The sequence below is a fragment of the Lathyrus oleraceus genome, chromosome 2 (assembly GCF_024323335.1).
Source record: "Lathyrus oleraceus cultivar Zhongwan6 chromosome 2, CAAS_Psat_ZW6_1.0, whole genome shotgun sequence".
Classification (NCBI taxonomy): Eukaryota; Viridiplantae; Streptophyta; class Magnoliopsida; order Fabales; family Fabaceae; genus Lathyrus; species Lathyrus oleraceus.
This window is the reverse complement of record NC_066580.1, coordinates 483463726-483535814: the sequence shown is the minus strand read 5'-3', so window position 1 is coordinate 483535814 and position 72089 is coordinate 483463726. Positions and strand designations below refer to the sequence as shown.

The 72089-nt window shown below is 37.4% G+C and overlaps 4 protein-coding genes across 6 annotated transcripts; 2 read left to right on the top strand and 2 right to left on the bottom strand.

The window, feature by feature from the left end:
• Positions 1-38591: 38591 nt before the first annotated feature.
• Positions 38592-39131, bottom strand: LOC127123868 (NAD(P)H-quinone oxidoreductase subunit I, chloroplastic-like). The gene has a single exon (XM_051054049.1). It carries the CDS (start codon positions 39129-39131, stop codon positions 38592-38594), a length of 540 nt encoding a protein of 179 aa, XP_050910006.1.
• Positions 39132-39693: 562 nt separating this feature from the next.
• LOC127120702 (dehydration-responsive element-binding protein 1E) lies at positions 39694-40599 on the top strand. The gene has a single exon (XM_051051225.1). It carries the CDS (start codon positions 39736-39738, stop codon positions 40438-40440), a length of 705 nt encoding a protein of 234 aa, XP_050907182.1. The 5' UTR covers positions 39694-39735; the 3' UTR covers positions 40441-40599.
• Positions 40600-52785: 12186 nt separating this feature from the next.
• Positions 52786-53278, bottom strand: LOC127123867 (protein MAIN-LIKE 1-like). The gene is made up of 2 exons (XM_051054048.1): positions 53222-53278; positions 52786-53136 (listed from the first exon to the last, which is right to left on the bottom strand). The coding sequence occupies exons 1-2, from the start codon at positions 53276-53278 to the stop codon at positions 52786-52788; spliced, it is 408 nt and encodes a 135-aa protein (XP_050910005.1).
• A 748-nt stretch (positions 53279-54026) lies between these two features.
• Positions 54027-60860, top strand: LOC127120701 (uncharacterized). Of its 3 annotated transcripts, XM_051051223.1 has the most exons (10): positions 54027-54221; positions 55902-56053; positions 56354-56441; positions 56812-56997; positions 57055-57247; positions 57867-57941; positions 59131-59228; positions 59315-59440; positions 59558-59647; positions 60482-60860. In XM_051051223.1, exons 1-10 carry the CDS (start codon positions 54156-54158, stop codon positions 60602-60604), a joined length of 1197 nt encoding a protein of 398 aa, XP_050907180.1. In that variant the 5' UTR covers positions 54027-54155; the 3' UTR covers positions 60605-60860. The 3 variants fall into 3 exon arrangements, with proteins under 3 accessions (XP_050907180.1, XP_050907179.1, XP_050907181.1); XM_051051222.1 differs by having other exon boundaries at positions 54028-54221; positions 56812-57247; XM_051051224.1 differs by having other exon boundaries at positions 54073-54221; positions 55949-56053; positions 56812-57247.
• The last annotated feature ends 11229 nt before the right edge of the window (positions 60861-72089 follow it).

The window sequence follows — 72089 nt, the reverse complement described above, 5'->3', positions numbered from 1 at the left end:
AACATCAGTCCCCAGAACAATGGCAAGAGTGAAGACAAACCCAATTGGATCAAGGGTACTCAGTTCTTTGAGTGTGAAGGTTTTGGGCATATTAAAGCAAAATGTCTTGTCTTTCTAAAGAAACAGAAAAATGGGTTATCCATCATCTGGTATGATTCTGATAATGAAAGTGAGGGTGAAATTGTCAATAATGCAATGGATTATTCTATAAGATATGAGTTTGAGGGTGAGTCCAGTGATGAAGAAAACTATCAATGGTCTCCTCCAAGAGAAGGAAAAACAAGCCACTACCATTAGTGATCTAGTAGAAGAAGTTTCCCTATTAAACTACAAACTGGAAAACATGACAAAATATATTTGTATGCTGAACAATGGGTCTGATATGTTAGATGAAATATGGGAAGTCGGGAAAATGTCCAAAAAATGAAGTGAATAGGGTTTGACCCCTGGTCCTTGAGCAAGAAGGACACAAATCAGCCTAAGAAGTTTGTTCCTCCTGAGAACAAAATTGAGTTCCAGATGTTGGACCTCATGACCTAACATCTTGCTTAATAGGTGGATCCCTATAATGGAAAGAACATGAACTCTAATAGAAGATCTCATCATTGTGGAAGATATGGGCACACAAGGCCTTACTGTTTTAAATTGTATGGTTATCCTCAACCTTATTATCAACCAAGATCCAAAAGAAATGGTAAGTAGGCTTAAGCAAATAAAGTATGGAACCCAAGGTTGAAGTCAAATGTCTCTTAGCTCAAACATCTATTGAAATGTCTCGAAAGAATGACTAGTTTTTTTATAGTGGGTGCTCCAATCATACGACAAGATAATAGTCTTTCTTTGAAGAAGTCAACCTTTTCCCATAAGGATATGTAACATTTGGAGATGGAAGAAAATGAAGGATCAATGGTATTGGTAAGGTGTCCATGCCAGAACTTCCTTACCTTGATGATGTGTTATTATTAGAAGACTCAGTTGCAAATTTAATCAACATATGTTAGCTGAGTGGTTGAGGGTTTAATGCGAGATTTAACAAGGTTGAGTGTGTTATTACCAACAATAATCATGAAGTTTTAATGAAGGGATCAAGATCCATAGACAACTACTACATGTGGATGTTTAAGCCAACTACTAGTGTGATACTCATGGATAAGGAAAGCATAAAGAAAATCAATAAGTATGAGATGGGAAGAATGTCTAACATGATGTTGGAACATTGTTCTCAACATATAGCATATGAATGTGAAATTAGCCATGGTGAAAATTTTAACTACACACTTGAGTGTCAAGTTAAGCAAATACAACAAAATTTGATTGGTTCTCATAGAAAAATTGAAGTTGGAAAACTGAAGTGCACTATTTGATTCTCTCATCAGTATTTATTAGCTCACGGGAAACAAGACGCCATCTTCTCAGATTTCGAAAATTGCCTGCCCCTACTATTCTAAAGAAGTTTTACTACTTCAATTAGTTTACTGACACGCTGCAAGTGCACGGCTGTGGGAAGTAGTAAAATGTTATCAAACCTCATAGACCAATAGTTTAAGTACCGAATTTTTTCCTATCGATGTATTTATTAGCTCACGGGAAACAAGACGCCATCTTCTCAGATTTCGAAAATTGCCTGCCCCTACTATTCTAAAGAAGTTTTACTACTTCAATTAGTTTACTGACACGCTGCAAGTGCACGGCTGTGGGAAGTAGTAAAATGTTATCAAACCTCATAGACCAATAGTTTAAGTACCGAATTTTTTCCTATCGATGTATATCTAGAGAAATCAATAATATGAGTTTTGGTGAAAATAACTTAAATGAAAACAGCTTATTTGTAAAATCACTTAAATTCCAATTGAAGCAAACAAGACCTGGGGCTATGGTTCTCACTCTAACACATTCACACAATCCAAGTCACTTCTATTACGAGAATTTCGCATAATTTATAGAAAATAGATAAATATGGGCAATACTTGCTTTCGCCAGCGCATTGCCCTATCGCACGGTCGGATTATTTGTCAAGGATTCGTTAATTTTGCCCAACTATATAATTTTCTCAAATTCATCCAAGTGTTTTCGCTATATTGGACTTGTCTGTTTAAAAAACCTACGCTCCGGTATCGAAACATATCCTTTCAGACTACGGTAGATACCTAAGAACACTTTACTTTTGTACTAGAGTTGGAATGCATGAACTCAGGAAATAAAATAAGTTTAGGTGGATTCTCTCATAATCGATATGTGATGAATCATACAAAGGTTATAAGATGATCCCCATAACCCCTAGTCCCTAGAGTATTACTCACTCATGGTGAGGGCATACAAAACTAATTTGATGATCATAATTGAATTCATAATAATACAATTAGAATAGACGAACAATTGAATATGAAAACAAAGATAAAATCTGAATTGATGACTTGATCCAATTTTCTCCAAAGGAGACTTAAGTACAGAGGAATTAGAAAATACATATAAAAAATTACAAAATAAAACTTGGATCCAAAACTTATAACAAACTATGAGTTTTATAGAAAAAACTAAAACTAGCATTAAATATTTGGTTCAATGCCCATTACATCTGAATTAGATCAAATTAAATAATTCCTAAGATCCACAATCATTGAGGGTCAAACTAAAAAAGGAAAGAAAATAATTCAGCCTCACCCTTTTGCTACGGTCCATAGCAGCTGCTACGGGTTGTCGTAGCAGGTCATTGGTCAATGCACTAGAGAAGCAACTTTGGGAACCCTTAGCGCCCTTGTTGCTACGGGTGGTCATAGTAGCCCGTTGGATTTTGTATGGGAAAATTTTGAATTTTGACTTTTTTCCTTGTTTTGCTTATTTTGACCCCTTTTTGTCTCTGATTCTCATTAGGGCCCCTGAAATTAGTAAGAACACACAACCAAAGCATAAAACATGGTAAACAGAAGAAAAATATTCATAATGCAATGAAATGCCAAGTGAAAATGACTAGAAATAACGATACGAAAACCACTTATCAAACTCTCCCAAATTTAGAGTGTTTCTTGTCCTCAAGCAACAAAGCTTGCAAGTATAAGTTTTCGGATCAAGTGGTTCGCTACATGAGAAAGCATACAAAAAAGAAGTCAGTGGTACTCATACATGAGTTTTTGTTCTTATTGGTTAGGTCTGGTTCTCTTAGTAATCACTTGACAACAAAGGTATTCACAAGAACACTAATCGCGGTAGGGCCACATACCTATGTCTCCCTTTCGAACACCTTTCAAACTATGCTTTGGGCTTAAGTCACTTTTTTCCCTTCCCTTTTTATTCGAATAATCAAATTAAGGCAATTTATTTATTTTTGTCATCCGATACACAAGACCGGTCAGGAATTTTTGTTTAGGCACTTATTTTTTTTCTTTTTCCGATGAATTTACACACTTTTGTTCGGTTATTGGTCTACATTGGGACATCGTTTGAGGTTCAACCACCGTTAGGCTAAATAAACAGGTGAGGGTTACCTAACTTAGAAGGCGTAGTTGATTTTTACCGTCTTTTCATCAATTTGGTGCCCAAAATTATTTATTTCCTAACCAATCATACATGTACGCAAATCTAAATTATGTCGGGTTGTCATTTTAAACTAATAAGGGGGTACTTTTCAGAAGATGAATACTATGGCATTAATCTACATGTTGGACTCGCGTCCTACTTTGGGGGACCTAGGGTGTTCGGGTAATACCTAAATTTTCAAACTTTCCCGATGTCCCTAATCCTAGCCTTTCATCCCTCAAACTCTATATAATTTTCTATTTTCCCCATAACCAAAGTTTTTCTTGACATTTTTTTTTGCTCGATTCTAGTTTGGGAAAAGCTAAGAAAAAGTGATATTTTGGAACAAATTAAATGGAAATAGCTAAAACTAAGGAAGAAAACATGAACATAAGAATGCAAGAAAATAAAAACAAAAGACTAATGCAAGAAAAGTAAAGAAGTACCCCTCCAAACTTGAACCAAACATTATCCTCAATGTTTTAGAGCAAGCAAGAGGAAGTAAACTCACAAGAACCTCACTCGAGAGGTCAGAACTGCAACATGAGGTGTTGCATCATTGCTTGGTGTCGCAACCTAAAAAATACAGTGCGCGAAAAAAACAACCGGCGAAAGAAAATGACAGAAGAGTCGCCACTGTGCGTTATTCATCCCAAAGGAGGGAAAGCAAACGCTCGAAGTAAACCTAAAAAAGGAAAGGACAAGACGGGGTCTCGCAACCAAATCTTGGGTTCGGGAGTCGGTTATGCGAAGGGAAGGTATTAGCACCCCTACGCATCCGTAGTACTCTACGGGGTCCACTTTTGTAGTTCTTGTCTAAAGGGTGTGAGTTTATCTTGTGCTGTTTACAAAAAAAAAGGGTTAAATGAAAATGACTCGCGCGGATGTCGCATCCACTGCATACGTATCTCATCTGAATATGAGAATCAGAGTCTTCATAGCTCGGCTGACCTATGGGTTGGGGGGATGTGTGCTCGCTAAGACATCGCGTCTTATGCCTACGTATCTCATCTGGAATGAGAATCAAAGCAAGTCGTAGTTCGGCTAACTACGGGGTTATGGAGTGGGTTTTGGACGAACGACGTTACTATGCAATCTACCGGATGCTCGACCTTTGGAGACTTACTCACCTGTAGTAGAAGGAGTAAACGTGTGTTTAGGAGAAGAAAAATCAATGAAGGGTTAGGGTTTGGTGAACTCATGCAAAAAGGCAGTCCTTGACGAAGGAACCTGTAAAAAAAAAACACAAAAACATTGCCTCCTATCGAGGTCTTCCAGCTAGGAAAGCAGTAAAATGCGGGAAAAATGTAAAAGTACCACGCGGATAAAGATCCGAAGTAACAGCAGTTAGAGGAATGGGAAACCCAGAGATCCTTCCAAGCTAAACACCATCAAAGAAAGTGAGTCAGTACAGGTAATCGGAATGAAACCTCCAGGGGTATCCCACAAATAAAGTGGAAAACCACGCAAGTTATCCCTGCAAAAGTCATGTGAACCCTCACAAAAACTCAACAAACAGGTTAGAGACAAAAAAATAGGGTAATCAAGGGTTGCCCCCAAATCAAAATGTAACCACATGAATCATGCCATTAAAATTCACAAAAATGACATGCATCAACAGGGTATCAAATTCACCCATAATACCTCATATATTTAGAACATTCAAATTAAAGGCATAAAGATGATGGATATAGGGCAAACCTAATTGGAGAGCTTGATTGAAATTGAGTTGCACCCGTGAGGTTTACAAAACAATCTTTAGGGTTTATGTGAGGCAGAGGTGATTCTGTGCAGTTGAGTTCCCTTCAGGGTTTGGAGGCTGCTCTGAACTTTGTTAGCTCTTCTCTCACTATCTTTTTCCTCAGGGTAATAGGAATAGAATGAATATTTGTTTCACTGAAAGTCTAGTATTTATAGCCTAATATTGGTAGCTTAGTGGGCTTTTGAGAGAGGTCCAAGTCTGAGATTTTTTCTTTTATTTATTTATTTATTTATTTATTTATTTTCGTTTTCTTTTTTTTTTAATAAAGTTTCTTGGATCTAATTCTGATTGACATGACGAAATGCAATGTATCTAATGTTAAATGACCTAAAAATGAATGCATGCATGAGGTGTAAAGCGTATGCTTCCAGGAAAAATGAAGGGTAAATTTTGGGGTATTACAGCTGCCCCTATTCAATCAACTGGAGACCTGGAAAGAAGATAGCAGCGGCTTTCGTGCTTTCAAGGTATCAAGGGATTGAATACAATAAAAGCCCAAAATTTGCACTGAAGTGAAGTGAAGTAACAATGTCGGTCAGAATCGGCAAAGAGGTGGTCTTGAAAGAAGAATCCCTCTGGTACGGTGAGAGTCAGTCTGAATACCGAAAAAGAATGTTAACTTGGATACCAAAATAAATGGTAACACAGAAATAACCATGGCCTGAATGCCGCTCATCAGTCTGAATACTGGAAATGACTTCGATCTGAACATCGGGAGATATGAGATTATTTATATCGGTTTGAACACCGAGAGGCTGGCCTGAATGCCACAAGTTGCGTCGACCTGAACATCGGAAACTTCTTCGATCTGAACATCGGAAAATTGGCCTGAATGCCACAAGTTGCATCGACCTGAACGTCGGAAACTTCTTCGATCTGAACATCGGAAAATTTACCTGAATGCCACAAGTTGCATCGACCTGAACGTCGGAAACTTCTTCGATCTAAACATCGGAAAACTGGCCTGAACGCCACTTCGGTCTGAATACCGGAAACTGGCCTGAACGCCACTTCGATCTAAATATCGGAAATTGGCCTGAATGCCACTTCGGTCTGAATACCGGAAAATTGGCCTGAATGCCACTTCGGTCTGAATACCGGAAAAACTTCATGTCTGTCAGCATCGGCAGAAATAGGGAAAGATAATAGAGGCGGCGCATGGGCCAATGACACTTGCTGGGGATAACAAAGGTAAGTCATGAACAATCTTCAGTCTGAGTACTGGAAACAACTTCTAGCTTATCACTTGGGATACCGAGAATGTTTTATGCTTACGTGCGTATGTTTGAATTTTTCAATGGCGTAATGCTCCATGAAAATGGAAATGCTACGCGATTTGGAAGGATGCAATGCAATATGATTCTACATGCAGGGATGCGAAATGCTGGGTAGAATGCCAAGCTGAGGCAAGGGGATCTGCTGGGGAAATGATCACCATCTTCTGGACCCTGGCAAGTCTGCTGGAGATGCACAATGCAAAGAATTATGTGGGGAAATGACCCGCCACACGGTGTTCTAGCAATGACGAAATGCCGAGATTCAGACTGGGGAGAGAACGACACTGAAAACCTGCTGTTGGGGAAAGCGATAGTGGTTCTGGCAACCACGACCTGCGAGAGATGACTCAGCAGGGAAAGCAAACACTGATACGGTACCGAGGTTCTGCTTCAAGGAAAGAAACCATGGATCTGGCATTAGGATTATCGATCTGGCCTCGAACTCTAAGGAGCAACCACTTCTGCTAGGAAGATACAGTCTGGCACTGTCAACTCCGCTGGGGATATATAGTCTGGCACTGTCAACTCTACTGGGGAGTGTATGTCCTGAAACAAACGCTTGGGGAAGTACAGTGGTGAGAACCTGCTGGGGATTGAAGAATCCAACACTCTGATCAGCTCTGCAGGGATAAGACACCGGATTCGTTTGTTGGCGACTTCACTGGGGAAGATATTCACGATCATCTGCAGGGGATTTTAAGGAAATGCCCTGAGGGTATCTGTTTTGAATAGACGATCCAAAGCACTTAAAATTTACAGCAATTTTAAATGTTTATTAAGCATGTACCTGTAAAGCCCTTATGTGTCATGATGCAATGTTTATCAAAAATTCTGACGTCATTTTTGCAAACAAAACAGTAAAATGAAAATGAAAACAGAGATATACTGAATAACATGATTTTATTGATTGAATGGCCTCTGTATAGGCATTTACATCAGGAAGCAATCCCTGGAAAGAGGTAATCGCACAAAAGATAAAAACAGAAATTAGTCTAATGGCAATGTGAAATGGATTTCTATTGGGTTCCAATTCTGCTATGACTTGCCCGTCTTCAAGATCCTCCAGATGATCAGCCTTCTGAAAAGGTGATTGGACTGTTTCCTACCTTTCGAAAATTTCCCGTCATCGACATGAGATGAGATTCAGAACTAACTCAGAACGCAGTCATTCGCTTAATCCCTAACTTTTGCCTGGATCGCCCTTTTCGGGTTTTCAATCCACCGGGATACCCATTTTTTCCTAAGTTGCCTTTTCAGGTTTTCAACTTACCGGGTGTACGATCTTTTCATTTTTAATCCCTAATTTTTGCCCGAACCTTTTCATTTTCTTGGTTCGTCGGGATGCCCATTTTTGCTTGGACTATTCTTTTTACTGTCCAGCGGGTCTATTTTATGCAAAGTATTTTTTAACTGCGTCTAAGTTCACAGGGGAAGTGAAGTTTTCACCATCCATAGTTGCAAGCATTAAGGCCCCACCATCAAAAACCTTGGTGACAATATACAGTCCATCATAGTTAGGAGTCCACTTGCCCCTGTGATCTGTCTGAGGAGGAAGGATCCTTTTCAACACTTAATCTCCGACTTGGAAACAACGAGGACGCACTTTCTGATCAAAGGCTCTCTTCATCCGACTCTGATACAACTGCCCATGACAAATGGCTGTCATTCGCTTCTCTTCGATAAGACTCAACTCATTGAACCTTGTCCGAATCCATTCGGCTTCGTATAACTTGACATCCAACAGGACTCTTAGAGAAAGAATCTCCACTTCAACAGGTAGGACTGCTTTCATACCATACACCAGGGAGTAAGGGGTTGCCCCAATCGACGTCCGTACTGAAGTACGGTACCCATGCAAGGCGAAGGGTAGCATCTCATGCCAATCTCTGTACGTGACGACCATCTTCTGCACAATCTTCTTTATGTTCTTATTTGCCGCCTCAACAGCGTCGTTCATCTTAGGGCGGTAAGGGGAAGAATTGTGATGTTGAATGTTGAAGTTCTGACACAACTCCTTCATCATTTTGTTGTTGAGATTAGAACCATTATCAGTAATGATTCTTTCGGGAATCCCATAGCGACAAATGATTTCTTTCTTGATGAAACGGGCAACCACATGTCTGGTGACATTCGCGAACGACGCTGCTTCGACCCACTTGGTGAAATAGTCGATGGCAACAAGGATGAAGCGATGCCCATTGGAAGCAGTCGGCTCAATCTTTCCAATCATGTCAATGCCCCACATAGCAAACGGCCACGGCGAAGTCATCACCTTCAGAGGATTTGGCGGAACATGCACCTTATCAGCATAAATCTGGCATTTATGACACTTCCGAGCATATTTGAAGCAATCTGATTCCATGGTCATCCAATAATAACCCGCTCTCAACAATTTCTTAGCCATTGCATGTCCGCCGGCATGAGTACCGAAGGAACCTTCATGAACTTCCTGCATTAACATGTCCGCCTCGTGTCTGTCCACGCATCTGAGCAAAACCATGTCGAAGTTCCTCTTATACAGCACATTATCTTTGTTCAAGAAGAAACTGCCTGCCAATCTTCTCAAAGTCTTTCTGTCATTGTTGGATGCCCCTGCAGGGTACTCTTGATTCTTCAGAAAGCACTTGATATCGTGATACCAGGGTTTGTCGTCGACTACCAGTTCAGCAGCAAACATGTACGCGGCCCTGTCAAGGCGCATCACATCGATCCTGGGAGCATGATTCCAACGAATTACCTTGATCATGGAGGATAGAGTAGCAAGTGCGTCTGCCATCTGGTTCTCATCACGAGGTATATGATACAATTTTACTGTTGTGAAGAAAGTCAACAGTCTTCTCGTGTAATCTCTGTAGGGGACCAGAGTGGGTTGGAGAGTATTCCAATCACCATTTACTTGATTGATCACCAGAGCTGAATCTCCGAAGATGTCCAGAGTCTTGATTCTCAGATCAATGGCTTGCTCAATACCCAGGATACAGGCCTCGTACTCAGCTTCATTATTTGTGCACTCAAAAGTCAAACGAGCGGTGAAAGGCATGTGGGCACCTTTCAGAGTAGTAATGACAGCGCCAATTCCACTTCCTCTAGCATTGACAGCCCCATCAAACAACAAAGTCCACTTTTCGTTTGGATCAGGTCCCTCCTCAACAACTGGCTCTTCACAGTCTTTCATCTTGAGGAACATGATGTCTTCATCTGGAAAATCAAACTTCATCGGCTCATAATCATCAATCGGCTGTTGAGCAAGATAGTCTGACAGAATACTCCCTTTGATGGCTTTCTAGGATGTATACTGGATATCGTACTCTGTCAGTACCATTTGCCAACGAGCCACCCTTCCGGTGAGAGTTGGCTTCTCGAATATGTATTTGACTGGATCCATCTTGGAGATCAGTAGGGTTGTGTGAGACAGCATGTATTGTCTCAATCGCTTAGCAGCCCATGCAAGTGCACAACATGTCTTCTCAAGCATTGAGTATCTCGACTCGCAATCTGTGAACTTCTTACTCAAGTAGTAGATGGCATGTTCTTTCCTACCTGTCTCGTCGTGTTGACCGAGAACACAACCCATAGAATTGTCAAGTACTGTCAAGTACATAATCAGCGGTCTCCCTGGGACTGGAGGCATAAGGATAGGAGGATTCTGCAAATACTCTTTTATCTTCTCGAAAGCCCTTTGACAATCTTCATTCCACCTGATAGCCTGATCTTTCCTCAGCAATTTGAAAATTGGCTCACACGTGGTTGTTAGGTGAGAGATGAACCTTGCAATGTAGTTCAACCTCCCTAAGAAACGACGGACTTGCTTCTCTGTTCTTGGCTCAGGCATTTCTTGTATTGCTTTTACTTTGTCAGGATCCACCTCAATCCCTTTTCCGCTAACAATAAAACCCATCAATTTTCCCGATCTCACCCCGAAAGTGCACTTGTTCGGATTAAGTCTCAGTTTGAATTTCCTTAACCGTTCAAACAATTTCTGCAGATTCACCAAATGTTCTTCTTTTGTCTGAGATTTGGCAATCATATCGTCCACATAAACCTCGATTTCATGATGAATCATATCATGGAACAGAGTCACCATAGCTCGTTGATATGTTGCTCTGGCATTTTTCAGACCAAACGGCATCACCTTGTAGCAGAAGGTGCCCCATGGGGTTATGAAAGTTGTCTTTTCCATGTCCTCTGGTGCCATCTTGATTTGGTTATAGCCAGAAAAGCCATCCATGAAGGAGAATACCGAGAACTGAGCTGTATTATCCACCAAAACGTCAATGTGAGGTAATGGGAAATCATCTTTAGGGCTAGCTCTGTTCAGATCCCGGTAGTCGACACACACCCGTACCTTTCCATCCTTCTTAGGTACTAGGACGATGTTTGCAACCCATGGCGGATAATTGGTGACTGCTAGAAACCCTGCATCCAACTGCTTTTGCACTTCTTCCTTTATCTTGACAGCTATCTCTGGTCTTGTTCTTCTGAGCTTCTGTTTGACCGGAGGACAACCTTCTTTGAGAGGCAAGCGGTGTACCACGATGTCTGTGTCCAGCCCGGGCATGTCCTGATAAGACCAGGCGAAGATGTCAACGTATTCTTGCAGCAATTCAATCAGCTCTTTCTTCACATCATCTCCCAAAGCAGCCCCTATCTTGATTTCTCTCTTGGCGTCCTCGGTGCCGAGATTAATCACTTCAGTAGGCTCTTGATATGGTTGAATGACCCTTTCTTCCTGCTTTAAGAACTTGGCAAGTTCTTCAGGGAGTTCACAATCTTCATCATCCTCTTTTTCAGCTTGAAAGATTAGATTTTCAAAGTCGAAGCGAGCCATAGCAGAACCGTTATCAATAGGATCCGGTGACGTGCATCTGCATGAGCGATGGTATGTGCTTATGAGTGTGAAAGAAAAAAGTGGAAACTAAACAAAACATTGCCATTTTTTTTATTTTGAAAAACTGCAAAAATAGAAAGACAGGGAATGAAATATTTGAATGCAAAAAGACGTCCTTTATTTATGATAAAAAATGCAAGTGTCACATAAATGAGCCCTACAATGAGTCATTACGCCCTGGGCGGAACGTAAGACTTGGACATGCATGAATAAACAAAGAAAATTACTCCTTCAGAAAAGTGACTTGGACAATCTCCTCAGAAGACCAATTGTTGATGACTTCACCCGGGATCCTCGGACGCACCTAGTTGTCGATGTCACAATCACTATCCCCATCCTCTTCATTGATTGCTGATACCTGGCCATACTGAAAGATGCCAGCGCTGGAGAAAGTAATCGGCCCCTGATGAGTCTGAAGTGTTGAAGTTGTAGAAGTCAGAGCTGGCTGGTACCCAATCCCGAACTTGTCGTCTTTCATTGGTAATTCCAACAGACGCCCCCAACCGGGAGCAGCACCTGAATCCACCACGGCCTGTGCCTGCTTAAAGGATGAGATAGAGCACCCGCTCTAACCTCTTCCACCGGAGCTGCATCCTTGATTTGAACTGACTCAAAAGCCTGACACAGAGTCTCATGAATTTCACCTTCTACTTCTACATACTTGAATGTAGATAGGTTACTGACCAGGATGTCCTCCTCACCACAGACAGTGATAATTCGTCCGTTGACCGGAAACTTAATCTTCTGATGTAGAGTTGAAGAGACTGCCCCAGCATTATGGATCCAAGGACGACCCAACAAGCAACTGTAGGAAGGACTGATATCCATCACGTAGAAGACAGTGTTGAAGGTTTGTGATCCAATCAAAATTGGAAATTCTACCTCTCCAAACACCGATCTCTTAGAACCATCGAAGGCTCTCACAATAAGATCTGAAGGTTTCAAGACCAAACCCTCTACTTCTAACCTCGACAGGGCTCTCTTGGGTAGCACATTAAGAGAGGAGCCTGTATCCACCAGAACATGCGATAACACGGTGTCTCTGCATTCCATCGAGATGTGCAGAGCCTTGTTATGATTGCGTCCGGTTGGTGTCAAGTCAGAATTGGTAAAACCCAACTCGTTGCTTGCATGCACATTGGCGACGATCCCTTCTAGTTGGTTTACCGAGATTTCTTGAGGTACATAGGCAACATTAAGAACCTTCAGAAGCGCCTCCCTGTGTGCCTCCGAACACAGCAGGAGTGAGAGAATGGATATCTTGGACGGAGTCTGAATCAACTGATCGACTACCTTGTAATCGCTTTTCTTTATGATTCTCAGAAGCTCGTCCACATCTTTTGCAAAAGTGGGCTCAGAACCATCCTGGGGTGCAGAGGTACCCTCATTCACGACTTGCTTGCCTTTGGCTTTCGCCACAGCATCAACATTATCATCTTGGGTAACCGGTGGTGAGAACAATCTACCACTCCTGGTGAATCGCCCGATTCCACCAACATTATCCATTGCGGGACCGTCAAGTTCAGGCTTCTGACCTTCTTCTACTTTCAGTGGCCGTTCCACCCTATGATCGTGCGTGTATACGCTCCCCCCATAATGCCACGGAATGGCCCTTTCACTGGTGAAAGGTAAAGGACCAGGGGTTGTGATGGTCATAGTAGATTGTCGCATTGGTGGCACGGGTTGCGCTTCTGGAACACTGATCTGATTAGTTAGGTAGAAAATAGTGATAGTAGCAATATCACAGTCGTACTCAGAAATCTCATTCATTGAAATGCAAGCATCCGAAACATCGGAATCAAGTTCAATTACATCAGGATCAACCACATTGGAAAAAATAAATACGTCATCATGGATTACAGAATCAGTAGGAACAACATCTGCGAATTCATCAGTAGCATCTTCAAACCCTTCTTCCTCAACCCCTTCCACAGACTCTTGGACAGACAAATCTTCAACCTGGAGGATACCTTTGTCGAGCAAGGCCTGGATACCTTGCTGTAGCTTCAAACAACCTCCACTCTGAGTGGCACAATCCAAACAATCCTTCCCACAACCGGGGAAAACATCGGCCTTCAGCAAGCATCCTTTGATATCCAACAATGGAGTCTTCAACTTTAACACATCCTTAATGGACTTGGCTTTTCCTTCCATCATATTAATGTTTGCACCACCATGTTGCGGCATGGGATTGTTGACGACATTAGGAGCCGGTGCAAGGTTGATGGCTTTTGAATCTATGAGGTCCTGAACTACGTGCTTAAAAGCTTTGCAGTTCTCAATGGTATGGCCAGGTGCCCCAGAGTGGAAGCTACACCTAGCGTTGGCGTCGTAATCCACCGGAAGTCTACCAACAGGAGAAGCCAGAGTGCGCAATTGCACAAGTTGTAGTTGTTGAAGACTAGAAAGCAACTGAGCGTACGACATTGGAAGGGTGTCGAAACGCCGGTCCATCATCCTTTGCCTCTGTTGATAGGCGGGTCTGTTACCCGGTTGTTGCTGCTGTTGGTACTGAGCTGGTTGAGGTTGTGGTTGTTGTTGTTGTTGTGGTGCTGCAGCTGGAATGGTCACAGCCGCAACATACGGTTGTTGATGATAATTCTGGAAATTTTTCCTTCTAACACCTTTGTTCTGATAGGAAGTCAAAGAATTCACTCCCCCCTCTCTCTGCTTATGCCCTCCAATGAACGACTTTTTTACCCCTGATGAAGATCCAACTCCATTTTGGATCTTGCAGGTCTTCAGGTAATTCTCCACCCTCTCTCCGGTAGAGACCACATCAGCAAAGGTGGAGGCATTGCACCCCACCAGACGCTCCAGATAAGGTCCAGGCAGCGTATTCATGAACATGTTGGCCATTTCCTTTTCCAACATAGGAGGCTGAACACGGGAAGCTATCTCCCTCCAGTGTTGAGCGTATTCCCTGAAGCACTCATTGCTTTTAAGAGACAGATTCTGAAGTTGAGTTCTGTCCGGAGCCATGTCTGCATTATACTGATACTGCTTTACGAAAGCCTCCGCCAAATCCCTTCAGCAACGGATATGGGCTCTGTCCAGCCTCATATACCATTCCAAGGATGCCCCAGCTAGGCTATCCTGGAAGAAGTACATAAGTAGCTTCTCGTCATCAGAGTATGCAACCATTTTATAGAAATAGGCTTGCACGTGAGTTTTGGGGCAAGAGCTGCCATTGTATTTGTCAAAGACCGGGACTTTGAATTTTGGTGGCACTCTCACACCTGGGACCAGCCCCAAGTCAGCAACATCTACTCCCAGAGGATTCTGTCCTTCCACAGCTTTCAGCCTCTCCTCTAATCTTCTAAACATGGGGTCCATGCCATGGCCCATGCCAAAGTCTTCCTGAAGTAGGGGGAATTGATCGGCCTGATCATCATGGACGAGCTATTGATCAAGGTTGACATGTGGGATCGGGATAGGACCCGGTCCATTGGGACCATTAGCCTCTCCAGCTGGAGGATCATCCAATGTCTCTAGTTGAGTAGCGGCGGGATTCCTCTACATCATCTGTCTGAGCTCTTGCTGTCCCTGAGCCACCCCTTGAACCACATCCATGAATTGGGTCATGCGGATCCTCATCTCAGCGAGCTCTGCTTGTACACCTTCCATTGCTCTCTGTTGATTCCTTCGGGTACCGTATCGGTGAATGCCTGAGTCAGCTATCCTGCTGGAAACACCAAACAATATGAGAACACCGCAGCGGTACCTGTTATGCAAGATATGACAATGAATATGTAAATGTAATGACATGTTTATCAAATCCAAAAGGTATTCCACCCCCTTGATTCTAGTCTCACATCAGGTGAATAGTGCAAGAAGATTGAGTCATGGATAAACTTCTGAGATCAAGATACCATAAAGGGAAACCATCATACAAATGAGTTCCAGGAAAGGGGCCTTAGCCAAAAATACATCAAAAGAGGATCTCCACAACAAGCCTGTGGATCATAGCAACAAAGCAATAAGTAAAGAGAGTAACATAAATCAGGAATCAGCCTCCTGTATACAACCCATAAGGACTACTCCTCACTTCATCCAGTAATGCCACCGTGTCGGGATGATCTGGAGATTTTGTCAAACGCCGGATAAGCAGATTCCTCTTGTGAATGATCCCATCCAGCCCGTTGATGTGCTCTCTGTAGTAATTCCCATCATCTTCTCCAAACACCTTTTCAAGTCTGGATTTCTTCAAACCTGCCAGCACCTTGAGTTCTTCAATCTGTCCTCGAGCCTCATTGAGTTGATTTGTGATGTAACCATTAGTAGAACGGGCGCACAGAAGCTCATTGTTCTTTGCCTTCCGAGAAGTTGAAAATGCATCCCATTGCTCTTGCCACCCAGCTAATTTACCATGAGCATCCATTAACTGCTGCTTGACTCGCCTCAACTCAGAACTGGATGATCTCAAGGCTTCGTCTGTCTTCCTGAAGAAGTCCACCTCCACAGCAAATTTCCTCTCTGCTTCCTTTTGCAATTTGACGGCTTCCCCCTTCTGATATTCTGCCTCATGGAATTGATGCATATAGTCTTGCAACTTCTCCCTTAACTCCGAGTTCTCGGTTTGAAGTCCCTCCATGGCGTTCTTCAACTTGTCATACTCCTCTCGGCTCACCATTGTTGACTGCTCAGGAGTAGGTGGATACACAGGTTCTTCAATAGGAAACGGCAGACCAAACTCTTCGACTCTTCCTTGAAGCCACTCTCCATATTGAGGGTAAATTCTACAATCTCCTTTTCTAAGCACAGTTCTTCCTCTCTTGATCACCTTGAGCCAGGCCTCAGCTGCCTTACGGGATACAGTCAGATCAGGCAAAGAATGGAAAAACAGAGATTCTTCCACATCCTTTTCCAAAGGCGGAGTTCTTAAAGCATATCCAAACTGTCTAACTGCTAGAGAAGGATTATAGTTGATTCCTCCTCTTCTTCCTACCAACGGTACATTTGGGAAATTCCCACAACTGTGAATAATATCCGCCCGAAGCAAGCTCCGGTCAGACCACTAAGAAATATCTTCAGCTCTCAACCCCATCAATCTCTTCGACCAACTCAACGAGTCCTCGACATCAATGAACGCTCCTGATTTGGGTAGGTGAGAACTGAACCACTTATAAAACAAAGGCGCGCAACAATTCAACAATCCTCCTTTTCTATTTTCATTCCTGTGGTGCACTGAATGAAAGAAATCTCCTAGCAAGGTCGGCACTGGATTTCTCAACACGAAGAGGCGTATTGCGTCCCTGTCCACAAATTTGGCAACATTAGGGAACAGGACAATTCCATACACACAAAGAGCCAACACAGCATTGAAACCCCTCTGGTCACCATCTTCAAGTTTCTTCTTTGCTTCTCCCAGTAAGAAACTCAAATGAAAACCACTGACTCCTCCCTTCTGACACATATTAGCCTTCAAGACTGATTCCCCCAAATATGTGGTTGAAGCAACCAGCCTGAGATCGGGCAGAAACTCAGAACTGTAGAATAACAACTCTGACTTGATAGGAACTCTGAGAAAACTGGCGATCTCCTCCAAAGTAGGGACCAAGATATAATCCGGGAATGTGAAACACCTCAATGGAGGATCGTAGAACTGCAGTAGTGTGAATAGAGCATCATGTTGATCCTTGGAAAGAATCGTGACGAAACTTAGAATCAAACCGTAATCCTTTCGGAATCCTTCTAGAGAATCAGGATCCATTAACTTCATTAACTGTTGAATGGGCTCCAGACAGACCACCGGAAACTTGTAGGCGACATGTCTCTTTCTGCCAATATCCATCTTAAGAGAACCAGAAAAACCCCGACCGGAATCAAGAAGAAGATGTAAACCCCCTAGAAATGGATAAACATGTGTTAGATGATATGAATGCAGAATGATGTGAATGCAATGCAGTGGCATGGAAATCAAGATTATTGTATCTGCTTGAACATCTGTCGGGTTGCACTGTCTGAAGAGAAAACCCACTGAAGAATTTAATATAAGATCAGATCTCTGCTCCAGAAAACCGGGTTGGTCGGAGGTTAAGGTTTCCTGAATTTAGCCCGCCCCTCACTGGTAGGTTCTAAGAACAGAAGTTCGTCAGCTTCAGCCCTTCAGTCGTGAATAATACGTTTACCACTGAAGGTTTGGTATTATTACGGGACAAAAGACCTCAATTGACTCCCCTCAACAGGACATCCTAATAGCAAGTTCCCAGTCTCGGGATCCTCGGATTGAGCAGCGAGAATGCGCCCACCAGAGCTAACATAATCACGTCTCGGAGGAGAGGCCTCGACTGAGTTCTCGGGAAATGGTCACCAGAGTCGACGATTTCTAGAGGAACATCCTGCCGTTACGGAACACCCGTAAGACATAATATATCCAAAAGAAACCTCGTCTTGGTGTGGTTCTTCACGAACGACTTAACGTAGCAACACGCCACGCAAGCCTCATGATTATCCATTCTAAAACATGTGTGTACACTCAAGCCTGGGTAATGGGCTTATCTCTCATAGAACACCCCATCCCAACAAACAAACAAACAGATCCAACAGATACAATAGATGCATGCAAGCAGGTAAGCAAATAAATGTACAAAAGCATGAACACCCAATAAACAAGAAATCACACAAGCTAGGAGGGACTCGCTTAGGGAAGATGGATCAGCAAGAGGTCAACTTCTTAGTGTCCCCAGCAGAGTCGTCAACTGTCATAACCTAAAAATACAGTGCGCGAAAAAAACAACCGGCGAAAGAAAATGACAGAAGAGTCGCCACCGTGCGTTATTCATCCCAAAGGAGGGAAAGGAAACGCTCGAAGTAAACCTGAAAAAGGAAAGGACAAGACGGGGTCTCGCAACCAAATCTTGGGTTCGGGAGTCGGTTATGCGAAGGGAAGGTATTAGCACCCCTACGCATCCGTAGTACTCTACGGGGTCCACTTTTGTAGTTCTTGTCTAAAGGGTGTGAGTTTATCTTGTGCTGTTTACCAAAAAAAAAGGGTTAAATGAAAATGACTCGCGCGGATGTCGCATCCACTGCATACGTATCTCATCTGAATATGAGAATCAGAGTCTTCGTAGCTCGGCTGACCTATGGGTTGGGGGGATGTGTGCTCGCTAAGACATCGCGTCTTATGCCTACGTATCTCATCTAGAATGAGAATCAGAGCAAGCCGTAGTTCGGCTAACTACGGGGTTATGGAGTGGGTTTTGGACGAACGACGTTACTACGCAATCTACCGGATGCTCGACCTTTGGAGACTTACTCACCTGTAGTAGAAGGAGTAAACGTGTGTTTAGAAGAAGAAAAATCAATGAAGGGTTAGGGTTTGGTGAACTCATGCAAAAAGGCAGTCCTTGACGAAGGAACCTGTATAAAAACACACAAAACATTGCCTCCTATCGAGGTCTTCCAGCTAGGAAAGCAGTAAAATGCGGGAAAAATGTAAAAGTACCACGCGGATAAAGATCCGAAGTAACAGCAGTTAGAGGAATGGGAAACCCAGGGATCCTTCCAAGCTAAACACCATCAAAGAAAGTGAGTCAGTACAGGTAATCGGAATGAAACCTCCAGGGGTATCCCACAAATAAAGTGGAAAACCACGCAAGTTATCCCTGCAAAAGTCATGTGAGCCCTCACAAAAACTCAACAAACAGGTTAGAGACAAAAAAATAGGGTAATCAAGGGTTGCCCCCAAATCAAAATGTAACCACATGAATCATGCCATTAAAATTCACAAAAAAGACATGCATCAACAGGGTATCAAATTCACCCATAATACCTCATACATTTAGAGCATTCAAATTAAAGGCATAAAGATGATGAATATAGGGCAAACCTAATTGGAGAGCTTGATTGAAATTGAGTTGCACCCATGAGGTTTACAAAACAATCTTTAGGGTTTATGTGAGGCAGAGGTGATTCTGTGCAGTTGAGTTCCCTTCAGGGTTTGGAGGCTGCTCTGAACTCTGTTAGCTCTTCTCTCACTATCTTTTTCCTCAGGGTAATAGGAATAGAATGAATATTTGTTTCACTGAAACTCTAGTATTTATAGCCTAATATTGGTAGCTTAGTGGGATTTTGAGAGAGGTCCAAGTCTGAGATTTTTTCTTTTATTTATTTATTTATTTATTTATTTTATTTTTTAAATAAAGTTTCTTGGATCTAATTCTGATTGACATGATGAAATGCAATGTATCGAATGTTAAATGACCTAAAAATGAATGCATGCATGAGGTGTAAAGCGTATGCTTCCAGGAAAAATGAAGGGTAAATTTTGGGGTATTACACTTGGACATCATCCAAGACCATTCCTTGCCTAGTTTGCTTAACCTTAATCCCATGAATTTCTGATTGAACTCACTCCCACCTATCTTGATTTGCATTTGAAGCTCCGACTTCGTACTGGGTAGGAAGTATGTATGGAGGAACAATGTCCTCTTCCATTGCAGTACCTACAATATGGTTAGTAATATCGGGCTCGCCCTCTTCCTCGAATGAGTTATCGGGAGAGGGGACGCCCGCTTGGTAGAGCCAATTATTAGGAACATCAACTCTCACCTTTCTTGGATTAGGCATGTCGAGAACGAACTTATTATAGATCATCATTGTATAGGTGTTTCCGTCCACAGAGATCATACCTTGATGCATAAGGGCATCAATATCAACCTTATCCTCCCATCAACCATGCGGTCCCCGACTAAATTAAACTCAAAACCAAGGTGCTCGACTATTTGGGTAATCATACCCTCCGCCAAAATGCCTCTAGTGGCCGCACGGACAATCTTACCCAAATAATTTTCCGTAAATGCAACGGCAATAAGAATACCATTATTGGTCATGCAATATAAGAAGAAAAGATCCCATTTTGGAAGCCACATCGGTGTTATCACCTCGTCCAAACAAGGTGAAGGCAGACGCCTTTTGCGTGTACTAGAAGCATGAGTTTTGGATGGTGGAGGCTTTCACCCCCGCGGTGGTATAAAAGCGGTCATCGAAAATAGAATGCTAAAAGCTCTTAACATAAAAATCTTTCGGGATATCTCCCAGACCATAAATGGGCAATTGGAGGATGCGCTCTAACTCTTCTACACTCAATTCTTGGTTTTGAATAAAGATAAGGAACTTGAGAGTACCATAGTAGTATCTCGTTCCTTCAATCAACTTCTTTTGCAACTTAAGTCTAAAGTGCTCAAGAATTCAAGGGTGATACACTTAAAGGTTGGAGCTTCCCTTCGCATAAAATTAAGCAAACCAATTGAGTGGAACATCCTATCTATTTCGGCTTTAAAACCAAGGGTGGTAAGAGTGATTTTTTGCACATATACCTTGACGGAGTAATTTTTTGCTTGATGATTGTGGAGTATCGCCTAGCTTGGGAGTCGTCTTGAAAGAAAATTTTGTGAGGGTTGGATGAATGAGTGATTCTCTATTCCGAGGACCTGATGATTTTGCTACTTATTTTCTCTTGTCGCTCCTCTTAGGTGCCATTGATGGATGAAGTAGATAAATTTCAAAGTGAGGGTCTTGGGAATTTCATGCCCAGGAGTATGATCGGGATAGTGGATAATGAAGTTTTTATGAAGGTGATTTAGTGATAGGGGTTGATATGAGATTAAAGGTGGAAGCTTTAAGTTTTGAAAACAATGGAGTTTTGAGAATATATGGAAGAAGTTGGGAGAATTTGGAGAAGATGAATGATTTGGAAAGAGAGTGAATGGTAGTAATGAGGTTTAAAATTCAGATTTAGGATATTTAAAGAGATTTTACGGGTGATGATTGGTTTAAATGGAGGTGGACGGGTCCAAAGAGATTTTTAAAATTTGTTTTTTTTTTACTTCCTTTCTACATGCCCTTCTACAGCCCGTAGCACGTGCTATGGCCGTCCGTAACAGGGTGTTGGTTCTAAAATTTTGACATTTGAATTTTAGGGTTTAGGGTGGGGGTTCTTACGACCCATAGTAGCTGTTACGGGTTCTCGTAGCAAGCCCCTGGTTTTTCTATGGGAAGATTGTTTCCCTTAGGTTTTGTGGGATCCTTCTGGGCACGGTTCCTTGAAGGATTTTTCTCGAATTTTTCCAATGACTCTCACTTGTCTTGCTTCATCCTTTTGAGTTTTTTATTAACTAAAAAATAAATAAAACAACAAGAAAACAAATTAGTGCGAAAAAGTGTGGGTTGCTTCCCACGAAGCGCTTTGTTCAAGTTCATTCAGCTCGACCACCTAGACCCTCAACTCAAGAGGGTGCTTCCCTCAAACTAGAATCTATAATCATCTCAACAAGTTATGATTTGTTTCAATTTAAATTCAAATTTAAACCGGAACTAATCTTCGTTCAGCTGTCAAACAAATCAACTAATCATATTGTCAACCTAATTAGCAATAAAATAGAACTGAATATTCTTAAAAGATTAACCTAAAACGCAACAATCTGGAGTCTGTTGAGCAAGGCCCGGATGTCGTACCAACATGTTGGAGCATCATGTGCAACATGTGTCCTTTTTACAGCTTAAGTAAGCTAGACCAATCTTGAATTCTTGGACAATTTTCCATGTTGTTGTTTTGCTAAATACAACCAATCCAATAGGAACTATAAACTCTATTTTTTCATCAAGCAAACTTGAACTCCTTTTCAAAATGCTTTCAAAATGTATCATGTTTTCCAGTTTGGAGTGTAGTCATGAAACTTCCTCTTTTTAATCTTGTGATGGTTAATGCAAGTTCCTCTCTTTTCTTCTAAAGTACACCTATAATTTTTTTCTGGTTGTTTATTGTTAAGTAGGTTTCTTTCCATTTAAAGTGAGAGAACCTGAATGAAGCCTCAAGCTCTTCTTCAGAAAGATCTTCAATACTGGTCTCGCCTTTATACTTGTATCTTCCAGAGTAAGCCATCACATTGTTGGCAGTTTCTCCCTCACTTTCACTATCAGGATCATACAAAGTGATGTGTAAACCCATGTTATGTTTCTTTATAAAGGTAGGACATTCTGCTTTAATGTGTCCATAGCCTTCACATTCAAAGCACTGATTACCCTCTCCGCCATTGGGTTCGTCTTCACTCATGCCTTTGTTTTGGGAAATGATGTTGAACCTTTTGTCTTGAACATTTATCCTCCACTTCATGTCCAAATATTTCATGGAATTGTTGGTTTTTTTCCCAAGAAGAGTTATATCATTTACCAAGCTCTCTTCTTTATCAACTTGAATCCCAACTTCCTCAATGTTGGATACAAAGGCTATACCTTTATTCTTCTTCTCTGACTTATCATTGATAGACATCTCAAAGGTTTGCAGGGAATCAATGAGTTCATTAACCTTTATACTGCTTAAGTCCTAAGCTTCTTTAATAGAAGTCACTTCCATATCAAACCTCTTAGGTAATGATCTGATATTTTTTCTAGAAATCTTTTCTTTAGACATCTTTTCACTTAAGGAAAAAGAGGTGTTGGCACTATCATATAATTTGATGTGGAAATTACAGATTGATTCTTCTTCATTCATCTTCAGATTCTCAAACTTAGTTGTAGGAAGCCGCAACATTGACATACAAACCTTGGACGTGCCTTCGTGTACAATTTTGAGAATCTCACATGTGTCTTTAGCCTTTGGATGTGTGTTGATCAACTTGAACATCTTCTTGTCCACGCCATTGAAAATAGCATTCAAAACCTTGGAGCTTCCAAGAGCTTCATCATCTTCAACGTCAATCCAACCAACTTCAGGTTTTAAGCTAGTGGTGTCATCTTCAAAAGTAATCATTGGTTGTTTCCACCCTTTTAACATAACCTTCCAAGCTTTTTTCCCCAAGGATTTGAGAAAAGAAACCATCATAACCTTCCAATAATCATAATTTATATCGTCCAAAATAGGTGGTTTGTAGACTGGTCTTCCATCTTTCATTGTCTCCATTTGAGAAGAATTTATCTTCCCTGGAGCTCACCCAATAGGCTAGGGTGACTGCTCTTATGCTAATTGAAATTTTGTACCTCAGAGGACAGATGTCGAACACGGTGTCCTAAAGAACAGGTTCGACAAGATAAACTAGAACCCTGACAGATTAAGAGTACCAGATGATAGAGGAGAAAAGTAATAAAGAATACAATAATTGGTAACCCAATTCGATGCAACAACACCTACGTGTGGAGGGTTGGGTTCCAACCCAAGAAAGGAAATTCATGTTAGAACCAGATTTTGATTCTGCAATATATCTCTAAGTTTTGATGATAACAAAGAATGAAACAATTTGGTACCCTAATATTTTTTTTAGTGTGCAGGATTCTAAGTAAAATGACTCTAAGGAAACAAATATATGACATTTTCACTAGTCCAGACAAGCTGACCCAGCACAAAGAGAGATCAAAATCTGACTCCAAACAGAATGTATCTAAAGAGTAATCACCTGAAGAATCTGATGCTGAAGCTCAAACTCTCATATCTGAAGACTCTCAAAGAAAATATATGAAGACTCTACAAGAGAATATCTGAAGACTACAAGAGAATATTTAAAGACTCTCAAAGAGAATATCTAAATACTCTACAAGAGAATATATGAAGATTGCAACAAATATATGAAGATTGCAAGAAATATTTGGAATCTAGCTCAAAGACTATGATCATGCTCACTCTGATACACGTCCAACACGCCATCTAATATCACCTGATCAGAAACTTACGTTGGAAGAATTCAAATTGTATTACAATTCCTTTTAAGTAAACAATGGATTACACTCCAAGACTACTATGGAAATGACATAAAATTTACTACCATTAACTCCAATAGCTGGCATGAAATCTCCATTGATTTCCCCCCAACGGTAAAATTTCAAGTACTATATAAAGGTATGCTTACAACTTGCTGAAAACAACAATTGACCAACAATCTTACAAACAACGATACAACTTTCATACAACAATATTCTCCATTCCAAATATTTTGTCACTATCATTGTTGTAAGAAATAGTTTCCATACAAGAGTTGTTGCTCAAATTGTATGGTTGTATTTCATTGTTCTCAGAGTGTGTTTATACTGTTGATCGGAAAAATAGCAAGTGTATTATTTTTACCGAGGTAGTAATAAGGAGTTTTATTTCCAAGTATCGATCACAGGGATTGCGTAGGAAATACTTATTTTACTTTGATTCTATCAGAACAAAAAGATAACGGTTTGGTTGTTTTCGGAATTTTAACAATAAAAACAAAATACAGTAAAATATAATTGATTAAGATAAAAACATGCTAGGGTGAGTGGTTGATTTAACCAGTTATGAATTCAGTCAAGATTTCCTTAATACACATGAAATAGTCAATTACCTAACCTCAGATTGTTCTTCCTTAAGTCCTTAATAAAGAAACTATTAAACTATTAATTCTTATCAAATGTCCATTCAATAAATCCTTGGTTTTAATCATAAACAAGATCGAGGTTTGCGGTGGTTTACAAAAGTTACTAGTCCTAGATAATGCAATCATAAACCCAATTGTGTGAAAACCCTAACAATCACAATCCTGTTATTGATAGTCATAGATCAATTTGTATTTGTCTGATACAAAAGCATAATAACATCACACAATTGAATTGAAATAAGTAACATGGTAATAAGGAAATCATTTATTCAAATTCATAACATACGATCAAATCAGGACCACCCCCCTAACATAGGGGGTTTAGCCTCTCATAGTGTTCAAAGAAATCATAGTATTGAGATTAAACATTACAAAGAACTAGGAGATTTTGATCTTCAATGGTCGATGCCCTTGAATCTCGCCGTCTTCAAATCCTCCGTAGTAGCTATCTTTTCAGTGCAGTGTTTTCTTTCGTACGTCAAAAAGTGTCTTCTCCTTTCTTTCCCAAGCCTTCTAATAGTTTCAGATGGATTTTCCCCAAGCAAAAAGTCCAAACTACCCTTAATGAGCAGAATAGATTCACATGGCAAAAATTGAAGTTTCTAAGTCGCGCCCATCAACACGGGCCGTGTGGATTCACACGGGTGCCCGTGTGTGCTTTCCAACATGATTATTTTCAGATTAAGTTACAGGGGCATCAACACGGGCCGTGTTCCTACACACGGGTGCCCGTGTTAACACTCTATTTTTTTCCTCTCCAAGCTTCCTTTGCCTGACAAACAACACGGGCCGTGTTGCTGCACACGGGTGCCCGTGTTGACTTGCTGAATCTTCATATTTTTGCCTCTCTGCGCATCTACAACTCCACTATTAGTTCTTTTAAACCTGTGCAACGACCTGTTACAATAACACTACCAAATCGAAGCATAATAGAGACCTTTTTGACATAAACATGTAATAAAATGAAATGCGATAACAAACTAACAAAACATGATAAATGACTATGAAACAGCTATAAACAAACATAAATCTTACCAAAGTGATGAAAATATGTCGGATTAACGGTGAGAATTCAATGGAAATGGTAACCGATCACAACCCCAAACTTGTGTCATTGCTTGTCCTCAAGTGATGTATTGAGTTCAAACAAAGGTCACCCACGAAATCATTTTCCACAATGCAACCTAGTCCTTCACAATTTGTGTTATTCCTTTCCAATCAAGTTTACGGTATCTCCGACTCAGACAGTTTGCCACATTTCCACATCAGAAGCCTCGTCACCTGCAAGCTTTTTCACACACTCACAACATCTCTCATGGTTAGGGTGTGTACACTCACAACACAGTATGCAATACCAAACTCTTAAATTTGAATACATTCTAATTTCACGACAACAACAGATTCCACACACTTTAGGAGGTCTTTTAGGTTGTAACGGGGCTTGGGTACGGTGAGATAAACACAAAAATGGATAACAAAAGGTTTTGAACTCGGCATTCATGTTGTGTGATTTTTCTTTCTCTTTTTTTTTCCGTGCATCACTTATACTCTGGGGGTTAATTTCACTCTTTTGACTCTTTTTCCACTCAATTCTTTGCGAGCATTTTATAGATGTTAGAGTCTTAAGTCTCGGCAAGTGCATTTTTCTCTTTTGTTTCTTTTTTTTTCTTTTTGGACATACACAAATCTTTTCTTTTTGTATGATCTCTTATTATGCACTTGCCCTATCTTTCAAGATTACCACCCCAAACTTAGCTTTATGCACATCTTGTAACTCACAACAATCATGTCGAGTGATGGAAGAAATGAATGATTAGTGGTTAACATGGGGTTTATTATGAATAAAATGGCTAAGGCTCAACGGGGTTCACGAAGGGAAACATACAGATAGGGATGACTCGAAAGGCCCTGGCTAAACAAACAACTTGCCTCAGTGTGTGTTATCATGCTGTGAAGTGTCAAAAGGACATACGCAAAATCAGAGTGGTAGAGTCATACCTGGCTGAACTCTCATGCTGATGTTTAGTGTCTGGCTTTTTGTAATCTCACCATGTTGGTTAGCCTTACAAGCTCTGAAGCCTCCTCGTGTTATGTGGTTTCTTTTCTGACTCGGTTCTACCATACCGCTCTCTTGGTCCGGTGTCACCAAATTGTGTTCGACTTTACTTTCTCATGGTTGCATCAACTTCCGGGGTGCCTTATCAAAATAAGTATGAGGGGTGTCTTTCATCCACTACCATTGATCCTGGATTCGTCCAACCATTTCTCATCACTCTATACACACAAGTAAACCACAAAAAAAAATACGATGACAACAAAAACAAAAGCTCAAGAACAAAAACAAATTGAAAGTGAATTAAAACATGAAAGGAAAAATCCCCACACACTTGAACTAAACATTAACCTCAATGTTTAAATTCAAACACAAAGGGGACTTACAGTGATTACTGTTGTGGAGGGGGCGGAGGATCGTGCGGGAAATGCAACATCAGACGTTGCATCATGGCTTGCATGTCATCCATGACTGTCCCTTGTCGGAACAATTCCACACCCTGGCTGGCTAATTCCGCACCTTGTCTGGTTTGCTCGGTGCAGAGAGTTCCCATCTCAGTTTGGATCCAACCCCACTGGTCCTGAGACATAAAAGAGGATCCTTCACCATGTAGGTTGGAATCTTGTGGGGGTGGCATACATTGTGTCGCTGGCCTCTCATCTTCTTCCATTTAATCACCTGAAAAATCCTGGTCATATTGAGCATCGTCCCCTACAGGTGGGGCTGAACCTGTATACAACCAGTTAGCAACATTTGCAATGCTAATGGAACCAGGTGCTGGTAATGCAAGCACTTCCACATTATGAATCACAAGAGAGTAATAAGTCGGCATGATTGCAATCATTTGCTGATTGACGAGAGTGTTCATGTCGATCTTAGTCTTACCCACCACTGCAGCTTCTTCCAACAAGAGTTGACCATACCCAAAGTGGTCCGCAATTTGCGTGATCATACCACCCACAAAAATATCACCGATACTTGCGTGGCCAACTTGCTTCAAATTATTGGTGGTAAAAGCAGCTGCATTGACTCGCTCATTGTTGGCCATGCAGTGAAGGAAAAATAACTCTCTCTTTGCGGCTACCCCGGTGCTATCACCCCGTCCGAACAAGGTGTAGGCTAACCCCTTTTGTGCATATTTGAAGCAAGGGTTATGAATCCCAGAAGCTTTTCCCAAACTTGGGTTGTAGCCATTTTTACCTGTAATAGCCCTCCAGAAATAAATTGCTAAAAAAGTGTCTGGAGGGGTTCCGGGTCCAGATACCGGGAGTCTCAGAATACCCCCAAGTTCCTCAACAGATAACTCGTGATCCTCATCGAACAATCGGAAAGTCATTTGACCATAAAATTCCATCTCTGAACCGGTCCACCTTCGTCTCATCTTAAACTCAACCGTACTTAAGAATTCAAGTGTGATACGTGCGAAGGTTGGTGCTTCAAATTGCATGAATTCTAACATACCGATGTTGTGAAACATGCGATGCACCTCTTCCTTTAAGCCTAACTCATCAAGTGTAGCATCACACATATAACGTGTAGGAATGAGCTTACGTTGAGCAAGAATCACATACCTATCTTGGTGATCCGGTTATTCAAACAAAATGTCATGAGGATTCGTAGTGCGTCTAGCATGTTGCTTCGGTCGGGAAGATGTGGCCACATCCTTTCCTTTGCTTATACGCTTTGGGGGCATAATGGGTACCTGCAAAAATTTCTCAAAACCCAAATAACAGATTAGTGAAAACGGCCACCGTCACTGCGTAGAGGACGGAGAGAGGAACGATTTTCATGAAGGGGAGATGGGGTTTTAATGAGTGGAGCTTGGTGAAAAGTGGGGCTTTAGGTGATGGAGGCTAGGTTAACAATGGAGGAAGAGGGAGTGAGAAGCTTGCAAAATCAGAATAAGTGAGAATAAGTGGTGGAGAAGAGATATAATGTCAAGTGGGTCCCACCATTAAAAGCAACAAAATTAAAAAAAAATCAAATTCTAACCCGTATAAAACAACACGGGTCGTGTTCCTACACACTGGCGCCCGTGTTAATGCACTGTTTTAATTATTTTTTGGATTTGGTACAGGGCCAACAACACGGGTCGTGTTCCTACACACGGGTGGCCGTGTAAATGACCTGTTTTCTTCCTCTTGCACACGCCCACTGCTCTGGGTTGTTGCCATCAAAACGGGCCGTGTTCCTACACACGGGTGGCCGTGTAAATGGCATGTTTTCTTCAATTTTCGAAATTCGTTTGCTTCATAGGTATGGTATCCTTCCGCATCAGAGGTGATTTTGACTTTACGCTCCAAGTTCTCCTCCTTACCTACAACAACGTTTCACGCACACAAAGGAAAAGACAAACAAAATAAGTTAGAAATCGAACGCGTGGGTTGCCTCCCACGAAGCGCTTCGTTTAACGTCGCATGGCTCGACGGTTGTCCACCTCATTAGGTGAGGCGCACATGGTCAATCAATCCAGACTCTTGGCCTATGTAATAGGTCTTCAACCTCTGGCCATTCACCTTGAATATATCCCCATTGTTTTGGTTTTTGATCTCGATCGCTCCGTGGGGAGATACCTTGTGCACGACAAATGGCTCGGACCATCTTGATTTCAATTTTCCAGGAAACAACTTGAGCCTCGAATTGAACAACAATACCAGTTGTCCTTCCCAGAAATCTTTCTTGATGATTCTCTGATCATGCCACTTCCATGTTTGCTCCTTGTACATCTTTGCATTCTCATAGGCCTGATTACGAAATTCTTCTAACTCGTGAAGTTGAAGAATTCGGGATTCACCGGCTTTTGCAAGATCACAATTTAAGAACTTGGATGCCCAAAAGGCTTTATGCTCTAACTCCAGAGGAAGATGACAAGTCTTACCATAAATCAGTTGATACGGAGACATGCCGATTGGGGTCTTGAAGGCGGTTCGGTACGCCCATAGTGCGTCATCTAATTTGATCGTCCAATCTTTTCTTGAAGCACTCATTGTCTTTTCCAAAATTTGTTTAATTTGTCTATTGGACACTTCAACTTGCCCACTCGTTTGAGGATGATACGGAGTGGCAATCTTGTGTTTCACATTATACTTCTTCGATAAGTTCTCCATGAGCTTATTCAAGAAATGTGTCCCTTCATCACTGATAAGTGCCCTTGGCACACCAAACCTTGAGAAGATGTTTTGCTTGAAAAAGTTTACCACTACTCTCGCATCATTAGTAGGGAGGGAAACAGCTTCCACCCATTTTGAGACATAATCTACGGCCACCAGAATATAATTCTTCCCGAATGAGGGTGGAAATGGCCCCATAAAGTCTATCCCCCAAACATCAAATAATTTCACTTCAAGCATTCCTTTTGGGGCATCTGATTCCTCCTAGAAATATTCCTTGTCCTTTGGCATCTTTCACATTCCTTCACAATGACTTAGACATCCTTAAACAACGTAGGCCAGTACAACCCTGATTGGAGGACTTTTGCGGCTGTCCTGTCTCCACTAAAGTGTCCCCCATAATCTGAGTCATGACACGCCTTTAAGACTTCATTTTGTTCTTCCTCAGGGACACATCGACGAATCAGTCAGTCTACCCCTTTCTTATACAAGAATGGTTCGTCCCACAAATAGAACCTGCAATCATGAAGAAACTTTTTCTTTTTGTTATAATCAAAGTCTTCAGGAATTATGCCACCCACCAGATAGTTTGCGTAATCAGCAAACCAAGGAACACCCACCACCGCGAGGATTCGTTCATCTATAAATTCGTCCTTTATGGGATGTTCTTCTTCCGTCTCTTCAATCGGGGACATTCGAGATAGGTGGTCAGCAACGGTGTTTTCACACCCCTTTTTGTCTCGAATTTCTAGGTCGAATTCTTGCAACAGCAAAATCCACCTGAGCAGCCTCGACTTCGAGTCCTGTTTAGAAAAAAGATATTTCAAAGCAGTATGGTCAGTATAAACAATTACCTTTGTTCCCAACAAGTATTGCCGGAATTTGTCAAAGGCATAAACCACAACCAGTAGCTCCTTCTTTGTGGTTTCATAATTCATCTGAGCTGGATTCAACACATGGCTAGCATAGTAGATGACGTGGAGGAGTTTGTCTCTTCGTTGCCCCAAGACTGCCCCTACTGCTATATCACTCGCATCGCACATTATCTCAAAGGGTAGAGACCAGTCAGGCGAGATCACTATAGGAGCAGACACCAATTTATTCTTCAGAGTAGCGAAGCCCTCGTTGCACTTTTTGTCAAATAGAAACGGAGTATCCTTCACAAGCAGACTAGTCAACGGTTTTGCGATCTTGGAGAAATCTTTGATGAACCTACGGTAAAATCCCGCATGTCCCAAGAAACTCCGTATACCTTTCTCATTCACAGGATGAGGGAGATTGGCGATCACCTCCACTTTTGCCTTGTCAACTTCGATTCCTTTATGAGAGATTTTATGGCCTAGCACTATCCCTTCTCTCACCATGAAATGACATTTCTCCCAATTCAGGATCAGATTGGTTTGTTGACATCTTTCCAGCACAAGTGACAGATTATACAAACAATTTTCGAAAGAAGATCCGAAAACCGAAAAATCATCCAAAAATACCTCCATATGCTTCTCAAGCATATCGGAAAATATGGATGTCATGCACCTCTGAAATGTTGATGGTGTGTTACATAAACCAAACGACATTCTTCTATAAGCAAAGATTCCATACGGACACATGAACACCATTTTCTTTTGATCCTCAGGTGCCACCGCAATTTGGTTGTACCCTGAGTACCCATCTAGAAAATAATAGAAATCATGACCTGCCAATCTTTCCAACATCTGATCAAGAAAAGGTAAGGGAAAATGGTCCTTCTTGGTTGCAGTGTTCAGTCTTCTGTAGTTAATGCAAACTCTCCAACCTGTTACAGTACGGGTGGGGATCAACTCATTTTTCTCATTTTTTATCACAGTTGTCCCTCCCTTCTTCGGTACCACATGAACTGGGCTCACCCACGAACTGTCAGATATTGGGTAAATCAACCCCGCATCTAAAAGTTTAACAACCTCCTTGCGAACGACTTCTTTCATAGTTGGGTTCAGTCTCCTTTGAGGTTGGACGACCAGTTTCTGATCATCCTCCACCAAAATCTTGTGCATACACAGTTTTGGATTGATTCCTTTCAAATCGTCCATCGCCCACCCAATAACACTCTTGTATTTCTTGAGTACTTTGATTAGCTCTTCTTCTTGGATCTCTCTCAAACCTGAATTGATGATTGCTGGATATTTCTCTTCATTGTCAAGAAAGACATATTTGAGATGTTCTGGTAATTGTTTCAACTTCATCCCCTTTTTCATATCTTGCTTTTCTTCCAGAGATATTTTAGGTCGAAGCTCTTCCCACCGTTGTGGTCGGGAATGAACCCAAGGAGGTTGTGCCTTTAACATAGACACCACTTCAGATTCTTTCTCATCAATTCCTTCAGTGTCCTCAATGATAGATAAGCTCAAAACTCTTTCTAAGGGAAGCTTTGGTGTAGTAATCTGCATAGATTGAGCAAACACTGTATCCAGAACTTCAATACTTTTACTCGCACCTTCGTCATCCTTGAATTTCATAGTATCCCTCACATTAATTTTTAGCTTTTCATCATAGACTTTGAGGGTCATGGTTCCTTCCTCAATATCTATCATGCATCTTCCAGTTTCAAGAAAAGGTCTTCCCAATATGAGAGGGATTTCCTCATCTTCTGGCATCTCGAGTATCACAAAATCCACCGGGAAAACAAATTTATCAATCTTCACCAGAACATCTATTGCTATACCATAGGGTCTCTTCATAGAATGATCAGCAAACTGGAGTGTCATGTGAGTGTCTTGCACTTCCCCTAACTCCAGTTTTTTGTAAATCGAAAGGGGCATTAGACTAACACTTTCTCCCAAATCGATCAGTGCCTTTTTGAATGATCTGTCTCCAATGGTACAAGGAATAGTGACCGCACCTCTATCTTTTTTCTTCACTGGAATTTTTAGACCCTCCAAAATAGCACTACAAGTTTCAGTTAGCATAACCGGCTCGCCTTCGATCGACCTTTTCTTCGATATGATGTCTTTCATGAATTTGGCATAGATCGACATCTGTTCAAGAGCTTCAGCAAAAGGTATGTTGATCTCGAGCTTCTTGAATAATTCTAAGAATTTCTCAAAAAAAAAATCATGGAGATCTTTCTTCTTTGTTCTTGTAGGAAAATGAAGAATGATCTTTGGTTTTTGTTTCTCTTGCTGGCTTGCCGGCTTCACCACCACTTCTTCAGTTTGTTTTGGCTCTTCTCTAATCTCCAAATCAACTTCCAACAGCCCATCTTCTTCGACCTGTTCGTCAACTTGTTGTTCATTAGCTCTTCCTTTTCTGGTTACCACTGCTTTAATGTGACTTTGATCACGTGGATTAACAACTGTCCCACTGGGAAGCGTGCCAGGTACCTGGGAATTGGAAGCTAACTGTTGAGCAATTGACCCATCTGAATTTCAAGATTTTTTATGGATGCTGTAGTGTTCTTCTGATTATTTCGAGTCTCCTCTTGGAACTGGATGTTGTGAGCTACCATCTTTTCAATAGCAATCTCCCAATCTGCCTTCTTAGGGACTTGTTGTTGTTGCTGATATTGATTTTGATATTGACCCTGTGCCTGCTGTTGCACATTCCCTTTCTGATCCTTACATGCAAAGTTGGGATGATTCTTCCATCCCGGATTGTATGTGTTGGAGTAGGGATTCTTTTGCTTTAAGAACTTGATATCTTCTATCTGCTGCGGTTGTGACAAAGCAATAAACAATATTGTGTGGTCCATTACAAATTCCACACACATCGTTTGGTGCCTGTTGCACTAGAGCCACTTTCTGAGCACCTATGTTTAGTGCTTTCAACCTTTTCTCTACCTCCGCAGCAACTGCTTCTTCAATTTTCACCTGTTTGTTTGTTTCAAGCTTCAAATCAATAACTGCAGATTTGCTTGACACCCTATCATATAACTCCAAATGCTCATTCGAGGCAATTACTTCAATTATCTTCTTCATACCAGTGGCTGTTGCAAAGTTAGCTAAGCCACCAGCTGCTGAATCAAGGACTTGTCTCGTTTGAATTCGAAGACCATTAATAAACATTTGCATCTGCTCAGTTTCATCCATGTTGTGAGTAGGACAAGCCACTAGGATTCTCTTGAATCTTTTATAGGCATCTCCTAGTGACTCACCCTCCTTCTGCTTGAAGTTTAGGATCTCATATCTTTTTCGCAATGACACAGATGCGGGAAAGTATTCCTGCAAGAATGTTGTTTCCATCTGCTCCCATGTAGTGATACTACCAGCAGGTAAGGAATAGAACCACTCTTCGGCTTCATCTGCTAAAGTGAATGGGAACATACGAAGTCTGATTGCTTCTTCGTTATGTCCAGGCATTTTCAGCGTTGTGCTCATAGTTAAAAACCTTTGCAGATGCTTGTTGGCATCTTCATTCACTCTTCCAGAAAAGGACCGCCTTTCGAGTTGATTAATGGTGCTGGGATGCAGCTGAAATTTTTCCACATTAACCGGTTGGTTGACAATTGTCATACGACCACCCGGAGTGTTGGTTCCACCATAGTCACCGAGAAGTCTCTCTGGTGGTGGTGGTGGTGGTGGGTTTGCAGCAATGATTTCAGGAACTGTTTCCGCGTCTGAATCTGAATTCTCTGAGTGCACTGAAACAGCTTCCTCCTCTTCTTTCTCTGCTAATTCCAGTTTTTTTCTCTTAGCTTGTCTCAGCCTAGCGCGAAGAGTTCTTTCTGGATCTGCGTCAAAAGAAAAATCCGATGAGGCCTTACCTCGCATAAACAAGTTAGACAAAGATTAGAATGGAATAACAAAATTGTCACAGATAAAATTTTGGTTGACGAGCAACAAAATTTCGATAGAATAAAAATTAAAATAGGTATTTTGGCAATCCCCGGCAACGGCGCCAAAAACTTGATCGGAAAAATAGCAAGTGTACTATTTTTACCGAGGTAGTAATAAGGAGTTTTATTTCCAAGTATCGATCACAGGGATTGCATAGGAAATACTTATTTTACTTTGATTCTATCAGAACAAAAAGATAATGGTTTGGTTGTTTTCGGAATTTTAACAATAAAAACAAAATACAGTAAAATATAATTGATTAAGATAAAAACATGCTAGGGTGAGTGGTTGATTTAACCAGTTATGAATTCAGTCAAGATTTTCTTAATACACATGAAATAGTCAATTACCTAACCTCAGATTGTTCTTCCTTAAGTCCTTAAAGAAGAAACTATTAAACTATTAATTCTTATCAAATGTCCATTCAATAAATCCTTGGTTTTAATCATAAACAAGATCGAGGTTTGCGGTGATTTACAAAAGTTACTAGTCCTAGATAATGCAATCATAAACCCAATTGTGTGAAAACCCTAACAATCACAATCCTGTTATTGATAGTCATAAATCAATTTGTATTTGTCCGATACAAAAGCATAATAACATCACACAATTGAATTGAAATAAGTAACATGGTAATAAGGAAATCATTTGTTCAAATTCATAACATACGATCAAATCAGGACCACCCCCCTAACATAGGGGGTTTAGCCTCTCATAGTGTTCAAAGAAATCATAGTATTGAGATTAAACATTACAAAGAACTAGGAGATTTTGATCTTCAATGGTCGATGCCCTTGAATCTCGCCGTCTTCAAATCCTCCGTAGTAGCTATCTTTTCAGTGCAGTGTTTTCTTTCGTACGTCAAAAAGTGTCTTCTCCTTTCTTTCCCAAGCCTTCTAATAGTTTCAGATGGATTTTCCTCAAGCAAAAAGTCCAAACTACCCTTAATGAGCAGAATAGATTCACATGGCAAAAATTGAAGTTTCTAAGTCGCGCCCATCAACACGGGCCGTGTGGATTCACACGGGTGCCCTAGTGTGATTTCCAACATGATTATTTTCAGATTAAGTTATAGGGGCATCAACACGGGCCGTGTTCCTACACACGGGTGCCCGTGTTAACACTCTATTTTTTCCCTCTCCAAGCTTCCTTTGCCTAACAAACAACACGGACTGTGTTGTTGCACACGGGTGCCCGTGTTGACTTGCTGAATCTTCATATTTTTGCCTCTCTGCGTATCCACAACTCCACTATTAGTTATTTTAAACCTGTGCAACGACCTGTAACAATAACACTACCAAATCGAAGCATAACAGAGACCTTTTTGACATAAACATGTAATAAAATGAAATGCGATAACAAACTAACAAAACATGATAAATGACTATGAAACAGCCATAAACAAACATAAATCTTACCAAAGTGATGAAAATATGTCGGATTAACGGTGGGAATTCAATGGAAATGGTGACCGATCAACTGTTTATCTAAAAGCATTGAGTCAAACACTTGTAAACTCTTGAAATTGGTTGTAATTTCCTGAAGTGACTTGTTTAGGTCTATAGACTTGAGACGACTAAGAGATTGCTGAAACTCTTAGACGTATTTTTGTAATCTATTGAGATTAATAGATTAAGTCCTTATTGAAGGCAAAATCACCTTGGTCGGATGGACTGGAGTAACTTTTAATTTCAAGCAAGCTAGGATAAATTATTTGTGTTGTTAGCATTTACCTTGTGTGTGTGGTGTTGCAAAAGTTTTTAATTACAATGAAAACAATTCAAACCCCCTTTCTTGTTTTTCTCTACCTTCAATTCACTATTAGTAGCTTAGTACAACTAGTCTAACAAGCAACAACAAACCCTATGTTATTCAATGCCTCTTCCTAACACTATCCAATGACTTTCTATTTGGGACTCCCCCTAAATATGAGAAACCATCCAAGTTTCTCTCAATCATTAACCCCTAGTGATTAATGTTTCACTCAATTATCAATGTCAAATATTACAACTCAACTAGACAAACCTTTTGTCCTAAGTTAAGGAAACATAGAGGTGTACATAAAGATGTTGAATTTACAACTCAACTAGACAAACCTACAATTATGCCAAGTTACTGAAACATATTGTGGTGTACATAAAAATAACAAGGACTCTTGTAAACCCTGTCACTTTAAAATATTCAATATGAATGCCACTTTCCAATGTAAGTTTAAGCTCCTTATATAGCATAATAACTCTAGGCTTTTCTCCTTGGGTAATTGCTTTAATTTCGTGCAGAATTCATGCAGAATCTGTTGGATATAATATATTCCATAAGTCTCTCCAACAAGATATTATTTCTTTTAATTTTAATTCAAATTTAAATCTTCATTTAAATCTGAATTAATCTTTGTTAAGCTATCAAACAAATCACCTAATCATATTGTTAAACCAATTAGCAATAGAATCAGATCCAATCGTTGACCAGAAAGTCTTCTAAAATGCAGCAACAATAACTTGTTGCACAAGGTCTAAATGGTGTACCCACATGTTGTGACATCGCGTCTAGCATGTATCCATTATGCACCTCCATAAAGCTTAAGCAAGCTAGAGTAATCTTGAACACTTTGAGCACTTCTCCATTGTTGTTATTTTGCCAAATGCATTCAATCCAAAAGGATCAATAGTCCCACGAAAAATCATCAAGATGGCAAGGTAACCTCTCACTTTTCTTATCAAAATTTATTTTGCATTTGTAAGAAGCTAACAAAATAAACGAATAAATTAGAACAAATTATGTCTACCTCCAAAAACATTATCTCTTCCCTTGAATTAAAATAATAAACGTGTAGGAAGAAATAGAAAGTCTGAGAGAGAGAGAGAGAGAGAGAGAGAGAGAGAGAGAGAGAGAGAGAGAGAGAGAGAGAGAGAGAGAATATGATCTAATTCAAAATCCGTCCTCGTATCATAAAGTATTAGATGAATATATCAAGTGTGATCATGTCACATTTTGAAAAATAAAATTGATGATCTTCAAAACACACTTATAAAATTCACTAAAGGGAGAGACAACTTGAATATTTTGTTAGGTGACCAAAGGGCGTCTTACAATAAGATTGGTATTGGTTATGAACCTTAGAATAATAGTAAACGTTTTAGTAATATTTGCAATGCCCAACAAAAATTTAAATGCAAAATTATAAAATGCAATTAATGTAATAAAGACGGCTACATTGTCATGTTATATTTTATCAAAAAGTATCATGAGAGAAATGAAGTACATTCTAACACCCACATATTATTTTAATATTTTAATTAAATATTAAGACATTTGTTTGTTGCATGTGATGTTATTTATTTTAATTAATTATATTATTTTTAATGATTTGAGTGTTATAAAGGTATTTTGGTTATTTAATAATTACCGAAATAATTGAGTTGAGAGTGTGAGATTTAAAAATTAAGATTTATTGAATTATTAGTTAATTTTAAGATATTTAGTAATTATTGAAATGATTAGAGTTTTTGAATTTAATTAAAGTTTTTAATTAAATATTTATTTAATTGGAATATTTTAAAATAATTATTTAATTGGAACGATTTTTATTAATAATAAAAATGAATAAAAAAATTTAACCATAAAAACTTTAACGATAATATTTGGGAGTGTAGGAATAAGTAGGGGTGAAATGTCCAAATGAAAAGGTTCTCTTACTCTCTCGTCAACTTCAAAAGAAATAAAAGAGGAGAGAAGTATATTGTCGTTTTTCTGCAACAAGACTCAATAAATCACCGATTCTAAATTCGTTCATCATTGAACCAAGATCATTTTTATAAGGAAGATTTGCAACACTTGTATCTACTTTTTAACTGTTAAGATCGTAAAAACAAAATCTAAACGGAGAGATATTGCAGTTATATGTTTTTTGATTTGAATTGTTCGAATTGTATAATCATCAATTATTGACATTGGTAAACGGCCCAAAGCAATTTGATTATAATTCAATTCATGACGATCATAAGTTGAAAGTTCATATTCTTCAGTCATTGATAAACAATTTGTTGGACAATACTCAATACATTTACCACAAAAAATACAGATTCCGAAATCAATACTATAATTTAGCAATCGTTTCTTTCGAATATCCATTTCCATTTTCCAATCAACAACGGGTAAATCTATAGGACATACACGAACACATACTTCACAAGCAATGCATTTATCAAATTCAAAATGGATTCGCCCGCGGAAACGTTCTGATGTGATTAATTTTTCATAAGGATATTGAATAGTTACACGTAAACGATTTGCGTGAGATAAGATAATCATGAAACTTTGACCAATGTACCTTGCAGCTCGTAGTGTTTGTTGACCATAATTCATGAACCCAGTTACCATAAGAAAATTTGGATAGGTTTGAAGAATTATATATTGGATGTGTATTGGTTTATTAATGTATTATAATTTTCTATCATATAAAATTAAAATGTTCACAATGCTTGTGTAATTAAGTCACTTAAGCGTTTATAAAAAAAGAAAAAAAATCAATGCAATTTAATATTTTGTGAAAAAACTTATAAAAAAGGAAAAAAAATAATTTTGAAAACATGTAATAGAGAGAGATGTAGAAGAATATTAGAATTGTGATGTATGGAAAATGTTGATTACTCATTGTAACGAAATAAGAGTAAAGCACGTTTTAAACCTTGTTTTCCACTGTTTTAAGCCTGGATGGATAGTAGTAGAAAACAGCCAAGTCAAGGTGTCAAACAATATGAAAAGAAAGAATGATATGGAACCTTTCAAATCTAACCTTTGTCGTTATCATCATATTCTGTCCCATGAAAATGAAGAAAATGACCCTGCCCGTGTTCGTGTGACATACGTGGTCCTTTCCTTTGCCACATCAGCAATAAGCTATATACAAATAAACTCTCCGCACACACTTCCTTCCTCACTTAACTCACTTTATTCAATCAACGTAAGCAACTTCATTTTTCTGATGAATATTTTTGAATCATCGATTAGCGAGTTGAACTACAGCAGCACACACCACCATTCAGATACATCTTCTTCCTCAGAAACAAACTCCTCAAACCGTAATGATGCGGAAACGCTTTTGGCATCTGATAAACCAAAGAGGCGAACAGGTAGAAGAGTATTCAAGGAGACAAGGCACCCTGTGTATCGAGGAGTACGAAAGAGGAACAATAACAAGTGGGTTAGTGAAATGCGAGTTCCTAATAACAGTAACAAATGCAGCAAATCAAGGATTTGGCTTGGAACCTATCCAAAGCCTGAAATGGCTGCACGTGCACATGATGTTGCTGCACTCGTTCTTAAGGGGAAATCAGCTTGTCTTAATTTTGCTGATTCCGCATGGCGGTTGAGGTTGCCGGAGTCGAATGATGCAGAGGAGATAAGGAAAGCGGCGATGGAAGCTGCTGAGTTGTTTTCTGTTGAAGACAACAACCAGTGTGACTGTGAGGTTAGTGTTGGTGATGGAGTGGTCATGCAACATTCCAATGATATGCATGTTACGATCGAACAAGTTCCGACGGAATCCGACGACATGCATGATTTGATTTTGAGTATTGCAAATGAGCCTTTACGTTCTCCTTCTCCTTCCATCACAGATAACTGGGGTGAGATCGAGAAGTTTGATACTCAAGTTTCATCATTATGGAATTTCGATACGCAGTATTAAAGATGTAATTAATTAACAATTTGCTGTTAGTTTCTTTCTCAGTTAGTTTATGTATAACTTACTGTGAATAATTCATTAGCTTAATTCATTTGTGGTTGGTTTGTCAAACTTTTGATATACCAAAATACATGGTAAATACATTTCATGCATTAAGATGAATTATAAGTTGTTTCATGTTTAGATTTTTATTTAAAATAATCTTAAAATGTGGCATTTGACAAACGAGATTAATAACTGTAACCAAATAAGGAAAAAGGCACGTTTTAAAGTTTAATTGCCATAAATATGTGGAGTATGGAGGGGGTAATGGGAAACATCCAAGTCAGTCAAGGACTCAAGGTGTCAACAAACAAATTATATAGAATGAAGAACTGATATCAAGAATATTCCAAATCAACTTTTGTGCTATCATCATATCACTATATTCTATCCAGAGAAGTGAACAAACAATTGTAGTACTTATTAATAATAGTGAAAGCCATGGCCAAGTTTGTGTCACATACGTGCTGATCCTGTCCTATGCCATCTCACCTCACCAATAAGCAAATTCAATTCCTCATTAGCTTTAGAAGATGATAATAAAAAAAAGTTGAATTCTTATTTACCCGATTCAAAAAATTGGGTAAGGTTATTTAATTGTAAAATGCTTTGAAATAAAAAAAATTATACTACTTAATAAACAATTATATATATATATATATATATATATATATATATATATATATATATATATATATATATATATATATATATATATATATATATATATATATATATATATATATATATATATATATATATATATATATATATATATATATATATATATATATATATATATATATATATATATATATATATATATATATATCCGGAATTCTTAAAAAAATTGAGTTTCTAAAAATCGAGTACTAGGAGGCTGGTAAGTCGAATAAGCATAAATCTTGCACAAATCGAAATCCGGTTAAGGTTCACATAGCGACAATACAAGCAGGTCAGCCTTGTACTAAAACTTTGACAAAAGAACAAATCGACTAAATATATGTGAATAGTCACAATGGACGATTATGAAACGTCTCCATAATGGCATGGGGTTACAGAAGTCGAGGGAAAAGACGTTATGTGATGATTATGGAAGACAATAAACATTATTCTGAGCCGCCTTAATGAGGAATATGAAAAAGCACCTGATAACTTCTCGACAAGTGTGCCGATAATGTCGAAGTAATAAAAAAGATCGAATTTATAAGGACTGCCTACAAGCAAGAAAAAATGTGTGCAATTTATAAAAACTAGTAAGTGGAGGTTTCGAGTTTCAGTGAGAAAAGTAAATAAACGAGTAAGTAATGCCACGAAAGTGGTCAAGTTATGTTGTAAAATCTCACATTCCTCTATTGTTGATCTTTGATGTCATATATGAATGATCTAATCACTATAATTTTATGACGAATTAACAAAACAGTTATGGTCGACCCCTCACAAAATAAATCACTAAGCACTACTCAGAATTTTCTATCCCTATTTCGCCAGCGTAAGCAGGGTTAAGCAATGTATAGAATGTTAATTGTCTATGTCACTACTCAGGGTCTCATATCCCTATTCAACCAGCGTAAGTACAACAATTTCCCTTGGTCCAACACATACACTAATTGTCAGTATTTTCTATGTGCCCAAAATCAGATTAAAAGAGTATCTCACAAAAAAAAACATTACGAACAAGAAGCAATTGAATAAGAGTATAGATCAATACGTTTATACAATGATCAAATCAATATATAATCCAACAACATAGAAATAGGTTCATCCTAACACAACATAACCTAGAAGAATTTAGCTATTCATAATGCAATTAAAAATACCACAATTAATAGACAAAGATAACATAAGAAGTCCATTGAAGAGATGGCATCCAATGGCTTCAAATGCTCCAAAACTCTCCATTTGTGCCCTTAAAATTTTGCCTCAATCTCCTAAAATCGTAATCCTTATGAAAGTGCAGAAAATCTCCTTTTAAAGGCGTCAGAATGGACCAGAACGTGTTAGAAAAAAGTGCAGAAAAGTGACCATTGTGTGTGTGATTCCCTGCATCGTGCGCGATGTAGCTTTAAATGTGTAAGACCTCAATTTTGACCCTAAGATCCCTTATGATATCTCATCATATGCATTAGCATTGGGATCACACCTTGACATCCCCCTTACCCGTCATTCATTGGGTTTGCATTGGGAGAGTTCACCAAACACCATTTGATTGTATCATACTTTGTATTTTATCATTTACTAACCCAAATACCAAAAAATATGTCATGTATAGTTTAACTCTTTTTTAGGTAGTGTGTATGCTCACCTTTGATTCATCAAGCTCATACCTAGGGTTTGAGACCCTCATTGCAAGGAGCTCAATCAATAATTGGTATACTATCGCTCTAAGCATCATATATGGATGCCCATGATCTTTACATATTATTTTGATCAAGAAATCATCAAGAGTTTGGAGTTGGTTTGCCTTGGAAACCCTAGTTCATTTGGGTATCTTGTGTAACTTATTCAACAAGCTTCTTCACCAATTGATCAAATATTTCAAGGGATACTTCACATTTCATCATCTTATGCATATATAATCTCCCATGAGTCCCAAAAGTTAATAGAATTGCAAGCTAGCAAGTTGGTTCATAGTGGTTGACCAGAGGAAGTCAACTGATCAAAACTAGGGTTCCCTAGACCCTATCTCCTACAATGTTTGTCATATGAAAATGATTCCAAGAGCAACATTACTCTAAATGACATTCCAAATAACTTTCATGTTTAGTCCTAGATCTATTTTTGTTTGGAAAGTCATTTTTTATGGTGAAAGATTATAGGTCATTTTGTCTAAACCCTAATTTGGAGGTCAACTTCCCAAGGATGTAACTTGCTTGATTTTTATGATATGAAAGCCATTCAAGTTACATGATCAAATTCAAGATGTCTACTTAAACTTTCATGTTTGGAGGAAGAGAAAATTCAACTTTTATATGCATATGATATGAGGAGACATTATAGGTCATTTTGGACCAATGCCATTGAACAAGTGATTTTCCTCAACTTCAAAAATGCATAACTCCTTCATGATAAATCCAAATAAGGTCATATTTGTGATCATTTTAAATAACTTTGAGAGAGCTACAACTTTGATGAAGGAACGTTTCTCATTTGAAGCTCATATAAAAAGTTAGCCAAGGTGGAATAAGTGAACATATGGCTTGACACTTAGAATTTTTTTTGATATGTTTGATTTTCAAAAATTCCACCTCAACATTCATCATGATCCAAGCTTGAAATGAAAAAGTGTTCAACATGAAAGTTGTTCCCCTTGATCTAACCTTTCCAAAAAGTCCAATTTCATACCATTTGGACAAGGTATGAGTGACTTGCGCATGGCTTGAACTTGGATCACCATTTGACATAAGTGAACTTGAATCTTCCCTACACAATTGCATGGCCTTTCCAAATGACTTTAGAAATGTTTGTACTCAATTTTGGACCTGAAGGAATGATTACATGGGCCTACCACACGCCCATGCATCCATGCAAGCAAGGTTACTATTTTTGAAATTTTGAATCAAGTGTATAATTAGCAATGCTTTGGCTATAAATAGAGACCATTGCCTTCAGAAATAAGGATCTCTGCGCGCCAGCTTTGAATCCCTAACTCCAAATCCTCTCATTCAAAGGATAACCTTGATGATTTCCATTGGAAATCGAGTTTGAATCTCCATTGTTTTGAGATTCAAATCTCTAAGAGTTTTGCTTCCTTTTTTATTCAATTTCATTCCATTAAGTGTCCAGAGCAAGGCCAGGAGCAATTGGATGCAAGATTGTGTTCATCCAGACCTGCAATGAAGATGAATTTCTCAATTTTTCATCTCTTTGATTCTCACTCAATTCTCCATAATTCTTCTTGTTTTTTGGTTGTCTGAAGTCCTACCAATGTAGGCAACAAGATTGAATTGCTTTGAGGTCAAATCTAAGCAACTCAGATCATGATCCTCAAAATTCAACTCCCTGTATCTTTCAATATACTTGGAGTTAGGAGAAATTGAGGTCAGATTCGAGCTCCTGAGCATTTTTACTTTAAATTCATGTCCTTCTTTTTTATTTTGGTGATGGTTGAAGGTGGATCAGTCCGGTGAGGTCCACCGGAGAAGAAGACTGGAGTTACAGCTCCGGCGATTCGTTGGCGCGTCTCAGAACCATAGGATCCATACATTTTGTTTTAATTTCGAGCGTACAAACTGATTACCACTTATGCAGCGCTTTGAGTTGGGTCCATGGTGGAATGCACGCTCTAATCCACTTGATCTGCCACCTCAATTAATGAGGCAGATCAAGTGCTCCACGTTTTTTGCTATTTTCTGATTTTTGATTAAATTGCTTTATTTTCATTAATTCATATTAATTTTAATATTGATCCAAAAAATATGAGACTTTAACCAAAAAAATTTAAATAAATTCCTCTTTCATTTTCGGAATTAAAATTATTTTTTGAATCATTATTAATATTTTTCATGATTTTATTATTTTTGTGAATATTTTTATTTGTTTAAAAATAGTTTTAAGTTTCCAAAAATAATGAAATTTTTTCTCCATGGTCTTTTGACCTTGTTTGACATATGATAAATCTCATGGCCATTTATTTGGTGTTTTGATAATATTTTAGGATTTCGACCAACCATAATTTAATTTAATATATATTTTAATTGATTTTAATTATTTTATTGCAAAATAAATTGTGTTGAGCTTTTGATATTGACTTGTTGAGTTTGACTTGCGTTGTTGGGCCTTGGTCAAGGTTGATTTGACTTTGTTGAGTTAAAATCATTGGATTTAGGGGATTGATGAAATGTACATTTCATCTCCCAAAATAAATTAATGATTTTAATTTGATAAAAGTCCTCCTTTGACCAATTTGTGCTGATTCCATTCCCCCTCCCTCTTCATCTTCATCCCATTCTCTTCTCATTCATTTCATAGACCTATGATATCTCTATATCTTAAGGCTAGTTGATTGCAAAATCAACATAAGTATGGATGAGATTAGGTACACTCTTTTGCCATTTCTTTATGTGTATGGTATGTTTTAGGAGCATAGTTCATTATACTATGTCTCTAACATGCATTAACACCAAAATGTCTATTGCCCGGTCTCAAATAGTTGTGACTTCTACATAAGTCCAATTACGATTGCTTAACATAGCGTTAAATTTTTTACACAAAAGGCATAACATTCTAGTAAGTGAGATTGTAAGTCTCCCCTCTTTCATGGTATTGTGTGGAAACTTAGTCTTTTTTCCTTCCTTTGGAAGATGTCTTGGTTCAAGGAGTCATGCTTGTGAATAGTGGGTTGAGTGTTCTCCAAAGAATGACTTAAACAAAACAAAAGCAAAAGCAATACTAACTTCTAATCAACTAACAACTAACATTTAATTTCAAGCCATTTACCTTTATGCACTTTAATTTTAAGTCTTTATTCATTTGCCATTATTCATATCATTTAACTTGTTTACTTTAATGTCATTTTCACTTTGCTCACTTGAGCCATATCTTGTGATTATATTGTGATTGTATATACTTGTTTGTGTTTGTGGTCCTTTGACCTTAATGTACATAATAAGAACAAAAACCCTAAAAGACATTTGTGTGGACTGTTGGGTTTGATCTGATACAATGGATTTAGAATTAGGCAAGACTCCCTATGCAAAAGGACTTAGCCAATGCCAACTTTTATGAAACCAAGTGCTTGTGAATTGAAACTTCATCTGGTGCAAATATTGAGATCCCTTTTGAGCTCATCTACAACATGGCTCTATTGAAGCTGTTACTTTGAACCTGTGTCTAATGCTTATCTCTGAAGTCATCTGATACATGGGAGTTATGAAGAAGATCATGAAATTACTAAGCTTGGATGTGGCTATCTTTATTTGATGCCTTGATCTTCACCTTACTATTTGTGTATTAATATTGCTTGATTCTAAAGTTCAAGGGAAATTTGGGTTTCTATATGACATTCTTGTCTATTGGATTGCAGCCCATTGGTCAGATCTTTTCAACTCTTAACTTTTAATTTTTGCTTAGGATTAGTCTCTTCATCTCTTCCACACTTCTTTAATTTCAAATCTCTCCCTCTTTTTTAAATCTTCTTTGCTTGTGATTTATAAACTTAGACCATATTGAAAATTAGAAACTTTGGCCTTATGCCATTGCATTTTTAAAACTTTTTTCTTAATCAAATTTGTAAATGAACTTAACTATACTTGACTTAAAATTTAAAAAGACAAAAAGAATTAACACTTATTCAAACTTTTTTAGGCCTTTTGTGCCTTTGTTAAACTTAATTTTTTGTTAAAAGTAATCCACTCACTTTGAAATTGATACCAGGAACTACGAGGTTTTGATCCCTCATTTTCCTGTTGGTACGTAGGCACAAGTCTGAAGGTCTTGTCAAACACAAAAATATAATTAATGAGTTCTTTTCTCATCTCCACGCTTTATTTATTGCAAACATCATTTTTGTACAAAAACGCATATGCATACAAGAAAGGGCTCCCTAGGAGTACCTAGGACACTTTGGGTGCTAACACATTCCCTATGTGTAACCAACCCCCTTACCTGTAATCTCTGGCATTTTATTAGCTTTGATTTGAAAACTTCTTATCTTTGGGTTTTGTTCGTACTTTTCCCTTTTCCCTTGGAAACAATAAAAGCGCGGTGGCGACTCTGGTTTAATTGATGTTTGTAAGACCCTAATTTTGACCCTAAGATCCCTCATGCAATTCCATCATAAGCATTAGCATTGGGATCATACCTTTGCATCCTCCTTACCACTCTTTCATTGGGTTTGTTTTGGGAGAGATCACCAAGTATTATGTGATTGTATCATACTTATATAATCATTTTACTAACCAAAATACCAAAAATATGTCTTTGCATTTGCCTAACTCTTTTGCAGGTAAGGCATGATCCCATTGATTTATCAAGTTCATATCTAGGGTTTAAGACCCTCATCACAAAGAGCACAACCATGAATTGATCCAAGAATGGTTATGAGAATCATATATGAGTTCCATTGTTTCCTACATGATATATTGATCAAGTGTTCTTCAAGAGTTTGGAAGTGATTTGCCTTGGAAACCCTAGTTTGACTAGGTATCTTGAGTAACTTCTCCAACAAGATATCTCACCAATTGATCAAATTCTCAAGGGAAACTTCAAATTTCATCATCTTATGTATATATGATCTACCATGAGCCAAGAAAGTCAAAAGAATCAAAGGTTAGCAAGTTGGTTGATGGTGATTGGTCAGATGAATTCATCTGATCAAAACTGGATCCCCCTAGACCCTATCTCCTACAATTTTCACCATATGAAAATAATTCCAAGAGCAAAGTTACTCTAAATGACATTCCAAACAACTTTCATGTTGAGACCTAGAGCTAGTTTTTCTTGGAAAATCATTTTCTATATTGAAACATTACAGTTTCAGTTAGATTTTTCGGGAGGCAGCGGTTAAAAGTTAGGGCAGGAGTTACAGTTAGGTGATTCAATGAAAAAGTGGTTAGTGATGTTAAAATTGCTATATTTATTGTTAAGAAGTTAGTTGGGATTGTCATGAAAGTTGAGTGATGTTGGTGTAGCTCAAATATTGGAACTTTGATGGTTTGGGGATGCTTGGTTCAATGTATGAATTACATTGTTAATTGATGCATAATTGAGTGCAAGTTGCTATGTGTATTGATGCATGCATTAGAACGGGTTTGGTAATGAGTTGAAATTGCAATGCTGCTGAAAAATGCAATATTTTGGCTTTCTGTCTCAAGTGTAATCGATTATAGGATTTGGTGTAATCGGTTACACACACAAAAAGTGTGTTTTGTGGCTACTTTTGGGGTATGTGACCAGTTACCTATTTTTGCGTAACTGGTTACCAGAATGAAAAAATTCCTGATTTGTGAGCTGAAGCAGGTGTAACCGGTTACCTTAAACATGGTAATCGATTACCAATTCGAAAACATGGTTTTCTCTTTGTTTTGATGTATAGGCTCATGTGTGAGGCATAATGGCTTGAATTTTTCTCATTGTGTGTGATTTTGCAGGATTAACATGATCAAGGCTTGACGTTGGTCAATGGTATGAAACACGACATTCACGATCCTGACACTTGGATGCTTTGGAGAAACTCAAGAGGTGGAATGCGGATATACTTGGTGCACTTGCTATTTTTGGCCTTTTGTAGTTAAGTGTTAAACATTTTGACAGAGACGACTTTTTGAAATGAACCATGCCTTGTATTTTGGACTTGTTCTTGAATGAATTTGAATAAATCTTGAATATGATTTCTTTGACTTGAATGAACTGTTATGTCATGAATTAAACAAATCAAAGACCAAGATATTCCCCCAATAACTTCAATATCCAATATCCTGATGTAGTCAATACAACTATCAACATATTCCGAAAATTAGATTTCCCCGTGACTTGATCCATAAGGAATGAACAAACCAGTATTGTCTTGCCAGCACCACTATGGTATCATAATTAGCAAAACCTTTGAACTGATGATGTTTATTTAAAAATATAATTATAAATGAATGTGTTACGATGAATGAATATGCAAATGCAATGGGCAATAAGCCAGACACAAATTGCAAAAGACAGGGCAAACTTTGGGGTATGACATCAAGCAAACACGAACGACTATCATATGTTCCAGATGGATGTGAAATGTTCATTTATGAATGGCCCCTTAGATGAAGAAGTTTATGTCGTACAACCAGTTAGGTTTGTGAAACATGTCAAAGAAAGCAATGTACACAGGCTGCATAAAGCCCTGTATGGACTTAAGCAAGCTCCAAGAGCTTGGAATAAGAAGATATATAGCTTTCTAAGGGAGAAGACATTTGTGAAGTGAACAACTGACCATGAAGTATATGGAAGATGAAGAAAAAGTGAATTGCTTATACCATGTCTCTATGTCGATGACCTGCTGATAAGAGGAAGTTGCAAGAAGGAGATCGAAGACTTCAAACATGTCTTAAGTGAAGAGTTTGAAACGTCAGACTTGGGAAAATTTTCACACTTCCTTGGTATCGAATTCTACTTGCATGTGCCTAGTATTTAATTATTATTATTAGTATGTTTTCCATGTTAGATTTAATTTCCAGCAATTATTTTTATACTCTTAGTGTCATGTCCGACTAAACTCTTAGAGCCCGAAATGTGAGGATCGCCGTTCCGACAGTGCTTGCATTTAAGTCATAACTTAAATAATTAAATGAGTTTGTTTAAGGACTGGATTTTAACCTATTTTTAATTGAAATATTCATTGCGAAAGCAAAATTTAGAGATACTGGTTCAAACTCGAAAGAACGGAACTCGTATCAGACTTAAGTAAAAATTCAAGACTTATACCTTGGTTATCTTACACACATCATTTTCATACTTTTATACCATAGCTTCATGTTGAAACTCTAAGCTAAAATTCTCAGGCTAACAAGTACATACATGCAACCTAACACAAACCAATTAACTGGTATAATCACACATTCTAAGAATATCCTAAATACCAACACAAACAAAATACCACAAAACATAATCTTCCATTTTTTTCCAGCTCACCATCTTCTGCATTTGAATTTGAAGTTCCCTCAACTTTTGCTTATGTTCCTCATTTGTAAACCTAAGATTTTCAACCTCCATTTTTGTTGCATCAATTTCTTTTTCTAACTTTTCCAACCTACACTTCTGCTTCATCATAAGTTGGTCCTTCTCATCTACCACATCCTCGTAGAACCAATCAAAAAATCCACACCCAGCTTACGTAAAATCTTGTGTAAATTAAGCATATGGTTTATCTTAGTTGACACTGTGAAGAACATAAATTTCAAAAGCTTTCTTACCTTATAACGTGGACAACCCCAAATTTGTTTTCCAAAATTCGTAACAGCTGATGCCTTGTGAAGAACAACCATGTCTCCACAACTACAAATGGGTTTCCATCGCAGATTGAAGCTTGTATATACATTGGAATAAATACTTTCAGAGCTCTTTTTTTTCAATAGGTTTGAACCACACCCAAAATTCATGGTTGATGAAACCTTCGATTTCAACAAGCAATTTCAGATGAGAATCAACCAACTCGTAATCCCTAATCCGATTTGAGGTGCAAACGAACATGAATGATACAAAGTTCAGAGTGGAAACGAAGAAGATGACTCTCAATTGGCAACTCAACTATCAAGTGTACACAAATAAACGTCGTTTGAGCAAAATAGACAAAAATGACTTATGTGGTGCTGTTTGAAGAATTAAAGAATTAATTTGATCTTTTTAAAAATTAAGAGACTAAAATGAATTCAAAGATTAAATTAAAAGACCAAAATTAGTATTTTTACCTAACTCAAAATTCAGCAAGGCGGACAACTTTTTTGAAAAATACAAAATGTAACTATTAAATAGTAAAATGAGTTTTTATTTGACAAGATTAATTAATATCATAAAATCACACCATTTAAAAAGTGTCAGTTTAAAGTGTGAGACCTTAGCTTTGAAATTTTTACTTCATACCCCTACATTTTTTTAAAAATACCAATTTTACTCTTGTTTATTTTTAACCAATTTATCATTTCAGTTTTAACCATTCAATTGAGATTTCCGAAAATTGCACTATTCACCCTCATATCGGAACACATTATAAAAGACTTTCGGTATATTTTTTTCCAAACCGAAACACTTTATGGAAGACATCTGGTTTAATGCATAACATGTTCAGGAAGACTTGAAGAGTTTCAGTTCAGTTTTTTTTTTAAAATGTTCCGGAATATTTATCATAAGTGTTCCGGTTAATAGACTAACATATACCAGAAGTCTTCCCGAAAGACTTCTGGTGTGTAATTTCTATGATCCAAAACTTTTATCTGTAGTCTTCCGGTTTAAATTGTTAATTTTTTTTGTTGACATTTTTTATTGTGCAGGTATGTAAATTATTTCCCAAATATGTGTAGATACTTCTGATACTTTTTTAACTACTCGAAGATTTGGTACACGAGAAGAGGTGATCAGGTGGATTAAAGAGGTTGAAATCCATAATAAAGTAAGCGTTATTATCACTTGTTCAGATACTGAAATAGGCAAGAGATAGAGAAGTAACAAATTAATATTTGGTTGTGATAAAGGTGGGAAATACAAGGATACTGATAGTGGAACCCAAAGTGTGTCCAAAAAACGTGGATGCCCATTTAAAATCAGGTCGACTCTGGCGAAAGATGGGTTTGTTTGGAAGATGGATGTAAAATGTGGGATCCATAACCATGATTTACCTAATAGATTAGAAGGTCATTCCTTTGTTGGTAGGTTGACCACATATGAGAAGCAACATGTCGTTGATTTGACAAAGAGACATGTACCATCTAGACACATATTGTTTTCCTTTCAAGACCGAGAACCAGAGAATGTCACTCTGATCACGCAAATTTACAAGCATAAAAGTATGATAGAAAAAGAGATAAGAGGTCCTAGAAGTGAGATACAATATTTATTTAAGCTTATTGAGGATGCGTGATATGTGTATTGGAGTAGGAAAAGGGATGACTCGAAAGTTGTGAGATATATATTTTGGGTCCATCCCGATTCAATTAAGTTGTTGAATATTTTTTTCTATTGTCTTAGTTATGAATAACACATACAAGACAAACAAATATAGACAACATTTGTTTGAAATTGTTGACATAACATCAACCGAGTTGACTTTTATTGTCGCATTTGCATATATGGAGTCTGAGCAGACAGAGAATTTTTGTTGGGTATTGGAGAAACTTAAAGAATTATTTGTGAAGAAAGATTTATGTCCACAAGTGATTTTGACAAATAAAGATCTTGCTTTGATGAAAGCAATTGAAATTGTGTTTCCTAGGTCGATTAATTTGCCATGTAGATTTCACATTAATAAAAATGTTGGTGCAAAGTGCAAGCAATACATGGTGAATGACATGTAAAAGACGATAGACACATTATGGATGGAAGTTGTTTGGGCTAGTGATGTAAGAGAGTAGGATATCCACCGAGCTGCTTGCAACTGAACATGGACGTATCTCCGAGGCATCTCTCTAAGTTCGTAAACAGTAAGAGGTATCATGCCTCGACAAGCGTAAAGGTCTTGTCAGCAAAAATTATGGAACCCACCAACATCAACAAATATGCTCTAGTCGCATATGTCTAGCTAGAAACAACTCTATGCTATACGAATAAATCGTATAACCACTCCAATTTATAGTAAGAATCCCTGCAGCTACGAACATGTGTATGTGGCTTACTCTATGACACTCCTAAGTAGTCAACAACAAGTTCAACAACAACCTCTTTAGTGACATCTTGAGGGCTCCAAAACACACCTCTGATGGGCAAGTGAACCAGATAAGAGACGCCATCCAAAGTAATGCTCATCTCACCAAAAGACATGTGAAATGAAGATGTCTTTAGATGCCATCTCTCCACAAGTGTGAATACCAGGTTTGTGTCTATCTTCGTCAAACTAGTTCTCTGAAGTGAAGATAACTCAGACTTAGAAACCCAACTTTCCATCTGTTGTGGAAAAGCTTGTGGAATCCTCAATGTCAACTTAAGTCCGTGTCCAACAACCTTCAACTCTTTCTTCAGACCTCTTTCCTGAAAACAATTAAAACAAATATTATAAAACACAATATAAAATATTCAAATATTATTCAATATCAAATATACGTCGTTTATTTACCTCACCAAACCATAAATGTCGAGCAACATGATGCTTGTATTTTACCCAAAGAGACATATCATACAACCCTCATGGATAGCCAACCGACTATACTGCAGATGTAGATGCGCCTCGTCATAAACTACGATCTGGAATCCTACCTTCGACACCTCGTCTTCGAGCCACTATAAAATAAAAATTATAAAAAAAAATTAAAAAAAGGCACTGGAACACTTCTTAAAAGAGTTTCGGTATGAAAAAAAATGAAGTTTGAACACTAGAACACTTTCAATAAGACTTCTGGTGAATTAAATGAAAACCGAAAGTCTTTTAAAAAGAGTTCCGGTAAACAGGTTGAAAATCAGAAATCTTTTAGCAAGTGTTTCGGTTCAACATCTAAAATCTTAAACGAATCAAAAATCTTGTACAAAAAATTTCGATATGTTTATTGTGAACCAAAAGACTTACTCTGAGTTTTAATTTACAATGACAAAAGTGATGTTCTGAAAATCTTGAAGCAAGTAAAAAATGAAAATTTCAAAAATATAACCTATTTATAAGAGGATATTTTGGTCCAAAAAATTATAACGTAAGAGTATCCTTACCGTTTAGGCTTAGAAAGAGCACGTGGCCCTCGTTTCATTTGCTGGATTATTCTGGGCAGCATGTGTAATATTCGGTGCCCAGGTAAACCCTAATCGTGACATCATCCAACGGCCCCAATTGAAAACACATTCCCCACCCGATCCAACGGATCTAATTACACCATTTAATTACAATAAAACAAAATATAAATTTATAATTTCAATTAAAGTGCCTTTTTAATTTTTCAGAAAAAAGAACCTTTCCGTTAAATTTTTACTGTCTCCTTCATTTTATCGAGCTTCTGCATCTGCGAAAAAACTCAGTAAGAAATAACAATTCCCACAAAACAAAACCCTATTTTCAAAATTCGATGATGAGAGGTTCGAAGCGTTTCGCCGTATCGGAACCAAACCAGACTAATACCACCGAAACGACGGTAAGTCTGACTTTCATTCGTCGTTTTGAAGCTTGAACTTAATTTGAATTTGATTCAATTTCATTTCGTTTGCTCTAGCTTCGTTTTTTTTCTAGCTACTGTAGTTCTCAACGATGCGTTTATTTATTTATTTTGATTTTGTTGATTTTTCTAGCAATATTGAATGTCGTTGAAATGAGTTCTGAAAATTATTGTAATTAGCTTTTTGAAAATTCTACTTGTTTGCAATTGAGCAGTTGCTGGCTGTATATTGAATGTAGTAAAATTGAGTTTGGCTGAAATTGATTGTACATTCAAATTGATTGTTCAAGTCACTTTTAGTCTGAATCAATTTTACTGAGTGTATGTTTGATTTCACATTTAGAGCATTTATAATTGATTATGGCTAGCTAGAAATGATTTTGACACGTTTGGTTGCTCTCGAGTTGAATTGATCTATTTGAAGTTAGGATTTGTAGCTTTTGAGTTTAAATGTGATTTACACTGGAATTTAGTATTCAACTTACTATTGCAGAAATTTATCCAAACATAATTCGCTTTACCTTCAACTCACTTTTAGATTGTGTTTGGTTCTGCGGTCTAAACCAATTCACTAAAAGACAAATTTCTTCACCGCAGAACCAAACACAATCAGTTCACTTGAAATCAATTCTCTCTATGTAGAACCAAATATACTGATTTATGGTTGGATATATATTATGTAAAATCAGCTGTAGAAGTCAAAAGTTACAAATTCTAGCAAGAACTTGCAAACATGTAAAATCAATTTTACACTTCTAGAATAGATTTTTTCTCTTCCAAAAGTTAAACAAACATATATTTGAACTTTGTGTATTCTAAATGGCTGTGACTATTAACCATTTTTACTTACATCCTCTCGAGTCATTAGTTTCAGGATTGTGAGACCGTATTGGGTATTGAAACTGATCATCTCTGTTTAAATTAAAACTTGCAGTATTCTAGTTGGTTTTTGTTGTAATCTGGACCGTAGTGTTTATGTATGAGTTGTAACTTATTATACTGAAAATTCTAATTTCGGAACTACATGTGCTATGTAGTTTGAGACATTGACATACTCTGCCAAGCTTCGTAATCTCAAATATTGTGTTTTATTGTTTGCGTTTTATGGTTTCTTCTGTTACGAGTTGCTGTTCTAACAGTTTAATTAAATTTTATCATTTTATGCTTATCTTATTTCCAAACTACATGTGCTATGTAGTTTGAGACATTGACATACTCTGCCAAGCTTCGTAATCTCAAATATCGTGTTCATTGTTTGCGTTTTATGGTTTCTTCTGTTACGAGTTGCTGTTCTAACAGTTTAATTAAATTTTATCATTTTATGCTTATCTTATTTCCAATGTCGAAAAGGGGTCCCTAAGTTTTACTTTTAAGTGTTTGTCTTTTTCTGAGTGAAGCATGTGTTCCAAAGGTTGAGAATTTGAAATGCTGAAGGTTGTTACTTGACACTGTCGTTCCTTCTGAATAAAACTTTTGATTTTATTTTGGATGAGAAGGAATCGTAATTCTTACTCAGCAACTAATGAAGTCACCTAAATCTTCTCTTAATGGTCAATGGCAATAACTTTGTCTATGCAGAATTTTCTTTGTGCTTTATATGTATTATCTCCATGACTCTATGTGGAAGCTTATTATACCTCTATTTTTAACATGATACAGTTTCGGAATAAAAGAATAATGGAAGGATCTCTCTTTGATGTCCATAGGGCCGAACCATCCCAACAATTGATGATGGCAACACCCCCATTGGATATGAAACGGGCAGGGTCTTCCCAGCAGCATGTGAGAGCTTTAAATACCCAGTTTGCGAGGTTCATCTTTTATTTAATGTCAACAAATTTGCCTTTTCTTGATTTCTGCATTTCAATTTTTCCAGTCAATGCGAAAAAAGTTTGGTCTTGATAATTGAATTTGATTCGTTGCTCTATTCCTTGGTTTAGCTTATTCGTTAGTGGTTGTCTCTTGTGTCACTTTTCACACATAATTTAAATCTGGATATGTTGAAATCCAAGTTAAAGGAATATGCATTTGTATGGTTATGATTATGAATGTTGGATTAGTTGGTTATTGTTATTCCACAAACTCATTGTTATGTTATGTCTTTCTCACAGCTGGGTTCAAACACAATTAAAGAATCACCCTGATGAGATTTGGGAAGATGGTGTCAGAGATTACTTAGATCATGCTACAGGCATTATGGTAATTCTTCACATGGTTACTTTAATGCACTAAAGCCATGTATGCTTATACTTCTCATTTACTCAGTGTGTTTCCATATCTAGTCAAATTGCTGTTTATGTGGTTGCCTATGCTGCAATGAAATAAGCATATGCATGCACACTATCAGATACACCTAAACCTACATATGTGAAAACACTGGCATCCTACTTGAAAATTAATCATTCAGGGTTATAATAATACTATTTCATATGCTTGGAGCTAGTATTAGCATGCACACTCATTTTTTTCTTAAAAATAATGTTACTAAACATGCTTAATAAATAAGAATGGTGTAAGTCATGCATCTGCAGAGTTAAAAACACTGACCTTGTAAAGTGTATTGTTTCAGGAAAAATTTAGTGATGTTGTCAACTGGCTCAAAACAAATGCCTCCAACAACCAACAACAACAACAACAACAACAACCACCAAGCCTTATCCCACTAAATGGGGTTGGCCTCAAAGCAAATGCCACCAAGGCAGAAATTTCTACTTCTGGTGCTGGTGCCGGTGCTTCTTTTGCTGGGGCCACCAAGGCAGAAATTTCTACTTCCGGTGCTGGTGCCGGTGCTTCTTTTGCTGGGGCCACCAAGGCAGAAATTTCTACTTCCGGTGCTGGTGCCGGTGCTTCTTTTGCTGGGAAAATGTTTTTGCCCGAAGTAACAAACAAAGAAAATAAGATTTTTGGAGAAAAAACTGAATCTCCTCCTGTCAATACTACTACAAGTTTTGGTAGTTCATGGAGCCCTGGAGTATTTTCAAACAATCAAAACATTTTTGCCTTCGGTAGGTCTCTTCTGACTTTTAAAATACACCTAATAGTTTTTGTTTTCCTCACATGTTATATTAACTCTAGAATGGGTCATACATGCAGTACTCTAGACTGGCTTTTTTTTTCTGTTTAAATGCACACCATTCAACAAGCAAATCATGTCTCTGAATATTTATTTACCTTCTGAAATGAAAGACTGAAAATTTTGGTTGTATGATTGAAATTTTTTGGTTGAAGTTTAGATGACAGATACCTATCTGAGATAGCTGAGATTTCTGTTGAAGTTATGCTAGCTGGGTTTGTAATCTAATAATAAATAAATTGGAGCTTTGTGAAGAAGAACATGCTAATATTATGATATGTCAGGTGTCCTTTATGGATGACCTCATGTCATGTCGAGAACTTCATATTGCATTTAGATACAAATATTTTTAAAAAATTGACATTAACAACTAGCGATGAAAGTTGTCGAGAACTTCATAATGGATTTTTTTATCCAGTTTAGTGTTATACCTTGAACTTATGAATGAATTAATGTCACTTTTATGATATTTTTTTAGGTGACAAGGAGGGAGAAACACCTCCCAATGCCACTTTTATGATCGTCTACTAACTTTCTGTATTTTGTTTTAGGAAATCAAAGTTCTGCCCCTTCCAACTCCAATCCTTCCAACTCCAATCACAACGCTTCAGATGACGTGGATGCTGGTGAGAATCCGATGCTTTTATTTCTTGCGCTTCACATTAGCCTATCATTATCAGCATTCAGCAACTACTTCATTTATTAATATTATTATTCAGTGATGAATTTTTTCTTTTTAAAATGATTTTGTTCATGAATAAGTAAAGGTTTCTTCTTCTTGGTAGGTGGTGTTGGTAAATATGTGGTTACCTAATTATACCATGCTGAATATAGGGATGTATATTAACCTTTGTTCCTTCGTATATTATATGATTTTGAGGAAAAATACCATTTCTTGGAAAGAGGATATAATTTTTAATCTGAAGCTTTTTGTGAGAACATGGAATTTCCCCCCTAAATTGTGATAGAAACTTCTATTAATGGGAAAAGAGTGTTAAAGTGGCTGACTAGAAAATACATAGTGAACCCCTAGAGTACAATTATTTATCCGTCCACTGGGTACTCAAATGGGGGTCTTTCCATCATGACGTGTTAACTCTTCCTTGAAGCTCCTAGGCACTGGAATACATGTTCGTTCTTTCTTTCCTTCCTGCATTTCTTTTTCAATTATTTTAGGATTCTGTTGGAATAGGTTTGGTATTCAGCAGAAGCACCAGTCCTATCTTGAGTAGTTTTTATTTAAACTTTACCCAAAAGGGACAATTTGTCAAAATATTTTTAGTGGAGAAAATGGTAGTTTCGAGAGGTGATTATAATATGAATATATCATGTTTTTTAATATTTGTATTTCCCCTATAAACTACTCAGTGGCTAATTATTTTGGTTGTCATGCCAAGTTGATTGTTGCTTTATAGTACCTTATTGTGTTGCCCCTTTTTTATGCCAAGCTGATGGCTGAATCTCACATATTATGATTGCTTCAAATTTGAAAAGAAGTGATTCATTTTGTGGTTTTTATAAAATATTTTTCTATCAGCTACTGTTATCTTTTGAGATAAATACTAAAACAATTTTTGAGGTTTATTGTTGTAGAATAACGTGTCTGACTATTATAAATTTCCAAACATTTTACTGATGAAAAGAACATGTTTTCCTTAAAAAATGCACATCCAAAATCATGCCAGCTCATTACTAAATGATGGATTTTCATCAGGATCTTGCACTCCATCAATAAACTTGCTTTCCCTGTTTTTGAGTTTGCCAAATTTTGTACACTACGATACCAATGTAAAAGTCTTGTTTACGTGATCTCAGAAAATGACGAAGAGCAGCCCAGCAGCCCATCAGTGAAGAAGTCAGAAGAGACCGGTGTTGCAGTTGTACATGAAGTGAAGTGCAAGCTTTATGTGAAGGTTTGCATCTTAATATTTAGGCCAGCATATTTAATTTTCTGCTCTTGTTTCAATTCAACTTGATTCGGTTCCCTTGGTATGTTCAGTCAAGTGATCCAACCGATAAGGATGTATGGAAAGATAGAGGAATGGGCCATTTGTCCATTAAATGCAAAGAGGGGGTTGCTAAGGCTACAAAAGAGTCCAAACCTACAATCATTGTTCGAAACGAGGTTTGTTTGTTTTATAAGCTCTTCAGTGAATTGACCTAAATGTATTTTTAGGTTTTTTGCTTTTTCATTGAGAATTTCACTTATTGTTTCAGTTTCTGTTATCTGTAACAATGGCAGGTAGGAAAAATTCTTCTCAATGCCTTGTTGTATCCTGGAATCAAGACAAGTGCACAAAAGAACTCCCTTGTTGCGATATTTCATACTTCGGTAAGAAAATGAAAACTTTCACATTTCGCTTAACACCTTTCATGCCGATACTGAAAAAAAAAAGTTCCATATAGGAAAACATAGAAAAACCCAACTATAGAAAATTAATGCTTGAATGTTTAGAGAGTTGAAAGCAGGCTTGACTTGTTAGACTAGGTTACCATGCTTGCGGACCCCAAGTTGCAGTCCTGCAATAATGGATTTGGATTTCCTATAATTGGAAAGTCCTGAAGTTTTTCAATCACCCATCTCCAACCATCTAGACTTAGGTGGTTTGGGCATGAGAGAGAAGTCCCGTGGATTCGGTAGTAAGGAGAGTTGATTAGACGGAGGGTAGTTAAATTGCTATAGGTAGAAGAAGATCTAGAAAAAATATAATAGAAACTAATAAGAAAGTTCTGAAATAAATAAGTTGGATAGAAGCACAGTTTTTTATTTTATTTTATAGAACATTAAGGAGTATTCTATTCAGTGAGAAAAAACTTGGTTGTTGTTGCATCTGGGCATGATTGAGGATTATTCAAGATTTCCCAACTCCAGGAAATGTGGATCCACCTCCTCTTATGTCAATGAAACATTCCTATCAAATTAAGTGACTATTGGATGTCTTTTTCATTGTTGCTTTTTCCATGTTTAATCAGGATCCTTTTTGGCTTACAAAAATATTTTATATTATTTTGTTTTCAAAATTTTGCCAGCCGTTTTTTTTTCATTTATATTTTTACCTTTTCTATGGAGTAGTGTTTGGTAATAGCTTTTCTAAGTAGCTTTACTGCTTATTCTATGATTGAGAAGGCAGACGAAAACATATGTGAAAGTTGACAATTTTTGTAGGGTAATGATGATGGTGGAGATAATGATAGTGTTGTTGCACGAACATTTTTGATCCGGATGAAAACAGAAGATGATCGAAATAAACTGGCTTCAACTATTCAAGAATATGCTCCAGTATCTTGACAGTTATGATTGTTGTGCCATCCCAGGGCAGTCAAAAGACGCAGAATACTATGTCATCTTCATTTTTTCCCTTTCACAAAAGTTGAATTTTCTATATTGGAACTTATTTAAAGGCTGTTTGCTTATGAATCATCGAGAAACACATAGATCAATGTCATTGATGTTTAGTTGTCAATGTGATACATGCATTTCCTTGGACCCACAGTTCTACTTTTTCCATACTATAAGCATGGCAAATTTTGAGTGAATTGGATAATTTAATTCGTGTTTGGTATGAAGTTTAGTTCTGGTTAAAAGTGTAGTGAATTCAATATTTCTTTAGTAGTATCTATTATTTTTGTTAGTAGATAATTTTATTGTATTCAATATTTTTTTTCCTAGTTCATTTTCCATCTAAATATTAAACTTATTTATTTTTGAGATTCAAAGAAAGTTTAGACCACAAACATCCTAAATCTACTACTCACAAATACATTTCCATGCCAAGGTATTTTAAAGTATTTTTTTAGTATAGAAAACAAAAACAATTGTTTTTGTAACATGTTTTTTTGGTTAATCAAATTTTGATTTTTTAAATTATCTGTGCAATAAGTACTTTTAATAAAAAAATAACTTCAGTTTTTATCAAGAGTTAAGCTCATGTTCAAAATTTAATTAAACATTCACCTTTATCATTTAAATAATTTTCTTTTTACGATCAGAGATAAGGGAGCTCGCGCTCGTGGATCACCTTGGGTGGTCAACGGCTGGGCGGTTCTGATGGTGGTCGTTGATAGAAGCGTCGTGAGGAGCTTCACGGGGGTTGTGTTATGTTGCGTTTTGAGTTTGCAACTGGAAGTGATGCAAGGTGGTTTTCACGTTGTTGGAGGGGTAGAAGGGTCGTGACTGAGTCGTTGCAATTTGGTTTTAGACTTTGGATGGTATATATGTGAGACTAGCGGAGTTCTGTCATTCGGTTTGTATGTGAATAGTTTGACCGAAATGAAAATGCAAATGGAGTTGATATGGTGGTGGTGCAAGGTATTAAACGTGTTTATGTTTGAAGGAGGTGGTTATTGTCATTGTGGAGGCCGACGGTTGATGAGAGTGGAGGATCTGTGGTATGGTGTTCGCCGGAGTTTTGTGTTGCAATATGGAGAGTGTGTTTGCGTTGCTTTGCCGTATGGTGATCATTAACATATTTTGTTCACTGCAAATTGTTGTTGGTCTCAATGTTATGTATAAATGATGGTGAAGGTTAGTTTTGTAAGAGTTATTATGGTTGGAAGATGGTGAGTCTGTAGGAAAGTGGTGGATCCATTTTCATGAAGGAGAAACCAAATGAAAATGAGTGCACGGTAGAAGATGAGTTTGTGATTCTCACTTTCTATTTTTTCATTTTGTTTTTACTGAAAGAGAGAGGTCACGAGGATGTATGTTCCACTTTGTGTTGGCGTATGTTTATTGGCTGAGTCCTCATTACAATGTCCAATGGATGAATGATTATATAGTAAAAAAATGCAGGATTTCTATTATTAATTTATTCCAAAAACACCCCTTAGATAACTTAGGTGCTAAGAAAATGATTTTTAAAATTAAAAGGATAAAATTCATTCTTTTTTCAATAAAATCAAATAAAATTAATTAGATTAATTATTTGCTTATATTTATTTTTTCATAATATTTTGATTAAAAAAATAATAAAAAATGAATAAAAATCGGATGCGAAAATGCGCGAAAAAATAAAATGAATACGTTAAAATGATCTATGCAAAATAAAATTTTGGAAAACTGACATGTAAAGATACAATTTCGCAAAAAAAAATTCTGGTTGAAAAGGCTCAGGCTGATCAAATGCAATCGAAAAAAATAAACGAGTACGTCTAGTTAAACTATGCAAATCGTAGATCAACAAAACTGACAACTGCAAGCCCGATCTTTAAATTTTCCGCCTGTTAATTTTATGCGTAATTGAGAAACAATTCAATCGGTCTGTCTATAGAACCAAAATCTATTTTGATCGACTTTCTAAGTGTTATGCTTAAAGAAATGCATTTTATGATATGCAGATGATGCAAATGTCATGATGAATGTATCAATTTATTGATTTAGGGCAAATTTTGGGGTATGACAAATATCATAAGTTTAGATTCGAAGAGCATGAAGAATCACCAAAGAAAAAGCTCTCCAATTGCTTCAAAAGCTCCAAAATCACCCAAATACGTCACTTTTTTGTCTTGGAATTCAAACCCCTTTTTCTTCTCCATTTTTTCCTTTTAAAACCCCAAAAAGTGTGTCAGCAAAAGCGTCCTAACGCTGACGCATTTTTTCCAGTGGTTAGATCTCCTTTTTAGCTTTCTTTTGCACACAAAAAATCACGTCTCAATCTGAGTTACGAAACTCCACATATGACCAAATTACTAGACATGCGTCATGATTTCTATTGTGCTGAAAAATGCCCTTTTCTTCGTAATTTCTTCAATAATTCACTAAGTCCCTATTTCTTCTTCTTGATAGATTTTTGCTCACCTTTTCACCCTTTGGTATGACTTTTGCTCATTATTCCTTCAGTTTTCATCCAAAATTGCTTGTAAAAATCATGTAAAGACGACTGTCATCAGTAGGTATCCATCATCCAATATAACAATATTATTCAATGTTACGTCACTTTTTAATTTTATTTTATTCCAAAATAAAATCAATTTTCACTTAAATATCAATATTCAAACAAAATTAATGGATATCAAAGAATTTTTTTTTATTTAAAATTGTTAGTGTTATTTTTCTAAAGTTGCAACTATAAAAACAAAACACTCTCCAATGTTTTTAATCATTATGGAAACACACTTTTGTTTTAATCTAGGGGAATTTGGGTGTTGAAGAAGAATGGTAGTAACATGTAATTGCCGTGCATGATGTCCTTATGGATACAATTACTATCAAGTTATCATTGGGAAGTTTCTCTTGGTATGTGACTGAATTTATGCTAGTCTCGTGTGCATTTCTTGTCTTGACCAATCGATCCACCTCATTGACCGAAAGAACACTTTTGATGGTCCTTGAATGTTGATTGGAGATAATTTTAATCATTCTAGGGAATCTTCTTAGTTGAATGTCATTGATAAATGTAGTTTAGTTGAAGTAGACATGATTGGTGGTAAACTCACTTGGAATATGTCTTGTACTGGTAATCAAATGGTTTATCACAAGTTGGATATGGCATTGGCAGATGTTGCTTAGTGCATGTCTTTCTGTTATGTATATGTTGAGGTGTTGTGTAAATTTCATTATGATCATAATCCAATTCTCCTTAGGTATGACCTTACCCTATAAGACAATGGGTTGTATCATTTTAGGTTTGCATCAGCTTGGATCATGATAAATGTCCAAGGAAAGGTATTAGAGCATAAGATTTTGGTACTAATAGGCTCTACTAGCTACGAATTCATTGGTATTTTCCAAATTTTTAATTAGAATAGGGATTTAGGTGTGAGAATGGTTGATTTTCAAATATCCTTGTGTATTAATGCAGACCGAAGCATCAAAACAACAAAACTAGCATGCTACAAGGGCGCTATAGCGTAGAGCAAAAGAGACAAACCATGAGCATTGGTGCTACATGTGCGCTGTAGCGCACTACAGCGAGCCTAAACCATCAATTTTCCAGTGGGGTTGTGCTTCTAGCATGCATGCGGCGAGGAAATGAGATTGGTTGCGTTATGTTACGCAAAGCGCTGTTGTAGTGCAAGTGCGCTGCAACGCGACTTTTTGCACAAAGCACACTATGGCGGCTTAAACCCAAAGGCGCTTTGCATAAATCTTCAAGGCTAAGCAACATGGTTACACTGCATCACAACTTCTAGACGCATAGCGCGTGCAAGACATTTTGGAAAACTATAAATAGGACCAAGTTATTTCAGCAAAGGAGATCTCTATTCAACTTGAAAAGAAATTAGTATAAACAAAACTAAAAGAAGAGTGCAAGTGAAAAAGGAGTTGAATACGCATCATATTGCCAGGAAATCGCGTCAGATGCAGATTCATCTCCATTTCATATTGTTAATCAAACTACCATGAAAATGGATAGCTAAACCATTCTTGTGTGTTTGGATTGAGTATAATCCGTCAAATCGCATGTATACCTTTGATCATCATATTATATAATCCAGTTATTTATTTTTGTCAAATATTATCTTTGTTTTATTGGTCAACTTTATAGATTTGAATTGTTGTTGATTGTTCTAATCTAGATCTAAGATAATATTGTAGTAAACTATGATTGCTAGACATATGATTCGAGTATGATATTCATGCGAAGTATCGAAGATTCATAATATCTTATTGTTTGATAGATTGAGAAATCATCGATCAAACAATATGGTATAAATCTCGACAGGATTTTAGACATAAAACATGTTATGAGGATACGTGATGATATGAATGAACATTACGATTATATTTGAAGGTGATCGATAAATTCATATGTATTCGACGGATGAAATTTAATCCCAGAATATTTTATCATCTGTGAAACTCTTTTACCGTTTATCTTTTATTGCATCTTTGTATTTTTAAAGTTTACAATCTAAACATCATGGAAATTTGCTTAAATCGTTAATTAATTGTTGAAAGGATGTAGTGTCACATCAGTCCCTGTGGAAATGATATAAACAATACTTACTTTTTATTACTGAACATTAAAGTGGCACCGTTGTCGGGGACTGACCTTTAGTTATTACAAGTAAAGTGACAGTTTTTATCGTTTTAAGTTTGTGCATTTGTTAATATTATGTATGTGTGTGTCTATATATATATATATATATATATATATATATATATATATTATATATATATATATATATATATATATATATATATATATATATATATATATATATATATATATATATATATATTCTTTATCCTTCCTTCTGCTAAATTTTGTTTGGTTAGGTCTATAAGCTTTGTGTATGCAAGGTAAAACTTTGAAAGACTCGTTGCTTTTTGATCCCGAGATCGAATGGACAGCCTGGAGAAACAAGAGATAGACAAAGAAATAGAAACAACTAGCCAAGCGAAAGAAATAAAAAATGAGAACTTCTCCGTCAACTTCAGCAACAACTTCAAAATCAGAACCAATAGTTCAAGGCGGACCATAACTCATTAGCAATGGTGGGGGACCTTGTCGTAACAGCCTAAGACAGTTAGCTCGACTCACCAACACTCCCAACAACCGACAAGCAAAGATGAAGACGGGACTGTTTCAAGTTATTTAAGCAAAATCCATTTGCAGGGTTGGATCATGAAGATCCTTACACTTATCTCACTAATTCTACAAACTTGTCGGTACATTGGGTGCACCTAAAGCTGAAGAAGAATGGGTTTTCATGAGATTGTTCCCATATTCCCTAATCAGTAAAGCAAAGGATTGGTATCTTGACCAATCAACTTAAGTCACGACCAATTGGAATGTCTTGGAAGAAAAATTTCTGAACCGATTATTTCCACACAATAGATTTATGGATGCAAAGGCAACAATTATCGCATTCACATAATGTTCAACATAAACACTTTGTGAAGCATGGGAGTACTACAAGTCTATGTTGCGTAAGTGTCCAAATCAAGGCTTCAATGATCTCACATAGATTCATATCTTTCGGAATGGACTTTAGCGACAACTGAAGCTTCTATTGGAAGTAACTGCTGGTGGTTCTTTATTGTCCAAAAGTGAAGAGGATGCAGTCTCTATCATTAAGCGTATGGATCTCAATGACCATCAGGTTCAATATAACAGAGGGACGGCACAACGGAAACCTGGAATTCTTGAGCTAGGAGCAAATGATGCAATCTTAGCGCAAAACAAGCTTCTCACTCAAACAGTTGAAGAATTAACCAAGCAATTATCTAAACTCCCACAACAACTCAAAGAGATGCATGGAACAACGATTAAAACTTAACCAGTAGTTTTTTGTGAGCTTTGCATAGGTGATCATCCAACTGGGTTTTCCCCTCCGATTAACGAAGAAGTGAATTATCTAGGAAACTAACAACAAAGACAAGCAGTGTACCAAGGCAACCAAAGATATCCATGCAGAAACAATGTAAATTACGGTAAAGGTTGGAGGCAAGATGTGGGACCGTCAGATAGGAAAAATTCATATCAGAATGTCAAACAAATTTCTCCCTAACCTGATAGAATTTCAAAATTGGAGGATACTTTGACACAATTCATGCAAATTTCTATTGCTAACCATAAAAATACTGATGCATCAATCAAGAATCTGGAAACACAAGTCGGTCAGATAGCAAAGCAACTGGAAGATCAACAACAAGGAACATTTACTTCCAACACACAAACCAATCCAAGGGAGCACATCAATGTAGTTACAACTCGGGGTGTTAAATTGACTGGTAATGGCATTAATGATCACTTGGAAGAAGAAAGTATTATTGTCGAGAGAGAAGCAGAAAAACAAGCTAGAGGCCGAGAAGAAAGTGAGAAGGAGGTAGAAGAACAAAATAATAAGGGAGCATTAGTCGAAAGTGAAAAAATTTAAAAAGAAAAAAGTGAGAAAAAAAGTGAATGATGAGCAGAAGAAAAAAAATCAGAAAATGAGTAAAGAGAAAGGTAAGATGAAGAGTTCGTCGGTGCAACATTTCCTGTATCCTCATGCTTCCACCAAGAAAGATAAAGAAAGGTAGTATGTCAGGTTTCTGGATATTTTCAAATGACTTCAGATCAATCTTCCATTTGCTGAAGCTCTAGAACAAATGCCTACATATGCTAAGTTAATAAAAGAGATTCTAAGAAAGAAAAGGAGAATCACTGAAGAGGAAACAATTCAAGTCGATGCTAGCTGTAATACCATCATTCAGAAAACCCTTCCTCATAAAGAAACAGATCATGGAAGAGTTACCTTACCTATTACTATAGGAAACATAAATGTTGGCAAAATATTGATTGATCTCGGATCCAACATCACCTGACCATCAAGGATAACTGAAGATGTGTTGGTTAAAGTTGACAAATTTATATTTCCTATAGATTTTATAGTGATGGATACTAAAACAAATGATGATGTTCCTCTAATTCTGGGCCATTCATTCATGAAGACGACAAGAATTATGATAGATGTTGACAAGGGAGTGATGAAAGTTAGGGTTCAGGATGAAGAAGTCAATTTCAGTTTGTTTGAAGTAATCAAGCATCCAACCAACAAAGGAGTAAGCTGCAAAATTGATGATACTGATGAAGCAAATAGAAAAGTGATATTACCACATAACGTCAAAGGAATAAGAAGGATTCATGAAAAGGCTAAATCCTACAAGAAAGTCATCCAAGATGTTGTCAATAAGGTCAAACCAGTGAGAATGTTGCATGACAAGCCAAAGCCATATTTTGGTGATAGTAATGATTGGATCATTTCACAAAGACCACCTTGATTCCAATTAAGAATAGGCGTGAGCTAAAGATGTTAAACACGCGCTTGTTGTGAGGTAACCCAATGTTTTAAGTTTTCTTTTTTCTTTTGCATTTAATTTTAGCTTTTATGGCTTAAAGGATAAAATGGCATGATTACAGGACCACATAAAATTTCAAAAGAGGGAATTTTTGGTTTTTGCGCATATCCCCAAAACCCCGAGCATAACACATGTATGCTCTGCGTAACAGGGCTGGGCATAGCGCGCGAGTGCCCTGTGCAGCATATCTGGGCTACGCGTAAAAATGTAGAGTTTCACCAATCTGTAATTAATGCCCTTTTAATACTTTGAGCCAACCCCATGTGCATTGACTAAGCTTTTCAGTCTTTAACATGCATTGATTGTGAAAACAACTCACTTTTCAATTACTTGTATCAATTTCTCTCACTCCACCAAAATTCTAGCCTCCATTTTCACTTCTCATTCCCATAAAAACATTCACACCCATAAGAGTGGCGGGCCATAAGAAGGAGTGTTTCAGTTCATGAATCCAGAGGCATTCCAATCACACATCACTTGGCCTGGGAACATACCACACTGTCCGGAGGGAACAATTTCAGCTGCAACAGAGCAATAACTAGAAAGTGAGGATGAAGAAAGTAGTGAAGATGAGGAAGAGAATACTGATGAAGAATGAGATGGTGAAGAAGTGGAAGAGAAGAATGACAATGATGACATGGAAGACGATTGAGTCGGAAGAAAAGACTGAAAGCTCGCCAAAATCAGAGTGAAATTTTAAAAGCTTTTAGTCAATTATTTTCTGCTTATTTTTATTTTCTGAACTTGTAATATTTTGATGGTGTTATTCATCATGGTTGTACTTGTTATGATCTTTTGGATATCGTTTCATTTAACTAGTATTTTTTTTCAATTTTCTTGGTTATACAAAAAAATTGTTTTGTGTTTGTCTTCATCATCGATTTAATTTGCTTGAAAAAGAAATGAGGATTCAATCAAGCTTCAAAAAACTCAACAAAAATATAGTGGTGATGATAAGAATTTGGATAAATTGCAAAAGGTACACATTTATTGCTTTGTAGAATGTAGCATGAAATTTGAACTTTGTGCTTTATACAAAATCATTTCATGCGTCATTTTGCAAAAACATATCTTCATGCTTGAATCACATAGTTCTAAAACCATAAAATGTGAGGAAGTTTTTCCATTATTTACTGATACACTCATAATAGCTAATAACTTTGTCTGACTCGTTCGATTCATGTCCAATCTTGCAACTATTTTGAGATTTGTGGAGCATAAAAAGGATCAAGGCAATTTTTTCTGATAGAGCAAAACTACTCAGCCAAAATAACTTCATCTTACCTTGTGAGACAGTGAGTATTTGCAAACTCCTTTGAGTCATACAAAACCATGAATGGATCACTTGTTAAAAACAACAAATCGCTAAGTAAACCACTTGGTAAGATTATTGTGTCGTATTAAAAAAACAACAAACAAATTCATCATGGATCCATTCTATTTTCTTTGAAAATAAACCCGAAACCAACGTATGATAAAATCACCAAGAATGAAGAGTTGATTTGTGAAAAGAAGAGAGAATCAATCAAGTTGGGGAGAGGGTGTTTTTTGAACAAAGAAACGAAAAGATGAAATAAAAAAGAAGAAAAGAAAGGATGCAATCAACAAAAGAAAAAAAAAGCAAATAGAAGAATAAACATCAAATGAAGAGTGATTGCATCAAAAAGAATAAAGGGGTGAAAAAGAAAATGAACATAAGAAAAGAAGGAATAAATAGTTTTATTTGAAATACTCTTCATTAACTTGGACCAAACGTTTAAACCAATAGCCTTAAGAAATATACTTTCCTTGCAAAACCGGACAAGTTACTACTAGGAACAAAGTCCTTAGTGATTTATGCTCCCAAATTCTTCAAGATTGAGTTGTGAAAGATGAAAATATGAATTGATTAAGATGTTAGCAAGGGTATTAGTTGAGAGTCCACTTCCCGCATGATTGCACAAGATTCTTCATCCATGTTATGAAGAAGATTGTTAAGGTGATTCAAGTTGAAGTATGTCATTACTTTAAAATGTATAACATGATATTTGTATGTAAGAACTCATTTCATAATTATGTTTTTGTTCTATAAAAGTAATAAACACAACGGTTGCATGTGCATTTGTCAGTTTGAACCATGCATTTTCCATCACTTGTTTTAAAGATTTATTGGGTTGTAAGCCTTGATATAATGTCTTGTCTTTAAGGTTGTTTTAAATTTGATTTAGGATAAACAAAGATTCAAGTTGGGGAGATTCTGATAAGTGCCCAAGGAAGGGCATTAGAACATAAGATTTTGGCACTTATAGGCTTTATTAGCTACGAATTCGTTGGTATTTTCCAAAGTTTTAATTAGAATAGGGATTTAGGTATGAGAATGTTTGTCTTTTAAATGTCCTTGTGTATTAATGTATGAAGAATCACTCAAATCAGGCCTAAGCATCAAAACAACAAAATTGGCATGCTACAAGGGCGTTGTAGCATAAAGTAGTGAGTAAAAGAGACAAACCACGAGCATTGGCGCTACATGCACGCTACATGCGCGCTACAGCGAGCCTGGACCATCAACTTTATAATGGGGTTGTACTGCCAGCATGCATGCAGCAATGAAATGAGATTGGTTGCGCTATGTTGGGCAAATAGCTGTTGTAGCGCAAGTGCGTTGCAACACTATTTTTTGTGCAAAACGCACTATGGCAGCTTAAACCTAAAGGCGGTTTGTAGAAATCTTCTAAGCTAAGCAATGTGGTTGCGCTGCAGTACAACTTTTGGGCGCATAGTGCAGGTAGGGCATTTTGGAAAACTATAAATAGGGAAAAGTTATTTTAGCAAAGGAGATCTCTGTTCAATTTGAAACGACATCAGTAAAAACAAAACTAGAAGAAGAGTGCAAGTGAGAAAGGAGCTGGATACGCATCATATTGCTACAAAATCGCGTGTGATGCAGCTTGATCTCCATTTCATCATTGTTAATCAAGATACAATGATAATGGATAGCTAAACAATCCTATTGTGTTAGGATTGAATGTAATCTTCCGAATTGTATGCATACCATTTGATCATCATGTTATATGATCCAATTGTTTATTTTTCTCAAATATTATCTTTGTTTTATCAATCAACTTTATGGATTTGAATTGTTTTTGACAAATACTGTTCTAATCTAGATCTAAGATAATATTGTATTAAACTCTGATCGCTAGACATAGGATTCGAGTATGATATTCATGTGAAGTATCGAAGATTCATAATATCTTATTGTTTGATAGATTGAGAAATCATCGATCAAACAATACGGTATAAGTCTCGATAGGATTTTAGACATAAAACCTGTTGTGAGGATATGTGATGATATTAATGAACATTATGATTATGTATGAAGGTGATCGATAAATTCATACATATTCGGCGGATGAAATTCAACCCCAGCTAGTTTTATCATATGTGAAACTTTTTTTACCGTTTTTCTTTTATTGCATTTTTGTATTTTTAAAGTTTACAAATCTAAACATCTTTGGAATCTGCTTAAACCGTTAATTAACTATTGAACAGTTGTAGTGTTGCATCAGTCCATGTGGATACGATACAAACAATACTTACTTTTGATTACTGAACATCAGATCACTCACTCGGAATACTTCAATATTTTCCAGACTGGTTAGGGGAAATCCCTGGATGGCATTGGATATTGTCTCCAAAATGTGCAACATAGTTCTATCCTATTTGGAAAGGAAAGTTTTTGCAATATCAACAAACAGAGGCACAAAATTAAGAAGAGACTCATGGGTATCACACACTCTTTGGAGATAATATATTTGGCAAGACAAGTTTATCTCTAATAGGAGCATGATGAGATCCTTGCGCAAGTGGAAATTCATTAGTATCAAAATGCTAGAGATGATTGGATTAAATTGGGAGATCGGAACACAATTTTTTTTCATACCAAGATAGTAATCGGGCGGAATAGAAATAAAGTACATGGCCTTCATCTTCCTAATGGTATTTG

Coding starts and splice junctions, on each gene's coding strand:
- LOC127123868 (XM_051054049.1), bottom strand. CDS start 39,131: ATGGTAACTGGGTTCATGAATTATGGTCAACAAACACTACGAGCTGCA.
- LOC127120702 (XM_051051225.1), top strand. CDS start 39,736: ATGAATATTTTTGAATCATCGATTAGCGAGTTGAACTACAGCAGCACA.
- LOC127123867 (XM_051054048.1), bottom strand. CDS start 53,278: ATGTCTCTTTGGGTAAAATACAAGCATCATGTTGCTCGACATTTATGG. Junction 53,137..53,221: donor GACATTTATGGTTTGGTGAG/GTAAATAAACGA, acceptor AATTGTTTTCAG/GAAAGAGGTCTGAAGAAAGA.
- LOC127120701 (XM_051051222.1), top strand. CDS start 54,156: ATGATGAGAGGTTCGAAGCGTTTCGCCGTATCGGAACCAAACCAGACT. Junction 59,229..59,314: donor AGTGCAAGCTTTATGTGAAG/GTTTGCATCTTA, acceptor TGGTATGTTCAG/TCAAGTGATCCAACCGATAA. Junction 59,648..60,481: donor TTGCGATATTTCATACTTCG/GTAAGAAAATGA, acceptor CAATTTTTGTAG/GGTAATGATGATGGTGGAGA.